Source organism: Diplotaxodon limnothrissa, linkage group LG5, assembly GCF_057381915.1.
Source record: "Diplotaxodon limnothrissa isolate DT_005_m linkage group LG5, D_limnothrissa_male_GT1.1, whole genome shotgun sequence".
NCBI classification, from domain to species: domain Eukaryota; kingdom Metazoa; phylum Chordata; class Actinopteri; order Cichliformes; family Cichlidae; genus Diplotaxodon; species Diplotaxodon limnothrissa.
This window is the reverse complement of record NC_140600.1, coordinates 12,496,813-12,567,715: the sequence shown is the minus strand read 5'-3', so window position 1 is coordinate 12,567,715 and position 70,903 is coordinate 12,496,813. Positions and strand designations below refer to the sequence as shown.

At 42.2% G+C, this 70,903-nt stretch overlaps 3 protein-coding genes and 1 non-coding gene across 5 annotated transcripts; 3 read left to right on the top strand and 1 right to left on the bottom strand.

Moving 5' to 3' along the window:
* The first annotated feature begins 23,802 nt into the window (after positions 1-23,802).
* On the top strand, positions 23,803-56,219 carry fgd5a (FYVE, RhoGEF and PH domain containing 5a). Of its 2 annotated transcripts, none has more exons than XM_085353067.1 (21): positions 23,803-24,047; positions 25,785-28,554; positions 36,387-36,504; positions 37,440-37,498; positions 37,915-37,945; positions 40,976-41,127; positions 42,458-42,614; positions 46,655-46,745; positions 47,115-47,165; positions 47,305-47,363; positions 48,116-48,187; positions 48,390-48,458; positions 50,836-50,919; positions 51,007-51,086; positions 51,208-51,304; positions 51,657-51,794; positions 51,948-52,050; positions 52,160-52,296; positions 52,748-52,849; positions 53,180-53,334; positions 54,805-56,219. In XM_085353067.1, exons 1-21 carry the CDS (start codon positions 24,038-24,040, stop codon positions 54,839-54,841), a joined length of 4,572 nt encoding a protein of 1,523 aa, XP_085209193.1. In that variant the 5' UTR covers positions 23,803-24,037; the 3' UTR covers positions 54,842-56,219. The 2 variants fall into 2 exon arrangements, with proteins under 2 accessions (XP_085209193.1, XP_085209192.1); XM_085353066.1 differs by having other exon boundaries at positions 52,748-52,876.
* trnae-cuc (transfer RNA glutamic acid (anticodon CUC)) lies at positions 52,476-52,547 on the bottom strand. Its single transcript has one exon. It is a non-coding gene; the product is annotated as a tRNA-Glu (tRNA).
* Positions 56,220-63,381: 7,162 nt separating the features above from the next.
* On the top strand, positions 63,382-64,829 carry LOC146631702 (uncharacterized). The gene has a single exon (XM_085353871.1). It carries the CDS (start codon positions 63,382-63,384, stop codon positions 64,774-64,776), a length of 1,395 nt encoding a protein of 464 aa, XP_085209997.1. The 3' UTR covers positions 64,777-64,829.
* A 4,156-nt stretch (positions 64,830-68,985) lies between these two features.
* LOC146631701 (uncharacterized) lies at positions 68,986-70,433 on the top strand. Its single transcript, XM_085353870.1, has one exon. It carries the CDS (start codon positions 68,986-68,988, stop codon positions 70,378-70,380), a length of 1,395 nt encoding a protein of 464 aa, XP_085209996.1. The 3' UTR covers positions 70,381-70,433.
* Positions 70,434-70,903: the final 470 nt, after the last annotated feature.

The window sequence follows — 70,903 nt, the reverse complement described above, 5'->3', positions numbered from 1 at the left end:
TTCATTCATTTATAATACATACTGATAAAAACAAAGTATCGATCCTATCACCTAGCATCGATTTGAAACCAATGCCAGTACTGGTATCAATACTGTCCATATTGGTTCAATACAGTACCCTTACACCGTATACCTTACTGAAGTGGTCCTCAGTTCATCCTGATAAGTGTTGAAATTAAAACATCTGTGCTGAACACTATCATATTGTCAACTGGGCATGCAAGGAAACAAAAAAAAACTGTTAGCATTAAATGCTTATGGGTATTCCACAAATATGTCGTGAAATGTGACATTTCACGCAGGTTATTGCCTTTGCTTTGTAATACAGGGATTCTCAATCTTGTGTTGTGTCGTTCAGGCTATTTAAAATTTAAAAAATGTTTATGCTCTTGTGTTCACCAGAGTGAACAGAGACAAGAAACAAAACAAGAGAAAAGGAAGAAAATAATTGCCATGCATGGTCTTGGTAAAGGCTGCAATTTCTTCTGCTAACATCTGATCTCTGTATGACATTGAAGTTTATGGGACCATATTTAAACTCCTTAGATGTGGCTGTAGCCTATTTGACACAGGAAAAAAATACAACAAAAACTTCAAAACATACACTACTTGACCTCCAAGATCAAAACACCCTGACTGTACTGTGCGCCCCTTTCTGAATACAACAGGAAAAGCCCACTTTTGAAAGGGAGACATTACAAAAGCTCTACTTTTCTATAATCCTTACTGAGCAGCTGCTTTTCAAACAGAAGAAACAAAAAGTAAGTGTCATCATGTTCACAGGAGAGAATTAAGCTTTTAAGGAGCATCACGCCCTGCCCTCTGTGATCTATGAGGCGGCTCAGTTGTCTTATGGGGATGCTTTGCTGTGTGTGCCATAGGGCACCTTGCAGGATAAAATCAGGAGATTATTGAGACACATATAGGGAGAAACATACAGCTAGAGGGCTCTATCGCTTAACAGGATAATGATTTAAAGCTTTTATAACACTGGACCACAGTGAAGTATCCAGTATGAATCTTTTTTTCATTCATTTATAAAACAAGTTATTTTTGTTAGTGCCAAATGATTAAAGAAGTATATTTGTGCACACTTACTTTAGACTCTCGTCGCTGTATATCACTGAAATCAATTTTTAGCGATCGTATTTAGCACAGTTGTTCGAATGCTGATACTTTTCATGCAATCTTAGTGTAACTTTTCTAAATCACCGTGGGGCACTGGAGGTTAACAATGGCATTGAGAGTTAAATAAAGTCTATACTAGTAATTACCTGATAATTGCTCCGGTTTATGTGCTTTAGCCCTGCAACTAGCAATCATCTATAAAACCAGTTAATGAGCATTAAAGAGCGAAATGGCCTGCTCAAATGGGATAAAACTATCTGATGAATTAATCTTATCGTCCGCAGTGGATGCAAAGTAACTGAATGAGAATAAAGTCCTAAAATATACAGCACCCTTTCTTCTGCATTTCTACTACCCTACATAAAAAGTAATTAATTTGTTGCTTTGCGTTGTTTTCCACTCTGCAGTGATGAGACAGGAAATTTAAATCTTGGTATTATGTTACTTAAGGGCATCTACCTTAAGCATCTGATTTAATGTATCCAAATCGTGTTAATGAATCTCTTATTATCGAATGATTAATAAACCTTGGATTGGCCTCTTTGCATTTTAAGAGTGGTGCCTGTGGGTTTGTGGACATAATTAATCCACCTGTCTACACCGCCTCTAAAATTAAAGCAAATGTGGAAAAGGTGTCTCCTACAGAGGTCACCAGCAGTCTGCTAATGTATGCGCTGATAGCTGATAACCTTATGAGCTCATAATATTTGATGCTGGGGTGTGTGCTCATATGTGCGCAGGACACGAGCCTCAGAGTTTCTTTGATTTGAATGTGGTGGTGTTTTTTGGAGGGTTTTTTAACAAACTGATTTTTAATGAGGTGTTCCGAATGACAGCCTCTGAAAACTGATTACTAAAAATAACTGCTGTGGCCATGTCCTTCATAGCTGACTGCCCACCATCTCAGCCCTTCTCTCTCTCTCGATTTGTGCTATCCGCCTTGTCCTCTTTCATTTAACCTCGGACATGCTCTCATGTTAAACAGCAGAATGATGTGATAACATTTCATCAAAAAAAGGAAATACAATCCCAGAAGACACTTGAAAACCAGTTTGGTTATGACTGAAACCCATTGCCGTGGGTCTCAATCACACTCTTGCTCCTGGGCACTTTATTAAGGTGTTAGGTATGCTCCAGACTGCAGCAGTGTCAGCTCTGTTGGCTTTCCCTGTATTGTTATTTTAGATGTACACTAGTTGAAAAGTAGGGCAAAGTCAAAATCTTCTGGTGCTGACACATTTTTATAGATTCCATTGAAATGCCATCTGTCACTCCCCCACCTTAAGCTGGGACATTTTGAATGTCACTACTGTGCTTTTGAGGTGACCCTACTCTTGGCGATCCATCACAGCCAACTGCAGTTAAGGTTCATGCAAAGACCGAAGAGATCAGAATTAAGCAGGCCTTCACTAGATCGTGGCAGGCTATCAAAACAATGACACCTTGCTCGGAAGAAGAACCTCAGAGGAGCTGCGTGCACTCCCTGGAAAACAGGGAAAGAGATCTTTTGCTTTCTCCTCTGCATGCAGTGACATGGGAATCAGAGTTTGTCAGCTTTATAGCTCCATATATCTCATATCCATTTGCCATCTGATTGCTTTCTGTCAGGACATCCAAAGTAGAGTTGATTGTGCTAATGATAATGTGTCACAGCGATATGGCCCTAGTTAGGCGCAAAGCAGGGCTGCCAGCCAAGAAGACAAGGAGAGGCTTCAGGCTGATGTTGTGTTGTGCTGTTGTAGGTGATTGATGACTCTCTCTGTTCTAGTGCTTTGATTAAGACTCCAGTGATTTATCGCCACTGCTCACAATATAATTAGACTCTATATACACTCAACAAAACAGTGTTGTCCTGCTATACTGTGGGATGCCAGCAAGTGTGGGTGTGTTTTTGTGCCTGTGGGTGCTATGAGTTATCTTCATAGCCATACATCTAGTACAGTATATTTTGCTGATGTGCATCTAAATGGTTGCCAAGTGTGAATACATTCACATTAAAGAAAATCCACCCTGCACACTTTTCTGTTTTAAAGTAGGAAATGTAGCCAGGAAATGTGCTGCACGTGATACAAGATTTATTCAGCGTATGATGGATTACCTTTGACTGAAGCTGTCTGGAGTGTTTTCACTTGGCTATTACCAGAATGCTCTGCGAGTAGATATTTGCTGTGAAAATGAACCCTTGCTGTTTTTATGGTTGGGTCAATGGATTTTTGGTCTGTCGAGATGTCCTTAGTGTGGCAGGAGAAGTGGAAAGATACAGAGCTCATCTAAAATTTGCCTTATAATGACAATTTAGAAGATTAAAAGCCCACTAAATGTATACTTTAAAAGTAATTACAGGATCCTACTCCTTTTTTGAACAGTATGGAAACAGCTCTTAATTTTAGGCTAGCATTGTTGCCACCATTGTGAAGTGAAATAGAAAGTTCAGGGTGGCTGTACTGTCTCCAAGGTGTTCAAATAAAATAATCCATCATCCTATGATGTGAGGAGTGTGGCGTCATTGCTGGTTTGCACTTTGTTCTTCCTGTTGCTGATGGGCAGCGCCCACAGACAATTTGTGCTTGACACTTCCTGCCTACGTGGGAGGGGGACTCGCTCTGACCTTGCAGCACATGGTGTTTTGTTGTTGTTGTGATTTTGCTTTCTTTTTTTTCTTCTTTCTTTTCATTTAACCTCCCAATTTTATCCAATAGAGTTATTTCTGCACTGGAGGGAGAGCTAAACATTGAAAGCAATAACTATAAGGTGACTTTAAAGCAAAAGGCATACAGCTGTGCTCAGTGAAATGTAACTCAACTCATTAAACACAGCCACTCCACTGGTTTGGGTGTATTTAGCACTATGTTATTATTTATTTACTGTTGTTTTGTTAGATTTTAAAGGGACTGTTACTTTTCATTATATATAGTGTACCACACTCCTCCTTACACTAAATTTAAAGCTTCAGTCAGTAGATGATTAGTTTCATTATCTTGTCTTTACAGAAAATTGGAAGTACACAGGAAATGAATCACATGAAATATATTATGCTAGTGAGTTTTTGATGTCACTGCTTCTCCAGTTTATCTTAAGCTAAGAAACTAACAATGTACAAACATGGGAGAGGGGTCTCTCTTTCTCTGTAATTCTTTTACTTTCATTTCGACTCTTGCTTGCTTGAGTTGAGACATCTATACCTTAGTAGTAGACTTTACCTTGGGGATAGGTTTGGAACAAGTAACTTATTGCTATTTGTTCTAGCATCTGGAAAATCTGTCATCTTTCTTGGTGTGCATCTGTGTAGTGTTGATAGCAACGCTGATATATTGCTTTTAACGGATATTTGGGAGAGGCTAATTCTAGGTTTCTTTCAAGGACTCCAGAGGAATTACGGGAATCCTTAAGACCATGAGACAGAATTTCCCTCTGACTACTTCAACTGCTTTTATTCCTGCTTGTACTTCCTATTTCCTGGCCTCCTCGGTATGCTTCCTGCTCTGCCATTTCTACTGTTCCTCCATCCCCGTTGTCCTTTGCATGCCTGAAGGAGACACTGTACATAGTAATGACAACATCCAGTCCTTTAGCAGTTACTGTTTCCTCACAGAAGTGAATTAAGTGACAAACAACTCTTGCAAAACATAAAACTAAACATAAAATAGAAGAAAATGCAGAACAGAGAACATACTTTTTTTTTCTTAAACCTATTGACCAGCAGTCCATAAACGACAAGAAAGAGGTGCGCTTCACCACTTTGTCACGTGTTACTCTTATGTCACTGTAGGGCAGAAAATATATCACAACCCCAAAGAAGTCTCATTGATTTCCCATTCAAATGCCTTCAACAGAACAGGAAATGTAGTTTTCTTTCTGCTTTAACATCCTTAATGCTCCTAGTATTCTAGTTTTTGACAGAACAAGTTAAGGCCCAGAGTTACTACAGAAGTCATTTAGTCAACAAATGAAAACTGCATCAGTGATTTCCTGACCTCTTTATTTGTGGCAAGTTTTGTTTGAATGAGGACTTCGACCCCTCTGAGGTCCAAGTCATCATCTGTGATGACCCCAACCCTAAAAGTAACCTTCAATTCAATCCAGATATGTATTGTTTAATTGTTCTCCCAGGTCTTGGCAACAAGAAGACAAGAAAATAATCATTCTAAATGACATTTCAAAAACTATTTCCCCCCCAAAAAAGTACATTTTGTCTTCTCCAAAATAGAGGGTTAGGGTCATGCTAGTTCCCACCCTAAGGTTTCACTAGGAGTTTTTTGGCCCTTCGTTTTATTTTCTCCCTCTTCCTCTACAGAGCATGGGCCAGGGTGGAGCTTTAGGAAGTGGGGTATATCCTTCCTCTCCAATGAGAACATGACTGAGGGGAGAGGCCACAGGTTTGGATGGCTGTGTCTCCGCAACACTGGCAAGAATTCAGAAACCACAAGCAACTTAAAGCATATCTCCTCCATCACTGCACTGAGATGTATTCCGGTAACATTCACACAAAGCAGGCACAGAAGATTGCAATACTGAAATACTCAGCAGCCTAGCTGGCAGCATAACTGCACTAAAGTGATAACGCTCACGAGATTTGCATTGTAAAAGTAAAACAGGCTCTTCTATTGTACCAGCTTCACTGCATCTCTAATAAAATCTATTTAGCTTTTTAATATTTGCCTTCTATCTGGTCATATCAGTGATATTTACTGAAGCAATAATTGATTTTTAAATGCATTCATAACAACTGTCTATGTCACCTAATGAAAAGCGTAGTAACATTTTATTCCATTTTATTAGAGTACTTTGGGGGATGTAAAATATTAAATCGATGGCCAAGACAATTTAATCCATAAACACATTTTACTAATAAGGTTACAGTCTCCTTACCTAACATTTGCTTTGTAATCACACTGAAAAGAGAACTCCTCTAATTTATAGGCATATTACTGTGTAACTACACAGTAAGCAGAGAGAAAATAAAAGAATGAAAATGGAGTTTCATTTTACAGCCCACATAACCTTTAAATGATGTCTACATAAGGCTGAACTATGCAAGGAATATAACCCATAATTACAATAAATGAGAGGTGAACTTTGCAGCATGCGAAGCACTTAAAAAAATCACTTGTGGGGGGGAAAAAAGTGTAAAAGAAGATTAAATTAACTAACAGGGTAAACAGAAAGCTTCCTACCCCATCCTCTCACCTGTAGAAACTATTATACCTGTACGTTCACTTCACTCATTCAGCTGTAATGGCATATTTGTGTTTCTCCTTGTGCAGATGCAAGCAGAGTGCCAGCTAGTGTCTAGCTCACATTCTCCCCTGCCACCATAACAAATGCACAACTAAAAGGAGAATGTTTATTAAAGCAATTTGGATGCTAACTTATTTATTAGGATGATGGGCAAACAGTGTCATCTGCTCCTGTGGGCCTCTCAGTGAAGTAATAGCTGTCTCTTTATGCATTAATGAATGTATCTTACATTACACAGAAACAAAGGGACACCCACACATTTATATTTAACAGCTACAAGTATACATTGCACACATCCCGTTTCTCAACCCAGGGCAGCTGTGGTTCAACATAACAAACAAAGGCTCTCTCTCTCTCTCTCTCTCTCTCTCTGTATCTCTCTCTCTCTCTCTCTCTGTATCTCTCAGTATGTCACTGTCTCCCAGCATCACCCTGAGTGATTGCCAGTCATGACACCCGCCTGCTTGTACCACAAACCCACCCAAATGCCCAGGAAATTAAATGCTCTACCGAGGTAATAAAGAGAGTAAATCCTGCTTGTATTTTCTGCCCATGGCCAGGGCATTGTGGGGGCATGTATTACCATATTAAGCCCAGACAGAGGGGATCAGCTCAGCATTCCCTCATTACACCTCATCTAGTGGGGATTTACAGCTTTTCCAAAAACAGCATGCCCACAGCTGTAGTCTTCGCCTGTGGGTGAGAGGGGTGTGCCAGGCAGTTTGATCTCAAATTATCCATTATAAGTATATTTTCATGCACACGGTAACTTTTTGAATTTGGTGGAAGAGCTACAATGCTAGATTACCCCTCAACACACATGTTTGTCTTTGTGCATATGGACACTAAGACTTCGCAGCTGCTTATTTACACAATTAAAGCTCATCTGAATCAGCATATTGCTATTCTTTTCCTAGGATCTCATGTCTTTCACTGCAAGATCAAAAAGTATAAGTTAAGGTTTCTTCTTGTTTCATAACACTAATATATTTTTCACAGACGATATCATACCTTTTTTTGTTCATTATTAGCTAGTGAGACGCGACGAACACCCTGCACCGTGACTGCAACAAGCATGATATAGCCATTCATTTTGAACAGATTTCCCCTCCTGATAACAGCTGCAGAGGAACAGATTAATAATGTTGTGGAAAATGAGATTATGCTGACTCATTAAGTTTATATCTCTCTGTAGAAGTAGATAATGGTTCTGCCAGTGATCACAATAGTCGGCACAAAGTCACCAGAATGCTTGATTATAAAAGAAGCCCTTGAAATCTTCTGCCACTGGGGGAGTTGGATAACTTTTTTTTATTGAAAACCTAGTTTATGAGTTGCCAACAGTTGTTTGTCTCTTGTAAAGAGAAAGTAATAAACAACGGGCATAAAATGTAAGGATAGAAAAAGGTAAGTAAGTGCTACCCTGAAGAGAAGACAATAAGACGTATACAAAATTTATGGTTTAAAAACATCATCCCACATTTGTTTTTGTTCCTAAAATGTCCTGGTGGGTGCATTTCTGGAGCAACTACTATTGCAAAACCAGCATTACTTAAAGTGTACATGCAAGCTCACTGAATCAGATACTAGGAAAAGACTCCTGCTGGGAGTCAAAATCATTTACACAACAAACAGCTTGTGCACACAGGTATGTAGAAAAAAAATGGCAATTGACTCAAGTGCACAGATTTCACTGCAAACAATTTATGAGCAGCCTAGAGCAGGCCCTTTAGTTTTTAATGTATCTGTTTGCTTTTTGAGTTTCTTATTTTGCCTCCCTACAGTTAATTTACTTGTTTTCAAAGTGAAGTAATCTATTAACACAGCAGGGGACAGATGGTTGTCGTTAGTACTATGCTATATTTTGGAGACCGTAACATGCACATTATTAGCTTGTTTGATAAGCACTAGCAATCTAAAATGAAAGCTTCTCACTGAAATACCAATCTGGAAAAACATATCAACACTAATTAATGGTTCAGCACACTACAGTATTCAACTGAAAACGACTGTAGTACCTGGTTTGGCTTCCAGTTTGAGTCCATCAGTAAAAAAAAAAATCACAGTCTTCTTCACAAGGCCAAGACCCTCACAATATCAGACATGCAATGGCAGTCAGACTGAGACAACAATATCACATTTGCACTAAGATGGAGGCCACACAACCTCCTCTCAGGCCCTAAGACCTGGACTACAAGTGCAGAAGTGCTGTAGTCAATTTGTACTTCTAACGTAGAACTGTCACACACAACCCACAGGCAAATATCTGTAAAGTGTTCAATCAGAGCTGTCAAGATGAGGATTTAGCATGTGGGATGTTGACGGAGGATCGATAGGACTCCATCAGGACTAAGCCATTCCCTCAGTTCTAATAAATGCAAACCATCACCCACTTGAAGACCACTTGAGCAAACCAAATCCACAACACACTGACCATCCTGCGGGATTAGTAAATTTTGTTCTCTTCTGATGTGGTCGCACACATCACATATTGTGTGTGTGTGTGGGGGGGATCTTCAGATAATGCAGTGGTGATAGGCCTTCGCTGAAATACAGATACTGTTGTTTGATAAGTGCCATATGTGTCTTGGTTGCACATCCCCCATGGCAGTATTGAGGTTGAAGTATTACACCATGTGCTACGAGGAAAGTGACAGAAACATAAATGAAGCTAAAGGAAAAAGATTACTGTTTAGTGTGGTTTTAGAGTTTTCAATAACTTGGAACCAGCAAGATAAACAGAAACATCCCTCAAGATATTTAGGGTACTTTATATGAAACATATATATATATATATATATATATATATATATATATATATATATATAACATAACATAACATAACATAACATAACATAACAGCAGGGTGCAAGATGCTAGCAGGCAAGGCATACATGGAACGCCACAACCAAGTGGCCGTTATAGTGTACAGGAACATCTGTGCCGAGTATAACCTGGAAGTCCCGAGGTCAAAATGGGAGATGCCCCCAAGGGTGGTGGAGAATGACCGAGCTAAGATCCTGTGGGACTTCCAGATACAGATGGACAAAATGGTGGTGGCTAACCAACCGGACATAGTGGTGGTAGACAAACAGAAGAAGACGGCCGTAGTGATCGATGTAGCGGTTCCGAATGACAGCAATATCAGGAAGAAGGAACACGAGAAGCTGGAGAAATACCAAGGGCTCAGAGAAGAGCTCGAGAGGATGTGGAGGGTGAAGGTAACGGTGGTCCCCGTGGTAATCGGAGCACTAGGTGCGGTGACTCCCAAGCTAGGCGAGTGGCTCCAGCAGATCCCGGGAACAACATCGGAGATCTCTGTCCAGAAGAGCGCAGTCCTGGGAACAGCTAAGATACTGCGCAGGACCCTCAAGCTCCCAGGCCTCTGGTAGAGGACCCGAGCTTGAAGGATAAACCGCCCGCAGGGGCGTGCTGGGTGTTTATATATATATATATATATATATATATATATAAAATCCTCTTAGATGCCAATCTTGCCCTTAGGTGCAGCTTCAGGTAGAAAAGCACAAGATAGGCTTTATCACTAAATTCGAACCCTGCAGCCACATACTACAACAGCTTTATTGTAACCTTACAAATAGCTCTTTCTCCTATTATTTCCTACCCAAAAGCCTAAAGAGAAAGTGGTGACAGACTAAAATACTGTGGCAATTAAAAAGAAAGGGGGTGAAAAGAGAAAGTTGCTAATGGGTGGAGAACATAAATCAAAGCCATGTATTTTTTTTTTAAAGAAAGGGGGGGGGGAGGGGGGGGGATTGGGGGAGAAAGGGGGGGGGGGGTGAAAAAGAGACAGCACCATCTGTCTCTGTGGACAAAGTACTGAACACTTGCATTGAAGCATATGTTCGACTGATCACACAGATCACCAAGCGTATGTGCTGAGGTGGGATGTTCCCGTGAAAAAAAAAAGGTGGCATTTTACACCCAATGCAGGTAACTGCTGCTCTAGTGAGTAGACCCAATCAGAAGGATGGCATGCCAGGAAAGTGTTGCTTTAATAAGCTTTACACTTGACTCAGATAAGCCTAGTTTTAGGATAAAAGCTCCTTGTGTACAAGACATTTTTATAATGCTGTATTAATAACATCAGCATTCGTGTCCTCCTTTAAATGGAATGTATTTTCTTTGCTCATTCTCTGACCTTTAATACCATCATCAAGATTTCTTTGGTTTCTCACTGAGCATCCATCATCTTCCGCTTAAACCTGTCACCCCTTTTGAGATACTCCTGGGGGACCGCAAGGCTTTTCTAGGCAAGATGCGATCTATAATCTCCAAACCTTCAAAAGAAGGTGGGCAGCAGGCATCCTGACCATATTCCCAAACCACCTCAACTGTCTCCTTTGAGCAATGTGTAACACCTGTACAGGGAGCTTTGTCTGGATGTCCAAGTGCTTCACTCTATTTCTAATGCTGACTCTACAGTTGACTCTGCCACAGAGTCAACTGTAGAGTCTAATGCAAAGTCTAATGCTGACTCTGCCACATCTCTGTAACCCTACATTTTCAATCATTACTCGAATCTTATGGTTGTAGGTGAGGGCTGAAATTTAGATTGGTAAATTGAAAGCTTCACCTTTTGACTCAGCTCTTGTTCAGAAGATGAGTACATGCCTGCATTACTGCTGACACTGGTCCATTTCACTTCACTTGATCCCAAGGTCATTACCAAAGAGACATTGACATTGCCTTGGCTGTATTTTGCGTTCAGCAAATTGTCATTTAAGCAAGTGTGTGGCAACCAAGAATGCAGGACTCAGCTAAACAGAACAAAACTCAAAATCACAGTTTAATTGCTGGTAAAATGGTAAAAAAAACAAACAAACAAACAAACAAACAAAAAAAACAAAATGCAAAAGTAAACAGTAACAGGACATGATGTACTGACTGGAAGGAAAACAGATGAACATCACCTACAACCAGGGAGAACACGACTAAGAGCCAAGGGAGAGGCAGTCAATAAATACACAAGAGGAGATTGGGATGGAGTGGACACACCTGGGGAACACAGCTGAACAAAATCAGACTGATGAGACTGGAGAAAGAAAACTGAACATCACACACACAAGACAGGAGATGCAGAATGAGACTTAGACTAAGGACTGGACATAGAAAGAAACTAAAATCATAAAGAACCAAGGACTAGAAGCAAAGATCAACCTAGACGCACAAACGAAGAAGACAAAAAAATTTTTTATCCATCCTTAGCCTCCTCTTCTGTCACACCAACCCTCTGCATGTCCTCCGTCACTACATCCAATCTTTTCCATGGTCTTCCACTTTTCCTCCTGCCTGGTAGCTCCATCTTCAACTTTCTTTGTCCATATATCCACAGTCTCTCAACTCAGCATGTCTAAGCCTTCTCATCTTTGCCTCTCTTACTAATCTATTTCTAATAATTTCCATCCCTTCTGGTCATTCTAAACTAAGATAAACATGTGGACAGATTACCTTTGCTGCCATGTTAGCATTTAGCTAAAAGCTCAGCTGTGCATGTGCAACTTCACAGTGCCGCTAGCATGACTGAAAGTCAAGCGTTAGTTCCCAGAACTGAAAAATTAAACCACTGCTTAAGTGGCAAAGCTGCAGGTCCCTGGTCACATGGGACTGGCTCTAAAAATAAGTCAGTCCCCAGAAATTCCGATGTTAAAATATCCAAGCTAACAGCATTAATAGCAAGTTTACCAAGTGATATAAAAAGGTCTTAACCTCAGTGAATAGTTTCCTCTTTAATAATTAATAACTCCTAAGGAGATGCTTAAATGAATAGTGGCATTGTAAAGCGCTTTGGGTGCCTTGAAAAGCGCTATATAAATCCAATCCATTATTATTAAAGAACTCATCCATTTGAATTTTTGCTAAGGCCTAAAGTTGGGCTTTGATTGACCGGTGTGCTGACAAAGGCATCTGTAGCCAACAGTTGCACGCTAGGCCTCACTTCTGGACAAAGAGGTGTAGTGCAGGAATTAGTGGGTGATTTCATGGTGGCTTCATTCATCTTTCATATACACTCTATAGGTAGCTCTCATAGAGCTGTTAGCATAGCTGAGGACTCAAGTTTATTTAGCCTCTATTTCTTCACTGTCAAAACTTCTCGCTGCCCTCCTGCTTTACACGGTTAAAAGCATCATTTTCAGCAGTTTTCCACATCACATTAGAGGAAAACTGCAGTTTGTCATCACAGCAGGAACACCTTCGGTCAGTTAAATCCGAAATGCAACCAACCATTTTACATGCAAGAGACCTGAGAAACTGTGATACTGGCTAATTACATTTGCTTACAAAGTGTAAGGTAAATGTTGACATGATGTATCATAGCCTGCCAAATTCCTCCACCTCCAACCACCTGCATCACAGTGATTGAATAGCTTTAGAGGTATCAACAATATTCACCAATCACTTGTCTGCCAAAAGTGAAAGTCAATGACATTATGTCTACTTATGTGTTTTGATTAATTCTTAGGAATTGGCTTTTTCAGTGCCATCTCCCTTGCGCTTGGAGGAGTAGCTGTTGGCAGTCATTACCATAATCATGTTAGTGTTTGACTCTGCCCTTGTGGTGACTCTGTCCCATTATAATTCCACACAGTAATGGATGCACATCTGAGATGAGATTGGGACATCCTTGTCCTCCGCAGGTTAGGACGGTGGTCACAGCTGCGTAAAAGGAAATGTGTTTTAGAAGTTTGCTTTAATATCATCAAATTTGATATCTCAAATGTTCAAAGCACGTCTCTGATGAAAATTTCTGTTCGCCTGTCTGGTCATCACGTTGCCTACAAGTGTAAATGTGTCCGTCTTGTGATTTATGTTTCGCTCCGCTGACGGTCTCTGCAGGGATCAGCGGCTCTGCTGTTTGCTGTTATCTATCTGACTGAGACATCTCTTGCTCCATCTCAGCTGTCACCTAAAGCTTCATTTCCCTGCCTGTCACCATCTGCTCGGCTCAGTGTCTGCCACAAAGCCACTTTTATATATATATATATATAAACACTGCTCTGCCACATATTACATCTCATTTCACTGACAATACTTGTGCACCCACGCTGTAAGACCTGACCCTTTGACCTCACCTTATGAGAGTAATGAAAAGTGCCGCTGTAGATAAAATGTGGGCCGCTTCCCCGCATGTACACACACAAATACACATATCCCAAAGGCATGAAGGGGAAAAGCGCTGAAAGGTGTTAAAGAGAGCAAGGTTTGGTTTAGCACAATAAGCATGTGTCCATCCTGAGAAAACAGGAATCCAATAGCGAGGGTTGCCCCAAGGATGATATTGTGCATTTTATGGCCTCTTTATGTCGGTGTTAGCACAAACTTTTTAATGGACCTCATAAAATGTGCATACTGCTTGAAGACACAGATTTTCTCACAGTGGGGACCTATGGCTGCTACAATGGAAAGAGCACTGATGCTTGTACTTTTCTAAATGTTACTTTTTTTATCACTTTCATTTTAATGTAAAAACAATTGATAAGTAATTTAATTTTTTTGATAGTGATACTCTTGAAGCTACATTTTGAAATGATACATATGATAGGAGTATTCAAATATTATGACTTACAACACTGACGTCTTACACAACTCACTCCAAGGCTGAATTGTTTTAATGTAGGATACAAGCTATACACAAATAGCTTTTTCACTCAGTCTCTGATGATGATAACGACAGCTTTGTGCCCCGAAAAAGAGCTATATCTAATGTGATCGCCCACATTTCATTCAGTCGTTTTACACTGAACAAAAATATAAACGCAACACTTTTGTTTTTGCTCCCATTCCCCATGGGATGGACGTAGAGACCTAAAATTCATTCCAGATACACAATATAACCATCCCTCCCAAACAGTGGTCACAAATCAGTCCAAATGTGTGGTAGTGGGCACACCTGCTATATTAAGATAATCCATCCCACCTCACAGGTGTGCCACATCAGGATGCTGATCTGACATCATGAGTAGTGCACAGGTGTACCTCAGACTGCCCACAACAAAAGGCCACCCTGGAATGTGCAGTTTTGTCTCACAGCAAAATGCCACAGATGCCACAAGCAATGAGGGAGCGTGCAATTGGCATGCTGACAGCAGGAATGTCAACCAGATCTGTCGCCCGTGCATTGAATGTTCATTTCTCAACCATAAGCCGTCTCCACAGGCGTTTCAGAGAATATGGCAGCACATCCAACCGGCCTCACAACCACAGACCTCGTGTAACCACACCAGCCCAGGACCTCCACATCCAGCAGGTTCACCTCCAAGATCGTCTGAGACCAGCCACCCAGACAGCTGCTGGAACAATTGGTTTGCACAACCAAACAATTTCTGCACAAACTGTCAGAAACCGTCTCAGGGACGCTCAACTGCATGCCCGTCGTCCTCATCGGGGTCTTGACCTGACTCCAGCTCGTCGCCGTAACAGACTTGTGTGGGCAAATGCTCACATTCGATGGCGTCTGGCACGTTGGAGAGGTGTGCGCTTCACGGATGAATCATGGTTCACATTGTTCAGGGCAGATGGCAGCTGAGAATGTCCCAGTTCTTGCATGGCCAGCATACTCACCGAACATGTCACCCATTGAGCATGTTCGGGATGTGCTTGACCGGCGTATACGACAGCGTGTACCAGTTCCCACGAATATCCAACAACCTCGCACAGCCATTGAAGTGGAGTGGACCAACATTCCACAGGCCACAATTGACAATCTGATAGACTCCATGCGACGATGTGTTGCACTGCATGAGGCAAATGGTGGTCACACCAGATACTGACCGGTTCTGGGTCCCCAGACCCCCAATAGCGCAAAAAACTGCACATTCCAGGGTGGCCTTTTGTTGTGGGCAGTCTGAGGTACACCTGTGCACTACTCATGATGTCAGATCAGCATCCTGATGTGGCACACCTGTGAGGTGGGATGGATTATCTCAATATAGCAGATGTGCCCACTACCACACATTTGGACTGATTTGTGACCACTGTTTGGGAGGGATGGTTATATTGTGTATCTGGAATGAATTTTAGGTCTCTAAGTCCATCCCATGGGGAATGGGAGCAGTAACAAAGGTGTTGCGTTTATATTTTTGTTGAGTGTAGTTTGGTCTGGGTGTCACTTCCATTATAAAATGTATTTCAGTTAGATACAGTGCTGTGCAAAAGTCTTGAGCCACTCGTGACTTCTTTTTGCAAGGATAATGGGAAATAGGTGATGGATGATTGAAAAATGTGCAAATACACATAGAAACAATTGTAACCGCCTTCAGGTTTTTGGATATTGCCTTCCATTTGTTTTATTGTCTGCCAAGAAGATCCCGCACTGCTTGAGTAAAGTTAAGGTCTGAGGTCAGGGGAGGCCAATCCTTGACTAATTGTGTGCTCCATGGTGTCTTTTTCTCTCCAGATATGCTTTTACTGCACTGGCAGTGTGTTTGGGATCATTGTAATGCCAAACATATGCTTTCCAGATGGTATTACATGGCGGTTTAAAGTCTGATGGCACTTTTCTGTGTTCATAATTCCTCAGTTTTGACAAGATCCTCAACACCACTGACTGAAATACAGTCCCAAAACATGACAGAGCCTCCACTGTGTTTTACAGTTGGCTGTAGACACTCACTATTGAACCTCCCATGGACACACTGGCAACAGCTGATGACTTTGAACCCAAAATTTTACCCCATAAGATGTGTTTCCACTGACTTTCAGTCCAGTTCTTGTGTAATTTGGCACACCTCAGCCTTTTATCCCCATTTCCCTTACTTAACAATGGCTCTGCTGCAGACCATGCCAAGACATGCCAAGAGTTTGGCTAATGGCTGTTTGTTGATCGTTTGCCTGTCGAACTGTGTTATCTTTGGCATTTTTCATATATTCAAAAAATTGGGAACAAATGATGTGTTTTTGCAACAGGCCACCCAAATATACAATTTGAAAATTGGTTATTTGCTAAGTTGTCTGTTATGTGTAGAGTGGTTCATCCCTTGAGTTAGGTTTCTTTTTTAATATTTGAATGGTTCATAGGTCAGTGTTAAACAATGAAAAAAAAACATTCCTCTAAAAACGGTCTGGTATAGGCACTGGACTGAGAATGAGTTACAAAGCACCCAATGTTAAAAGAAGAACTTTGGAAGACCTTCATAAACCCTTGAGGCTTTTTGATGGAGCCCACTTCAAAAAAATTCAAGAATGTATGGCTCCTTGGAACCAAAATTTTAAAGGAATAAGGGTTTGCACATTTACTACTTAGTACTTTGGGTTGAATTTGGCTTCTTAAGGACGCAAGCTCGACTGAATTAAAAAAGTGACATATACGAATGCTCCGAATTATTTTGTCTGGCTGTCTGGCTATGACCTCAGCTGTGCTCTGCATCTAGGTGCCGCTTAACCTCATTAGAGGACAATGAAACAATAGATAAAATATCTGTTTGCCTACGCACACACACAGACACATGAATTATAAACAGATATTTCAGCCTTTACGTTCTTGACACGGAGACACTTTTTTTTCACAGCGATACATCTTTATTACCTACTTAAGCCTAAAGTGGCTCCATCACCTGACATCTAAATCTTTGTTATTGCTCTGGCGCCACAGTGTTGGATTCATAACGCGATACAACACAGCAGAGCTTAGACCACACTCAAGTGTGTGGGCATTGCAGACAATGGCCACTGGGTCAATGAGGGGTGAGGAGAGAAGTGAGTCCCAGGAGAGCGTGCAAGAAGGATTTTCATTGCTCCAAATAATGACAGCACAATATCACCAAGCCAATGCGATGTGACGACAGTAACGATCGAATGTGGTTCTTTGTATCAAAGTTCACCCTTTTGACCTCCATGTTGCTATGGAAACACTATATAGTAGCAATACCTGCTGACTGACACCTGTCACCTGGGGCAGATATCACTTTCAGATAATGTTCTTTTAAGTGCACTCTCCTTCCTCTGTTTGTCACCAACAGTCGCCCTATAGCCAAAATTTACAGTCTTTTAAGCTGTACTTCCAATTATGCTTAGATGGCAACATAGTCAGTGACTGGATTGTGGTCTGTGGTTTGATTTTGGCACACAAATGTTTGTTTGTTTTATAGATAAAGGCTAATGCATATGGAAAGAATCACAACTTGTTTAAGATTAATGCAAATAAACAGTGTGTCCGGTTGCTGTGGATGTTTTCAGAATTAAGCCAAGCCACAATCTTTATGATTCATAAAACACTGCAGAGTGCTGTGGTCTCACCAGTTATTTATAGTTTCAAAAGTTTGTCATTGAGCATTATATCTGTATTTTCAGTACTGATATTTTTGCAACTTATGAAATGCATAAATTAACAACATTTTCTGTTCCAGCTAAAAAAAATGATCAAATTATACTAACGTTGTAATTAAAAGGATTTTTGCTGCTGCAAATTAGTTTTAGACACAATTTGCAAAAGATTCTTTTTTCATAATCATTAGTTTAACCAAACTGCTGAGCCGATGTTGTGACCTATGCGCTGCTATTATGATTTTAACATGATCACATATATATGCTCCTGCATATTCTACACTTTACTGGTTTTGCGGTGTTCCATAATTGAAAATTGAGCGTGCTTTGTTTGTGCTGATGTCGTCGAAAACCCTCCAGTTTGTATATGAAGCATCCTGTGCAACCCCCCCCCCCCCTCCCCCCCCAACAACACTCGTCCCCCGAGGCTCTCTCTGTGTGTGAGACTACACAGAAAGCCCCAGCTGGAACCGCCTCAGCAAAATTTTTGACCAGAGACAGGACAGCTAAACCGCTCTTGCCCCTTGGGTGTTTGTTCATGAGAAAGAGATAAAACGAAGAACAAAGAAAAAGTAAAAAAACAGCATAAAAGAGGATTGAAAAACAAAGAAGACTCAAAGTCAAGTTTTTTCTCAATTCAAGTCTACATGGTAACAGGCTCTGGTGTAGTCACCTTGTGTTTCCAAATAAATGCCAGTGCTCCAGGGAAGTAATGTCCTGCCAATGGGAGCGTCACGGTGATATGAAGGGAAGTTGTGCATCAGTTTGCAGTGAAAAAAGGGCAAAATAACCCTCACGAAATTCCTTTAAAGAGCAAAAGTTGCCTGATGCAAACTATGATGAGTAGATTTGGAGTAATTGCATAAATAAATCTGATCAACTATAATATCTCCATCAACTGATGTTTGGTAAAAGATGGTAAATGAGAAAACTGTTGCTCAGTTTTCATGTTGAAGTGGGCAAAATCCTGGACCCTGAATTGTCACAGATGCATCCATGGCAGTGTGAGTGTGTGTGAGAGAAAGTGCTTAAAGTCATTTATGAATCTCTTGATAAATGTAGCTTATAGTGTTAATAATGTTAATTAAAATAAAGTGATATTTAAGTGCCAGTTCTTTTTAAAAACGACAAATTATAAGAGGAAAAGTGCAATGCAACTTTTATAAAACAATCTTATATCAGTTTCAGGCTCTTAAGCTTACTGCAGTGCACTGCAGTGATGGGAACAGTGTGTCTAATGCCAGTGAAAAATGCATGTATATATGACCAGATAGTTTAAATGTATCTTACATCATTACCTGAACCTAATCTTATTTTAATGTACTCTAGATCTCTCATATCCTGTCAGTTAGGGACCCATCGTGAATAGAAAGGACTTAATTATTCCAAAACAAAAGCCTACTGGAGACACAAAAGGAAGGTTGTGGCGCTGGCTGTTGATATTGTTCTATCAGACAGCTCGAAGGGAGGAAGTCCTCTGTCTGAGCTGCCAGGCCTCGCTGTTTTTTGGGGGGCTCGGGGGAAGAGGGGGAGGGGTCGTGGGGATAAGAGACCACCCTGTTATCTTTGTGTAAAAGGTCACACAAGAAGCAAAAGCAACAGCCATCTGTGTTTTCCACACACTCTGATGCAGCTATCTGGATAATGGAGGGCTGAGCGCACACACGCATGCACGCAGACATCGGTCACTCGTATCTGCACCCGAGGACAATATCTTGAAAGGTGCATTGTCAGAAGAAAGTGGAAAGCCCCGCTGATATGTTATATGTTGTTGCTGCAACGTGCGTGTGTGGCTACCATTGTTGTTGAAACAAAAAGTTTATGTGCAGGCGTTTGCTTGGAATGAATAGTGCTCATTTATATTTATCAGAGATTTGACGTATGTTTTAGTGCTGCCATTGAACAGGATGTGTCTCCTTATTTATGCGACGGCTTCAAGCAGCCTAAAGCATGATATTTTCATTTGCAGCTTTGACGTATTGTCAAAAATAAACTGGAGTGGAGGCATTCTAGCTAATGACGGCCATTCTAATACATCTAACTCCTGTCCATGGGGTTAAATGAAATCCTTTCTTGTGTTCCACGTTGTTGCATAACTCAATGCACAATGTGCTTGCACCTTCATCCAGACTTGCGTGAGACTATATAAAAGCTCTGCCAAAGACGTGTGTTTCACTAGCAGGAGTATCTGCATCCTCCCAGTCTCCTTTGGCTGAGAAATGTGAAAACACTCACAGGAAGAGTAAATTCTGGCTCGGGACTTTTTTTCACGATCCTATTGTTTTCTCTCCAGTTCCTTTAGTGGCATACACAAGCAGACTGGTCACAGTGGATAGCACACAACACATGCGTGCTCGTGTGGAGACATGTACGCCACATAATTGCATGAACACGCACAGCACATGCACACACGCGCCTTTACATGCTCAGAGCGGATCCCGTCCAGGGAATTCATGTTATTATTGTCACATGGGACCTCAGTGTTGAGCGCTATTAAAGCGATAAACAAAAGCACGCTGCACAGATTACGGAAATATATAATTCGGTAAGAACCTGCAGAGATAAAGACAATAACTCATCAGTCTGTCACAATGAAAGGCCTCTGAGGACGCAGATGCTCCTTTTTATAGAACTCCTTGAGTGGTGCACTGTTTTTGCCTCCACTGCAATATAGAAAAAAGAATAACAAATTCATCCATTATCAGGGTCTGGCCTAGTCTCTGGGCTTCAGGCTAATTAACGACAATATGACAGCTATTGTTCCAGAGCCATGGCCTTTTACTACAGAGCAATAATACTTTGTTTTTTTGGGAATGCAACAGTGCTTTCACTTTATCTTTGAGTAGCCTAGACTTAACACAAACAGACCTTCTGAAAGATAGCATGACCTAATTCGCCACTGACGCACCACTCAATCATGATTTGGAAAACTTATGTGGCATTTTTACAAAGTGCTTACGAGAGCATGAAATTTACAGTGTGGCAGGGACAGATCTGAAACAGTAACAGAGCTTGAATATTCCTAAATTTGATATAATGTACTTTATTGTTCAGATGTCAGTGGTGATACGAGGTAATCTGATTGATGTGCTGTAGACTCCTAAAGGCCCTTTGGGGAATGAAACCTGTATTTGCTGCTTATTTGTGCTGATGCCCAGGGTCTGTCTGCTTATTGTAAAGCTCAGCTGCATTTATACATGCAGTATAGCCATATATATATGTATCTGTGTGTGCAAGCAAAATTAGTGGAGGGAGTTTGGAGATGGGGTCTGCCTTGTTGAAAGAGTTGGAGGAAACACTGCTGACAGCAGGGTTTTCTTTCAGATTGCAAAAAATGTTTTTTGTGTGTATTTTAGGCATAAAAATTTCGAGATGGCTTCAAGAGACATTGATGTGCTCATTTTTAATAATGAATCATGATTTTTTTTTTCTTTGTCTTGCCACAGTTGTTGGAAAAAGAAAAATAATCCTGAAATAATCTCCCCTCGCATTTTGTAATGAAGTCTGTTGTCCTGTCATATTCACCTCGTCTGCTGTGAAGTCTCAAAATCAGAGTCTATTCAAAAGTCTCTGAAGAGCACTGTTGTCCTTACTGGTTCACAGTTGGGGATCAATAAAACACGTCGATGATTGTTCGATCCGCTGCAGGAGTCAAACGCTTTGCCTTCCAATTATAAAGGTGTTAGAGGTCGCTTTAAAGGGTGAAAGACCTCTGCCTGATTGTTCTCAAGCATCACATTAATCAATAATGCACTGCAGTTTGACTGCATGGCTGCTTAATTCACTGGTCTGCTTTCTTGGAAAATTATTCAGTGCAAAAGTTTCTCTTTCGTTGACACACATATCTGTGTCACACATGTGCTTTCTAGCAACCAGCTGCATTAAACTGTGATATCTCGCAGCTCTCTCAGAGGAATAAATACATTCAAACCATCCACTGAGTCTAGTGATTTGCTTGTAAAGCAGGTGTTATGGATTGTGTCAGCTCTGGGAACAAGTTGCTGACCCCTTTGCCCAATCCCTTTCCTGTTTGGTGTTGGGTGTGCTGGCGAGTGCGGGGTGAGATCAAGTCAGTTTGTTTTTCTGCTACTACAGCGTGTTTTTCTCAATAATATCACTGTTGTCCCCTTCTCTCTTCCAGTCAAGCCATGTTCCAGGTGGGGTGACAGAGCGCAGTGCACAGCCACAGGCTGTCCAGGAAATTTGTGTTCTCCATCCAAAAACATGTTTTGACCGTCTGTGCCACATCTGGTGGAGATATTTACTACTGAAGCCATTCTTTTCTGCAAGAGCATGACACAATACTCTTGACAGGTTCTATTTGCACACCCAGCAAAAGCAAAACACATTTTGCACAAATGAAAGCACACAAAAAAAAGGTCATGCGCACCAATTGTGAATAAAATACTCTTGAGGGTGGCACATTGGCACTGCCAAAAGACCAGACCGGAGCTATCTTTAGTCATCCAATTGAAAAACAAAAGGTTGCTTTACGGCAGCTATAAATGTGCTACTACTGACAAAAAAAAAACCCACTTGGCTTCAGCATACCACAATAGTTTTATTTATGTTTTTTTTACAGCCTCACAATCTAACAATTGGCAGCGGAACAACTGAGTCACAGTGATCAAATTGTTTTGCTGTACCGTATTGAAAAATACATTAGTCAGCATCATACACAAATAAAGAGTTTAATTACTGCACCAAATGCTGCGGTCACATTTCCAAGTGAAATAATCTCATATTTAACATCCTCTATGGTGATACAGTTAATAATTCAGGAATTGTATAATAGCAAGCAGTAATTTTATTTTATATTTCTTAATTAGACGACCCACAGAAGAGCAAAGATAACATGGAGTCATTATGACATGAACACTCTCTTTGCACCTGCAGCAAAGTCTGGTCCCTTCTGCACCAAACCATCTGGAATGGGAATTTTCCAGTGTGTATAATGTATGGGTCTGTACGCCAGCGCAGCAGTGAAGACCAGAGCCCTGTGGTGATACACTAGATGATTCTTTCATTGTGCTTCTCTGCTCTATCACTATCCACTTCAACTGCGCTGTAGAAATCCCTGAGGTATGCCGCTTTGTTTGACCTTCAAGTGGGTAGAAAAGCAGGAAGAAAGAGGTGAGCTCCTCCTATTCTAAGTGTGGGCATTTAACCAGCATTGGGAGCTGTCAAATCAGAGACCCCTAAGTGGGCTACGGTCCCAGTCCCCCCATGTTGCACAAGGTGTCCTTGGAATCCCACCATAAGCCCCACTTTTAAGCTGTTTGAAGTTTTTCTATTCCTCGAACCATCGTGCTCTGCAGAGCACCAGTCAATCATCTTTGTTGGAGGTTACCTAAGGGGTTAACATTACCAACCTTTCCCATCTGTTGCTAAGGAAGTGGTGCCTGTTGTGCAGGAAACTGGGAGAGCAGTTTCCTGTTATGAAGAGAGGTTTTTAAAGGGTTGCATTCATTCAATCATGCCACAGATGCCGGGCCAGGAAGCCCAGCCAATAGCAAAAGCTTTGGCGTCCTAGAGAAACTGTTTTTGGAAACTGCTTTTAGGAGCCTTTCTATGCACTGTTCTAGTTCAGGAAATGCTCCATGAGCAAAACACACTGGAGAAAAACTGCTTCATTTCTGATTAGATAACCCAGTGATGCTCCAAGCACGACAAGTATGCAGCGACACAGCTGAACAGCTTATCTAACTTTGTGGATCTTCCAACTGTCATCAGTTACATGTCAATGAAAAGACACCTCACACGCACACACACAAAGAACAGATGTTGTTTTCCATGCAAAAAACAATAAAAATGTAGCTGCAGATTTAAAGATGTCCATCGGGACGATACGGTGCTGAAGATGAATTGTGGCTTATAGTTTCATATTTACTGAACAAATCTCTCTCAACTCCATCTGACCCTGCTGGTCTGTATGGCAACATTTACACGCATATGTGGAGCAAAGGACGGCCACTCGTGTGGTGAAGTACACTGATTCGTCAGTGCCAAAACTTCCACAGTAGCTGAGAGAAATTGGTGTGCAGTGCATTTTGAGTGGGGCTGAATCGCGCTTCGAGTCCGCGCTGCGCTCTGTAATCCTGCCTCAGGAAGCGCCAGGAAGCACCTCCCGTTTCCACACAGCAGCGTCCGCTGTAGCATCAGCACTCGAGCTCAAAGCTCAGCTGCTCATTCTGCGAGAAGAGGCACCTTGCACAAGTCGACCACCACTGGAGAAGATAAAGATGACATGTTCTGCTCCTCTTCCTCCACAACTTGATTCTCCGGCGATGCGTTTGGATTAAGTTTCCGCGTCATTTGGAGAAGCACGATCGGCGTGTGGGCAAAAATGAGGATAACTTTCGCTTACCGTGTATGATGATGTCCAAGAATGAACGCAGGTTGGTTGTGAAATACATAAGCTTTTGCGTGAACACACCAGAAAGGCAACTTTTGGTTTTACATGATGAAAAGTGTGTTAATGCAAGAGTGTTAAACTGTGAATCTGGTTAATGGTGCCTGGAGTTATATTGCACCTACTTGCTTTGCACGTTACAGGATGATTTTCATTGTATGACTGGAAATGATCTGGTCCGTTACATTTTAGTTAGTTTGATAGTTTGGTCACACGTCTACTGATCTTTTTTCATGTGAATTATCTGTTTATAACACTTTTTGAGTGGTTTAAATCACAGACCCGTTATGGCCAGTTCCCAGTGGAGGGCTCCACTAGGAAAAATGTCCTGTTATAGTATTAGATTTGGAATTAGGATTATAATCCATCTCTATGAAAGTGCACAAACCAATTGTTCTGGATAAAAGGTCACCTGTCCTGAAAGGTTTAGCCTTCAAGAAAGAAAGAAAGAAAAAAAGAAAGAAAGTTAGTAACCGGGTGCAGTTTAAGTGAAAAATTTCAAACAGAATCTCAACAGTAATTATCAGTTTCTTTATGACAGCCTCCTCGCTTTAGATTTTAGGCTGGTTCGGTGTGATTTTTATGGTTGGTATTCATAATAAGGACTCAGTCTGAAATCATATCCTGAGAGTTTGGCACTGTCAAGGTCCCAGTGTCTATCTCTTCCTTTGTTTTTCAAGCATTTGTTCTAATTGAATTCTTGTTGCGTAATCCATATCCTGTTGTTTGCAGTCGGTTGCTTTGTCAGAATGGGATCCTTGTTTTTTTCTCTTCCTCTTTTATTGTTCTTTGACACACTCTTTCAGGAAAAAAAGAAAAGAAAAACTGTGTGTGCTTACATATGCGCTTGTGTTTCTGGGTGTTTGGGAAGAATGGCGAGAAGGAAGTGCATTTGTGTTGTGAAAATATGTACTCCTAAAGAGGTTTATGGAGGAATGATGGGGGGTGTAGTTAATGTCCTTTCCCTAACCTGCGTGGAGTCCTTCATGTTGTCTCGGCTGGCCTGATTAATGAACCTGGAATTCTTTTTTTTTTTTCATTACTGAAAAAAAGTCAAAGTGTTGGAAGAATATGCTATAAACGAGACGGAGAGTGCACTGGCACACAGAGAGAGAGAGGGAACACTAAGAGATAACCAGGGTGCACACAGGGTTTAATAGGATGTGCGTCAGGGCAGGTACTAAATAACAGGAAGAGACCAGGGGTGTATACACACTTTGTTAAGTATGGGTGTGTTTCATTAGAATTATAAATTTCACAAGCATTGCTCTTCACTGAATTAACACAATTTAACACCTACTTCATTTTAATAGTAAAAAAAATAAAGTTATTATAGGTATGACCACCTTAATCATATCTTATGAGATTGTTTAAATACACATATGGCAGTGTGAAGAATTCTTATGAATTTAGTTGAAAAGTTTTCACCGTAATCAGCCCATCATTATCTAATCCTGCTTTAACTGGCCAATCTGCATGTGTCATTTCCTAGATGGGAAATGTTATTGTTCCTTCTCTAAGTACCCTGTGGCTCTGTTATTTTTCCTGCTGATTGTGTCCCCTGCAGCTTTCTGCGTGTCACTGACTACTACAGTGTACAAGGTTTCCTCTTAGCAGTGTACACAGCAGCAGAAGCCACATGTTTTATCTCAGCGCAAGCTTGCAAAGTATGGCAAATATTATTTGCGTCACTAATTTCTTTAAATTTTCTCACTTTCTTCAGATTTTCAAAATCCACTGCAAGTCCCTCTACCAAAGGTCCGCAGTCATCTCACCATCAAAGTGCAGTCCAAGCTAATGTCGAGACCTTGTCCCACTGTCCAAGGTCCAAAACCTCCTGTTGCCCCCAAGCCCAGACCCCTGTATGAGCCTTACCCACAGGGGGAGCCCTGTGCTCAGCAGAGTCTCAGTAATGGAGATGTGGCTCACTCTGATGGAGAGACTGAAGAGCTCCATGAAATGGAGAATCAGGACCAAGAGGAGAAAAGTGAGGCACAGGAAGGGGATAATGACAAAGGGGACACAATAGAGACAGAAACTAAAAAGGAATCAGAAAATGAAGAAGAAATATTAGATAATAACGGTGATGTAGACAGCATCGGCTCTGATGACACAGTCAAAGCAGATGATATTTCCACTGTTGACACTACTGAGAATGAAAATGATGACACTGACTTGAACTCCCCTGAAGATGGCAGTCGCACTGATGATGATGAGAATACACCAGCACCTTCTCAAACTGAAACAGAAGAAGAAGCAGGAGAGGAGGATGAAGAAGTAGAGGAGAAGAGATTAACTGAAAAGACTGAAATACTTTGTGAGCCTGCAGAACACTCAGATGAAGCTTTAGAGGAATCAGATGCTGATCAAACCCAGTCACTCAACAACAGTGAACCGAAGGAGGAAGTCAGTGAAGAAAGGGACGAGCATCTGCACCATGACTCACTTATAAATGAGAATGAACTGACAGGTGGAGGGTTTGCCTTTGGATTCAGCATGCTTCCAACTGTAACTGAGGAATATCCCTACGATGTGATTGGTCCCACAGACGATGCTAGTGATACATGTGAGTCATGCGACCCAGCTGAAACAGGGGACACCGAGGTCTGGCAACCAGAACGGGCAACCAAGGATCCTTCCGGCTGTTTCCGATTCACATCCAGCACGGAGGATGTGTTTGGGCCTTACTCTGTCATACAAGCTGTTCCGGGAGATGTGACTGACACTGCTGACCCTGAGTGGAATCAGGATGATACTGATGGGAAGCCTTCTACCACAGATGAAGAGCACACAACAGGCTATGCTTCTAACCAGGAACCTTACTATGTGTCATCAGATGATGTGGACAAGTTGGAGGATAAGCAGGCACTTTCAGAACTGGGGCACATCGATGAGGCCACTGAACAGTCAAACGAGCACACAGAAAAGACAAAGGACAGCGAGTCAGCAGATGAGTATGCAAACATTGATGATTCACTCTGCCCTAAAGACGATGACCTTGAGCAGGTAGAGTGTGTCTCATCAGAGGATTACATCGAGATAGGTGATGACGATGAAGAGGAAGCAGAGGAAAAGAAGCATTTCCGAGTAAAAAGTGCAAAAGAAAGAAACGCCAAAAGAGAGCAGGCTCTGCGCAGCCAAAGAAAAAGCTGCCAGCCTCGGCTCAGGTTGTGTAATATCACAGTGCCAGCTGACCTAGACCTGGGCCGAACCCCAGAGCTAACCAACAGGGTGGTGTTTGCCCACACGACCGAGGCCTTTGAAGAAGACATAGAGGAACTGGACTGCCATATTGTGCCTTATTATGAAGACACAGACTCCGATAGTGAAGAGCATATTTATGAAGAGGCAGGGTTTGACTCAGAAGGGGAGAATTTTGTGACACTTGATCGAAAGACAATAGTCACTCGATCACGATCCTATTCTGGGAAAGTTCCTGGTTATGTCCCGGAAACGGTACCAGAGGAGACAGGGACGGAATACCAGACCCATGACTACTACACGGTGTCCTTGGACAAGTACAGTGAGTCTACCAGCCACCCCCAGCAAGCAGGTATAAACTGTGTGATTCCATCTATGAAGTCTCGCCGCTTCTTGTTATACTCACGGTCTGCAGATGGCCCAGACGTGTCCTTGAGCAGCCCACTTGAGATGGGTCAATCATTGAAAGATGAAATCAGGATGAAGAGAAAGGATGACACCCTTTCCCTTCCATGTATGATAACTTCTTCTGGAAGTTTCTCCCAGCGTAGCCATCAGTCCTCCAGTGGTGTTTCCACACCAACTTCTCTAGTGGACATCCCTCCACCATTTGAGCTGGCTTACATCACTAAAAGACCAGTTACCAAGAGTTCCCCATCCCTCCTCATCCAACACGAACCCAGTGACCTACCTAAGAAGAAGAAGTCCTCCTTTAAGCGCTTTTTAGCTCTGAAGTTCAAGAAAAAGACAGATTCAAAGGGATTCAGTGATGGAAGTGTCCGCTCTTCGCGTTCTTCCTCTGAGTCAAGCCACCACGGTCCAGTGAGAGTCATCGAGCTTGATCGCAGAAGCACTGGGAGCTCTCCTCAGCCCCAGTCCCGCATGGTGAAACCTCAGCAGCGTCCTTCAGACCTCCCATCCACCTTTCTCCTTTATAAAGACCAGCACAGGAGGAAAGGAGACCCCAAAGCTTATGGCAGGAGCGTCTCTAGAGTGGAGTCCTTCGAGGAGCGCTCTCGCCGCTCTGCCATGCCGCTGCCTTTGACCAAACCCCGCTCTATCTCGTTCCCCAGTGCAGATACCTCAGACTACGAAAACATCCCAGCCATGAGCTCAGACTATGAGAACATCCAGATCCCAGGCAGACCCACTAGATCCCACACTGTTACTGAGTTTTTTGAGGATCCAAACCGTTCAACAGTCCCCTGCAATGAGAATGATGGCTATGTGGATATGAACAGTTTCCCTGGGATTGACAGCAAACCCCAGCCATCGAAATCGGACAATGAAAGGTAAGATTAAAAATCCAGCTGCTCTTCAAATGATTTAGTTTCAAAACCAAGATTTTGAAAAGCTTGTTTCATCTGAGCTCTAAAAGAGATGTTACCTCACACCCTACCATCTATAGTGGCATCTTATTAAATGCATTAAATGCATACAGTCATACAAAGATGAACACGCAAGTGCTACACAATATAGACCAAAGTTATTAAAGGTTCGGTAACTGAGTGCCTAGTTTATACAGCCAGAAAAATTCAAACATTAAAAATATTTGGTTATTATATGAAACGTATTTGGTCAGATCTGGTTCCTCTGTTGGTATTTGCTGATTTATAGGTTTTTAACCATTTTAGAGTTGTCATGACCCCAGCTTTATTTGTGTACACTGGAAATGTTTAATCTGATGGCTGAACGAGGCTTAAAGAAATTCAATCAAAAAGCTTCCTTTGTCATTTTCTGCCAATAACGATAAATGAAATGTACCTTAGTGTATTTTACCGAGGACCGCTACCTGCCTGGTGGGTGTATCTTTAGAATCCCAGATATAGACCAATACAAACAACTATCAGCGTTTTTTTTATGGCTGTGAGCACCACAAAGGATATCACATCTTTCTGTACTGCACTGGGGCTAAAGCTGCATCCCAACATCTAGGCTAAAGAAAATCTCCATATGCTATGAATTGGAGTGCACTGGCCTTAATACACTACAAAAAACTACTAACAGCCAGTCTAGAAACAAAGCTTATTCTGCCTGTTCATTTTGCAGTCTGCAGAACAAGAGAGCGCATCTGTCACTGGAATCAGTTTTAAAGTGAGTAAAGCTTGAGTTGTTAGGGGCAGCGCAATACACGCAAGAGTCCAGGCTTAACCCTAGAACAGCTGACAGACATTGTGTGTGAGAGATGAGCAGCCTGCTATGTCAGGCATCACTGGCTTTGGGAAGAAAGACAATGCTTATGGGAGAGCTTACTCCTGATTTTCCATTTGGTGGATTTAGAGGTCACATCTGGTGGTGGTGCTGCTTCTTCTGCAAGTCTGAGCAGATAGAACAGGTAATGGCAATTGCGTAGCTGGCAGAGTGCAGGTTACACACATTAGAGAAAGTCATTATGGATGCAATTAAAAGTGCAAAAATTGAGAGGAGGTTTTTTTTCACATGTAAGAAGTGGCGAACACTAAAGAAAGTGTGAGAGCGTGAGGGGAGGGGAGGTGTGACTAAAAGGAGCTGATCAGTAAGAAAACAAAGAGAATAGCGATCAAGTGAGGTGGTGGGTGGGGGCAGTAGGAACAGGAAAAAGAGAGCGAGAACAGTTGTGGTATAATTGCTCTCCTGTACCTGACACTGATAGTTAAGTTCAGGAGGGCTTTTATTAAAGTAGCTCTCTCCTGAGTGCTCCTCTTTCATTGGACCCTTGAGGGGCAGCAGGGTTTACTGCAGTGCGTGATAGAGTGAGGAATCACCGAGATCAGACTGGGCCAAATTACCCCAGCCTGTGGCACAGCTTCAGCCACTGCAGGCCTCAGTGTTTCCCCAGTCTTAATAAAAGAGTCGTGTTTGATGACTTCTGTGTGGTCAAAGAGATGGGTCATTACCAAGAGCTCTGTGAAATGTTTAAGATGATCCTGGGACAGAATGCTTCCTCCTTAATTTGCCCTTATTTCTGGTGTCCTTTGTTTTGTTTTTTTATTTAATGATCAAATCTACAGTTTGTTTTATGGGTTTATTAGCAAATTTTGTCCTTCGTAACACTTAGCCACACAAAGCTTCTTCTCCAGGTATGCAGCTGTTCATTTTCCCCATACCAACATACATATTTATATACATATTTCAACATAATTTTAAATCATTTGCGTTTCAAGCCCTTTCCCGTGGCTTTTTGTCTCCTGATGATGCTATCAATGTGGCTCATTGTGTGCCAGAGGTCTCACAGCGCTCACAAGGATGCAAAAAGCCTATCTGTCCAGTCACCTTGCCTATTCTTCGTTCCCCTGGAGAGGCATCTATTGCCAGGGTCACTCTTTAGTGTATCCATACATGTCAGAGTGTATATACCGCATGTGTGTACCTATGTTTTACTGCCCACAGTAATAAAGTCCTGTATAGTTGGTGTAGGTGCTTTTGTCTGCGTGTATGTGTACATCTTGCCCAAAACTCTTTTCAAATCTTGACACTTGCCACTGTCCCAGGCCACCAAGCCGACGGAGGCAGTGATTTATTGAGGAAAGATTCAACAGTCAATGTGGTTGTAGACCCACAGAGGAAAAAGTGTGTTTTTGTGGTGAGGAAAATGGCCAAGTGGCCCCAGAGCAGTGCACACAAAAGGACCATGCCTGCAGTCGCAGACATGCATTTTAAGGAGAACTTACAGGCTTGGCTTGTTTCCACGCATGTGATTAATGTCCAGCAGCATTCAGACGCTACTTTAACACAGGCATTCAGGCAAAGCAAAGAGACATGTTCATTAGCAAGCTACCATAGTGTACAATGGATAAGGAAAAGGTGCACTAATGATTTATTCCAAGCCCTATACAAGATGTTTGTTTGTAAGTGGTGTGTATATGCATATGTGCACGCATACTAAGTTACAGCTCTGTGTGCTTTATCAAAGATGAGTCTCATGCTGAGTGTGCAGCCTCAGCAGAATAATGTTTGCCAAGTAGCCCTTGCAGTAACAAATGAGAGCTGGCAAACAACCATTTTAGCAAGGAAAGTCCAGGATTTAGGACTGTGCTCAAATTACGAAGCATAAAGTGTCCCTTCAGGTACCTCGAAGCACTTCCAGGTAGGTTTACAGTAATAATGCAAATATGTTGCCCACACTATGCACACAGTAAAAGGTTTCCACTGTGCTGAGCTCAGTGACACATGCATCTGTGGTTTATCTTTTGGCATCATTTTCACTTCAAACGGTTCAACGTGAACCTCCTCAGAGTGATGACAAAGCCTTGGCATGGCCTCTGAAACAGCTCCTCCACCCACTGTTATGTTAGTGTTAGTAGTGATGAGGGAGACATCTTAAGTACATTGTTGCACTGGGTGGTGGCTGTGTAGCGAGGTGGTGGACAGGGTGTGTCACTGGTTTGGCCAGGCCTGGTGCCAGTCACTCTGAGGTCATTGCCAGGTCATCCCCGGGGAGGAAGCGTCCAGCCTAGGAGCTTCCCACCAGCCTGTTTACAGGAAATGCAGGACGAGGGCTGGGCTCTGGTGGGAGGCAGCAAGGTGGAGAGAGGGGAGGACAGATAGAACGAAGTGGGAAGAAGGGGGTCACCGAGGTGGGGTGGAGGCTCGCAGACTTTCCCTTGAATAGCAGAACGAGGTGTGGTGCAGTCAGGAATGTCAGGTCCGATGTTATTGTTGTTCCAGTTTATCAAGACCATCCCCAGACTCTCGGCATCTTGGCCCAAAGTATAGCAGCATTAAGGATGAATCAACCAGAAGTGAACAGGAGTTATAATGCTGTTCTATATACGGATGGAAGGAATTGCAACCAATTACGATGTGGAAATATTAATAACCTCAACCTATTGATCACATCACAGGGAAGACAGCAGCAATACAGCAAGTGTTCTTCTCACAGTTTCAGCTACACAACAGCCACAGGCTATATGTAATCGTCCTCTCTAAAAACAGAAAAACAGCTATTTAGCACTGCTCCCACATTCTTAATCCTCCCATTAGTATCCCAGTCTTCAATAGTTAGCAAGCTAATGAAGCTTTTCCTTTGGTCCTATTTCTTGTAATAGTGCCATTAGGAGAGGGAAAAGGCCTGTCTCATTGGTCCAAATATATACTTTAACACTCAGCGTTTAGCTCAATTGAATTACATATTACAAGCATCGCCAAATTCGCAGCAGATTGGTGGAATATCGGCCGTTTAGCAGAGAGCCATTGTGTCTTCCTCGGAATTTGACACAGTAGATTTAACTTTGTCGCATTAACAGGGGACATTGCAGTCGGCTGGCGTAATAGCATTGCCTTAATGGTCTTGTGAAAGGCCTAATGAATTAGTATATTACAAAACTCATATTTGCTGGTTTAAATATGGTAATGGCATTTATGTATTTAGTTGGTTGAAGTTTAAATTTGGCATGCCACTCTTTAGAGTAAAAATAGGGCAAAATGGGCTGTTTTTAAAGTGTTAAAAATAACAATATTGTATTAAAAAATAAATTAGATGTCGATAGAGGACGATGCTTGTGATGACGTGGAAGAGATGTGGCTCAAATTGGAGGAATCCACAAGTGCGGGCAACTCACAGTCTCTCTGAGTCGACGAGCTCTTTGGCGATGTAGAACGCTCGGGATCGGCCATCAATCTGCGTGACAGGGAGGGAGAACGGCGGGAGACGAATGAACACGGTGCATGTTTAAAGGCTCTCTGTGGACACTTACTGCTCTCGAACGCTAATGCGCAGCCAAGCCACGCGGCAGACGAGGAGCCCGACAAAAACTCAGATCCACTTTTTTGCTGTCAAAATAAGACTGATTATTTCATTACGCTGCAGCGCAGACGTGAAGGTTTCCTGAAAATACGTAACTTTTAAATTGAGATGCATTATGTATGAGAGCCTGTGTGTGTGTGTGTGTGTGTGTGTGTGTGTGTGTGTGTGCCTTTCACATTTTCTTGTTTGGGAAACGGCTCTTGGCCAGTGTAAAGTATCCATAACGCACACAGAGGGTTTGTTTACAAAGATTGTTCTGCCGTTCAAGGTTGAAGGTGAAAAGGTGAAGGTGAGAGTTTGTCTTGGATGTTTGAAGTAATTGATCTCACTTTGAGCTTAGGAGCTATCCATTCCCCCACCGTTTCTCTTTGTTCACAGCATCACCCACGCAATCCAGGCTGACCTGTCTTCTCTAAGGTCACCAGGCTGGAGGTGCTTTCACCAGCCAAACCAGTGAGGTCAATTGGTGTCTGTGTGTGCACGTGTGTGTGTGAGTGACTGAGTATGTGTAAGTGAACGGAGTTAAAGTCCAGGGGGATACCTCTTTTAACCTTTGGTCTACTCTCAGTTTGCGCTGAGGGCTGTTTGAGGCATCAATAAAAACACTGATTAAAGGAATGCATGTGAGAATCTATCTCACATGCATTCCTCCTTCACTGTGTCACTGAAGGAGGATCATGCTTGAATTTGGTGGGGTGAAGAAAACAGTAGTGTGAGTGGAGACCTGAGTGAGGCAGGCAGACAAACAGAGAGGTCAAGAACCGGATGCACAGAGACACAAGGTCAGCTAGCAATAACTATTAACACTTGTGAATGTCTACTTGGACTTAACTTTAGTAGCACATAAGTGTGGCAGAGACTGGAGGGAACAGCCTGGCTAGAAATATTGCAGACTAATGAACCTCAGGTCTGTGGGAGGATTGGCAGCAGGCCGTGTAAATGGCATGCCACACCAAGAACAAACAGCAGACCAAACAAAAGCATTACACACAGCAGCAAATGCAAGTAATGAGGAAAAGGTACAAGGAAAGATCAGGTCATTTACATTTTCTCCAACAGGTCCAATTCAAGGTCACACAGGGTCAGACGATGATTCACACTCAATGTCATTTAAGAGTCACAGATTAAATATTACTTGATAGTTAGATTAAAGTGCGTGTTTTTCCAGCTCACAGCAGTATTTTGAACTGCGTGCTTCACAGTGTATCTAGTCAGGTTAGGTAAATGTGGCCAATCACACAATGCTAGGGGGAGACGTTTGTCTCCAGAGCTTTGTGGCTGATGTGACAGGAGGCAGGTCTGCGATCCCTCCCAGTCAGCTACTGTCTTGAAGCAACATTGGTGCACCAAGACAGCATTAAAATGGCAATAAGACAGAAAATAGATAGATGTGAAACTTCCTCCACAGATAGTGATGTAGTTGCTTCACAACAGCGATTTAACAGCAACTCAGCAATCTTGTTCTTACATGGGAATATAACCAGAATACAAGCAGTTGGCAACCAGTGGAATCGAGTCCTCCAGTGTAAAGAGGCAAGTTTGCACACCTGTAGTTCATTTACTCTGGTCCCAGTAGTCTTTTCATTTCATACATAGTTGCTATCCTGTACAGACCTGTGCACACCTATAGTGCCTTGCTGCATCCCAGAATACAAAGTATTCATGGCTATGGGAAGTTTTTTAGCTATGCTTGCAGCGCATACCTGGTAGTTGGTTCGACTGAAGGTCCGATCATGTTCACATCTTAAACAAAGCGCTCTGGAGTTCGTTTAGAACCGCACCAAGACCACCTCCACCAAAGGGTCTCAGTGCCATTGTTTCGTTCCGCACCCAAGTGCGACTACCGTGTTCACATCTGCACAAACAGACTGCACCAACGAGGAAACTAAACCAGAGTTTGATTTAAACTGACTGAATACTCACTCAACCAGGCAACCAGTGCAGTCGCCTTGTGATTACACCCAGAGGTTCACCATGCCTCAACCTCTGGGTCAGCAGTTGGTCCTTGTAACTGCTTTCATTTATCTCAAACAACAAAATAATTCAATGTGATCACCAGGCAACCACCAATTTTTCCTAGTCACAAGGAGGTTGCCATCCCACTTTTACTCTGAGGTCAAGTGAGGTAATAAAGAGCAAAAAGGTTGTGGTGTGAGAAATGTTCAGACACACCATTTTTAAACTTTTAGGTCTAAGAAATGAAAATATTTGAAGATGTTTACCAGTGCTAAGCTTCTGTCACAAAGTTCTGAAGGTAAACTTTATCCCAGTTATGATTTTTTTTTCAGCATAATGGTTAAAATAATAAAATACAACCTAAATGCAAAACAGCTCTTACTTATATTCCACCTTGAGTCATTACCAGGAGTAAAAACTGATCAATATGATCAGTTTTTACTCCTGGGTTAAAATTCTGAACTTTGCTATGCTGTAATTGTTGAGTAATGTAATGTGATTTCCAGTGTCTGCCAAGAACAGCACTGAGGTTTGTTTAGGCCACCATGACTGAGACTCCTGTAGCTATTAGTGAGTGCCAGCGAGTGTTCACATTCAGGGTCATTTTTTTAATGCTAATTAAAGCTGTGTTCTTGTAGTCATGTATGAGGCTCAGTGACTGTGACAAAAATGAGATCTTGGCTCTACTAATAGTGTGAGAGTATATTTTGTGAACTGATTTATTTTCTAGTCACTTAAACTCATGTATATTGAGGTGCTTTTTATTTAATATTAAGTAGAGCTCACTAACATGAGTTAGAATTTAAAGTGTAGTAATGTGTGTTTCATTAGAGCACAGGCAGTGCTCCCAGCACCTATTATACCTGTCCTATACATGTCATACTGCTGCTCTGCCAGTAACTGTTACTCAGGTATCTTACTGACAGTGTGACTGTTAGGATACTGAATGGGTCTTAATGGGCCAGAGGGCATTAATAATTAGCACAGATTGCATTTAAAGGGATTAAATGTGAAGTGACCTACAACGTGCCCCTCTCAGGTGTAGAAGCTCACTAAAGGATTACCGGCGCACATACACAAACGTGCCATCTGTGAAGAGCACAAATCAGGAAAGGGATTACAGTATCCCTCTGGAGGGCTCCATATGAGGACAGAAATGCTTAGAGATGCACACAGGAAAAAGCAAAACCCACAATTACAGGGAGTTTGCAGTAATCCTTAGTGTTTTAAAGGAAGCCCCATTAGAATACGGTGGCTTTTTACAGTAAATGTGCTAAATGCGTCCTCTGTGCTACCTTGAAATCCCAGTTGAATATATTCAGCATCTTCCTGGTTAAGATTTGCTTTTATGATAAAGCCTCTCATCAAACTAGATAATTCATATGTCATATTTCATTACCAGTGCTGTCTTGCTGCTTTCATACTTTTTTCTCCCCCTGGCAGTGCCTACACAGAGCCTTTCCCAATGAACCCCGTCTCTGCTGGGCTGTCAGCGGATGAGGACCACGGGCGTACCTCTGAGGAGGAAGAGGGGGCAGTAGAGCAGGGTTATGAACGACAGGTGAGTGGTGGTGGGATGTGAAAACGAGTGAAAGCGAGAGAGAAAGTGGTTTATTTAGCCCCATGACCTGCTAATTGGTTTAGTAGCTCTAGATGAAAAGCTGAAGTCCTGCTTTATTTTGTTGACAGTGCTAGATTTGAATTATCAGACCTTTGACAAAAGTAAAAACGAAAAATGAGGGGTAAACAATTTCTGTATAGTAGAAAACAGACATTTTACAGTAGCTCAAAGATGGACCCCACCCATCCTGCTGCTATCACAATTGCATCAGCCCCCTGCTCTCGTTATGTGACATTCATTTCCTTGTTCTCCCTTTCTTCAAAGAAAAGCCACAATAAATGAGAAGAGAATGCAACGAGGAAAAAAGTGAGGTTTTAGTTGTTGGCCCCAGGAACAGATTCATTTAATTGCATTTTGTTTTGGTTTTATTTCAAGGAAATGAGGATCGTGTGACTTTAATGCAGTATTTGTGAAATGCAGCACATAGGAACAAAAATAAGGCCGACAAGCACAGGAGCTGTACCGGTAAATCCCTAAAAGGCTCCGGTGTTATGCTTTGGCTCGGATGTTTTGTAGCCCTTTGATTAGCTTCTAAATCAATGGGCAGCACTGTTGTCACCACACACACACACACACACACACACACACACACACACACACACACACACACAGGCTCTCATACATAATGCATCTCAATTTAAAAGTTACGTATTTTCAGGAAACCTTCACGTCTGCGCTGCAGCGTAATGAAATAATCAGTCTTATTTTGACAGCAAGAATCTACAAAAAAGTGGATCTGAGTTTTTGTCGGGCTCCTCGTCTGCCGCGTGGCTTGGCTGCGCATTAGCGTTCGAGAGCAGTAAGTGTCCACAGAGAGCCTTTAAACATGCACCGTGTTCATTCGTCTCCCGCCGTTCTCCCTCCCTGTCACGCAGATTGATGGCCGATCCCGAGCGTTCTACATCGCCAAAGAGCTCGTCGACTCAGAGAGACTGTGAGTTGCCCGCACTTGTGGATTCCTCCAATTTGAGCCACATCTCTTCCACGTCATCACAAGCATCGTCCTCTATCGACATCTAATTTATTTTTTAATACAATATTGTTATTTTTATGCCCCCGCCCCCCGTTTTGCTCTCCATTTCCATCCAACTGCATCCCCGCCTTCTTCTCCCTCGTTCATCAAGCTGCATGCAGAGTAACTGACAGCCAATTACACAAGTGTCTTTCACCAGTCTCGCTCCTGCCCTGCTGCCCACTTAACCATTCCACTGATGTAGTTTTTCCATCATGCATAATTTAAATAATTAAATGAGTCCCATGGAAAAAAAAGAACTTAGTTGTGTAGAAGGTTGTAAATTCCTCCCCACAGTTTAATTAGATCTAATGCTCCTCTTCTCTTCTTGTTTTCAGACACATCAGCGGCCTGAAGCACCTTCAGGAGGTAAGAGGACATTCACCAGCACACGCCACAAAAGTGTCAAACAGGCTTAAAATCTCTCCTGCTTGAAGGCCTATTAAACTGTCTTGATAACATCATATCCTGTGTGTCTGCTCCCCAGTCTCTGTCTCCTTTTTCTCACTCCCTCACCCCCCTCCACCTTTGTATGGGTCCGTTCAGGTTTATCAGTGTTGTTGCAGCAAGATCTACTTCCTGGTTCTGACAAAGTTGACATGTAGTACTCTGGCGTGGTCAGTTGTAAGATGATGCAGCGTTCCTAATGATGCCGTCCTTGCGTCCTTACTCATCTGACACTGTGTGCGTGCACATCCCCACCCTCGAATGGCAATCTGTCACCCGAAGGTCACGAAAAAAAACAAAAAAACAAAGCAGGAGGGTCCTTTTTTATATTTTGCGCGCACCTCAAGTTCCTCGTGACCGTGTTGTGTCATCCAGTGGCGAATTTCCCTCTCATTAGAGGAACAAGTAAAGTTATTGTTGGACAGAGGATTTGAAAGTGAGCCGTGATGAGCCAGAGGGCGGCCACGCATCGCAGCCAACTGTTGTCACCTCTTCCCATCGTTTCTCACTCACTGCCTGTCATAACAAGAGCACATCCCCGCAGAGGTACAAACAAAGAAGGATATTTGACACCTAAAATGACCTTTAGTGACAACTTTTATTTAATTCACTTTTTTTTTTTAAAGAACTCGTGCATTAGAAGTGAAAACACGGTGTGGAGAAGTGGCTATTAAGGTGATGGTTGCCAGTACAAATCTGACAGGCAGAGTCATTGAAGCCGGGGAAGCCCATCAGTCAGCCTGTACCTTCTAACCTTGAATAAGGTCATAACCTGAATTTCTTATGTGTGGCCCTTCACCATGATTTATGAACGCCTGCCGTGAGTGCACCGTAGCAGCTTTGCGTAATGGCTAATTTGATGCCATTAAACAGCAACTAATATAAATATTATGCAATGGGCCCAACTCATTATCATATATCTGCAGTCTCATCATGATCTTCAGTCATACTAATTAGCAGGATGTGTGGCAAAGTGCAGGCAGAGACATATGCTGGACATCAGTGCATCAGCGATGAGACGTTTCAGCAAGTAATTAATGAACATTTTTCTTCTATGTAAATTATTATTATGTTACCAGAAATTGCCATTTAATAGACACCGAGTAACCTCGCATTCCTCCTCAGTGTCACCACACCACCTTTTCTGACACCTTTCAGAGGTGACATTGAGGCTTTTCAGGTTTTTAATCATGCATTTGCATAATGCATGGGGGTGTTGTTATTCTTCAGACTTCAGAAATGTGGTCTTTTGAGATATCAGTCACTGTTTTTATGCAGGCTGATCTCATAATTAGAATGAAACAGAGATATTCCAGCCGCGGAACGCTCCAGCGGCACAACATGTACAAACACACAGTCTGGGGAAAAAAACAAGGCGCAGCGTAAAGTGAGAGGCACATGAGCTATTGTTCCATTGTTTGATAAGGAATAACAAGAACACAAAGAATTTCCAGGACCGTGCCTCCACATAGGAAGGGAGGCTGTGCTCCTCTTCTATGACTTTCCCCCATAACTGCTTCAGCATATGAAGCCCGGGCTTATTATTATTATCATTATTTTTATATTTTTTTTCTCATTTATCACCTGCTGACCTCTGAACAGATTCTCTGTGCCGAATTATCACCAAGCATGACTGGCTGCTCAGCCGAGTGCTTAACGTGGTGCTTGTTGACCTGCTTTACGTGAGGAAAATTGAGAGAAGGTTGCAAGTTAATGGGCAACAAAACAAACAAAAAAAAAAGCTGGTTAAAGCTCATTCATCCATGGATCTGAGGGAGGGTGTCTGTGTTTGTGTGCGTGTAGAGGAATTTGACCTGAACCGTAAAAGCAGGTGTGAGAAGTGATGAATGTTAACTCGCACCAAGATCGATTGTGTGTGATGGACGGCGTGAAGCGAAGCGCCCGGTGTCACCACGTTATCAGACGGGTCTGTGGGACATCTCTGTTTGTTTTATGGCTGCGCTTTACCCAGAACAGGAATTGATGCACTTCTACCTCACAGACTCACCTCACCTTTATAGACAGTAGTTTCACACAAAGCTTTGCTTATGAAGGAAACTGATATTTTTTAACCAGTGTTGGCAGCTCCAAATGACTCACCTACTTATTCGCTGAGTAGATAAATTACCTCTGATCTTGGTTTTCCCTGCCATAACTCCTCATATTCATCCTTTTAGTCACTGACGCCGCAGCTATAACTACATATTGCACATTATTTATGTGAGCGAATGGATTTAAGGGACCCTAATTCACTGTATATTAGTGTACACTTAGAAATTAAAAGCTATGAACTATGTACAGAATAAGAGTGTATCATTAAGTAAGGTCATTACGCAACAGCACCTGGATCACAGCTCTTGTGCAAGCAAGGCCACTTTTCCTGAATGCCTGGACAAAGACCAAAGTAATGAGATGATACGAGGAGAGGGCAGCAGGAAGGATGTTAAGGAGGATCTGACCTTCCTTCCATTTTTCTCCTGGTTCCTCATTCCTCTGTACCTTTCATTTCTCCTGCCTATTCACACCCCTTCCCCCCAACCACCTACTTCCTTCTTCAAGCCTCTCGACAAATTCCTCCATTTCTGTAAAATAGTCTGATGTCAGATGTCTATTCATATTAATGTACAGAATTCACCTGCTTGCTGCTACTACTGCACATTCATCCAATGTATATACTATATGTGTATATATATATATATATATATAATGTTCTTCCTCTACCCCCCCCCCCCCCCCACACACACACACACACAATTTTTGCACATGTCGAGGAGCGTGTCAGGTTACATTTCACTGTGTGTTATACTTGTATAACTATGCATGTGACAAATAATGAACCTTGAACCTTGAACCTTTTTCCCCCTTTTGCTCCATACATTTGTCTTCTTAAATAAAAGAACAACAACTAAAAAACGCTCTTCTCACTAATCCTGTTTTCCCTCTCTTATGCAGGACTTTAGGTCAGCAGTGACTGAGGCGGTGGATGAGGAAGGAGAGCCAGTGCTGGAGGAGCAGAGGCTGGGGGAAATACTGGGAGTGCTGCCTGAGGTGTACACCCTGCACAGCAGCATCTTTACTGAGCTGGAAGAGCGTATTAGTCAATGGTAAGAAGAGAGAAACTGTAGAAACTTTTACAGTCGTGTTAATTTACTGTCCACTGAGACTCTAATAATCACTCTGAAACATTCAAACACCACTCAGGCCTCCGGCCTCTGGGCCTGCGGCTCGGTTCACTCTGGCACAGCTGGTGCCGGCAGAGCCGGCGGGCACGCCGGTGCAGCCCCCTCTAGCTTCTGCTCGGTGGCTACTGGGTGACGCCTCCTTGGGCTCTCGCACTCTGGGGCCTCTGGATGTCTGGAGCCTGGATCTCCTCCATGCCTGCTTCATGCCCTGGGGGACAGGGCTATGGCTCTCTACATCCTCTTGCAGACCATTACATGTGGAAACCATTTGAATACAAGCGCGCTGATCCACATAGGTGTGCACACGCGTGTTCACTGTTCGTAGACTTAAATTACACCTTTCTTGGCTGCTACTTCAAAGCACATTGTGCGCTGTCTGTCCTGCGTGCTGCACAACAACATTGAATATTTAGTATTTACTGCTGTTTACACTTAGCTAGATTAATGCGATGGTGTTGTGTTTAGTATGTTGCTTTGGGTTTTTTTTGCTTGTTTTCTATTCTTTTTCTCTCAACAGGTGATCCAGGAGATTCCCCCCCCCCCTTTCTCACTGTCCCTCTCCCCTTCTGTTTTTCCTTTCCTTCCTCTTTCTTTCTCCCTTTCCTATCTCTCACTCATGTCTGTCCCGTCTGTAACAACTGAAAATAAAATAAAAGAAATAATAAAAACAAAGGTCGATCAAATGGACCAATACGGCAATGCCACGATGATCCATTTGGCAAAATAAATCCATTGGGTATCCTTGTTGGTCTTCAGACAACAATTCTGATGGCTAAAGAACCAAATGGGACAGGCAAAAAATAAAAAAAATTAAAAAAACACCACTCTAAAAGGCCAGTTATAATCGTTTCATTACAGAGGGGTTCTTCCTCAACCAAAGGTAGCACCTGTTACCTGCTGCTAAGCATAGATCTATGCTCTTCTACGGTCTGCTGCATCCTGATTTCTGGAAAAAAAAACTGCATTAATTTCTTTAGCCAAGATGGAAAGAGCGATGATGGGCTCATGTTGATACACTAAATTTAAGCTGCAACTACAACGGATATATTAATTGCTCATTAAAGGTTCTCAAACATCCCGATGAGAAATGTGTGGCTTGAGTAACTGAAGCGTTGCTGGAATAAAGTTCATGTCGAGTTGGAGCTCAGCTGACAGACTTTGGATGTTTGTGTGGGACTCTTTCTTTAACAAGAAAATGACTTGGAGTGATTAAAGAGCATGCACTTAATCGCTGATTTTATCCACTGTGAAGGGAGGAGAGTCCAAAAGTTGCAGATGTGATCTTGTCACGTCGGGACAACTTCAGCGCGTTTGACACCTACATCTCCGAGTACGACCGCAGCATGTCTTTGCTCGAGGAGAGCTGCAGGAAAAACCCGGCTTTCGCCAAAATCGTCAAGACGTTTGAGGTAAGACACTGAACAGACTGACTAAAATGCATACACATAGTAAAGACAGCTCTTTGTCGTGCTTCCTGCCAACTTTCTCTTTCTGTTGCAATTTTTCCTTTGTTTTCTTGTTTCTGCAAGCTTGGGTTCAGAAAAATGATCCCATCCATCCATCCATTCGCTTCCGCTTATCCTTTTCAGGGTCGCGGGGGGGCTGGAGCCTATCCCAGCTGTCTTAGGGCGAGAAGCAGGGTACAACCTGGACAGGTCTCCAGTCTGTCGCAGGGCTAACACATAGACAACCATTCGCGCTCACATTTACACCTATGGGCAGTTTAGCGTTTTTCAATTAACCTATCCCCACTAAGTGCATGTCTATGGACTGTGGGAGGAAGCTGGAGCACCCAGGGAGAACCCACGCAAACACGGGGAGAACATACAAACTCCACACAGAAAACCCTGGCCTGATGGTGGAATTGAACTCACTGAACTTCTTGCTGTGAGGCAACAGTGCTAACCACCTTGTCACCGTGCTGCCTTCACTAAAAATGATCCAGTATTTTTTTTTAAAACATAAACAAAAGTAAAATCTCAGGTTTACTTTAAATATTCATGGAGGGAAAGTAAATCAGGGTGCAGAAATCAAACCTAGTGTTTCCCCTGGTGCTTACTTTACAGCTCTCTGCTTTTATTTTTGTCACCCAGCTTCCACAGGGAGACGCTGGCCTTTCTAAACCCCCTCTATCCCCTCTCTTTTTCATCTAACTGACCTTTCTGCTGCCATGCTCGCATATTCTATACCCACTCCACAGCAAATACTCACTGTTTTGCCAGCGTGTCTCTTCATCCAGGAGGTTGGATTTGGGTGAAGGGATCAGCAAAGGCTCAGTCTAATAGGATCTGTGGTCTAATTTCATCACTGTTTTCAAAAAATTGTACGCATGGTCCGCTTAATAATCCTTACTTTGTGCATGCTGAATATGAACATGTACAGCTTGAGCGGGTAACAACCACGACTGACATATTTTGAGTAAGACGCAGTATATTAAGAAAGCATATAGATAAACCCACATACACAGCATTCAAATGATTGAGTCTTTATATAAGCCTCATCTGCCTCTGGTTTCATCAGAGTACAGATCATTAGAAAGCACTGCCTCATGTTACCTATTCAGCTCAGCTCCTCTGTAACCAAATGCATGCGTCACCAGCTCCATGCCGTGTGCTGATTCGCCATGAGTGCCTGACACAATGCTTCCGAGCATTTGTGGTTTGATAAGAAAAATGAATGGACAAGGCACCAACTGTCTTCGCTCATGAATATTCAACAGCAGCTGCCTCTTCCCAGAAAGAAAAACTTTGGCTCTGTCCGATCAAATATAAATAGGGGGGAGCGAAGTTGAGAAATGACTCGCAGCCACGGACAGTAAACACCGACCTTTCGTAATCTTGCGACATGTTTCCACACTTGGACAAGCTCGGCTCTAAATATCCTTGATCAAAGTCAATTACGTGCCTCAACATGAAGGGGCTATAAGCTCCTTTTCTCACATCGTAAACTGCTGCTTACCCGGAATATATGCCGTGAATGGCTTGATTGGTCTGAATGATTTATGTGGGGTTGGCCTTACATCTCCGAAAGTATCACCCGGAGTGGCAGTCGCTATTAAATTCTCCTGGGAGGATCGCTCCAGCTGTCACTGTATATTCAACCTGCATTTACTTTTCCCTTATTACATATAAGCATGTAACCTGGAGTCTGTCCTTCCCACAGTCCCACACCAGGGCATTATGTGTGGGTGATGAATGCTGTGCTGTACCAAAGGACTGCTTTGGGAGTTACATGGTGATTGTGACCCCACTGTAATCAGGAGGAAAGAGGGCTGAGGGAGAGCAAAGACAATCATACAGGCACACTGTACCTGCTCCTGCTCCTGAGAGATGCTGTGTTGTTGTTTAATACTGGTTGTGTGGCACATCTCAAGTCATTATACCTACAAAAAAGCACAAGCATTGACTTGGGTAATTGTACTCACAGCTTGCTGTTCTTTTTTCTGCATTTAAAAATAGTCAATCTTCATTAGATCTGGCTATTTTCAGTGCTTACCTCCCCTCAACACCTCCGTTTCCTTTTTTCCACTCTCCCGGCCAATTGCTTTTTTAATGCCACAAGCCAAAGTGCTGCAGCATAAGTGCTAGCAATTTCATTGTGGATGTGGTGATGACAGTGATAAAGTAGCCACAGACCCTGATCAGATCACTGCTCGACCCTTACAGGATTACAGTCTCCTCTGGACGGCCAGTGTTGCTCGTTTACCACGTGAGCCAACACAGCGTGGTGTGCTTGTGTGTTACCCATTACCTCTGTTACCAATTCATTTGTGTCCCTTCATGTGTGTGTCTGATTGTCTTTGCAGGGCGATTGTCATTCACAAATTGCATGGATGTCATTCAACTGCAAACACTTCAGAAATCTCCTTCCACAGCACTTCGGGTTGGATTAGTATTCATGCGGTAGCGTAGATGTGTGTAAACGCTGCGTGTTTCCTCCTGTGCCAGAAGCCTAGGGGGACAGTGGGAGGCTGTGCAGCAGGTGGACAGAGAGCGATAGGGGGAAGAGAGAGCGATGGAGTGAAATCCTTGTAAAGGCAGCTGGGCAATGAGGCAGACAGAAGCTAATTAGAGCCACAGCCTCTTTTACAACTCCCCAATTAGATCAGTTCTGTGTGCAGGCAGCAAATCAGCTGGCCGTGACAGAGTGTGAGAGGTGTGGGGCTTCTTTTTTTTATCTCTGCGTTTCTGTGGAGGTGTTTATTTGCCAGCACAATGCATCGCACATTCGCTCCTCTCTCCCCCTTCGTTTGGTCTCACCCAAACAAACTGCAGGCTAATTACCATCTCTCGAAAGCTACTTCCTCTTTACAAGTGTCAATTGGATGACAATTTACAAGCAACACTTGAGTGGAGCGGATGCACTGAAAACAGAATGGAGAGCTAGTTATTATTGTTCTCAATGCATCATGCAGTGATCAGTGGGAGAGGAGGAAAGAAGGAAGACAGAAAAGTAAAGGCTGAAGCTGAGGGGTAAAAAAAACCAACCACACCTTCATACACGGAAACCTTAGGAGTAGGTGAGTGGACGTCACTAGAAGAGGCCTCAGCTTTCTGTTACTTTTTGACTCCTGCAATTCAGATAATGAAGACAAAGCGGTGTGTTTAAGTCATATCGCATCCCTCCCCTTTTAGAGCCCCAATCAGCGTTATCTCATCACCAACCACGGCCTGGGTGTACGTGGGAAGGGATCCATCATTTGCACACTGCACGCACGTGTGAATGCGTCTGAAATTGGATGATAGAGCTGGTGTTTGTGTCTGCGTGGGCTCCTGTGTGTGCACGAGTGTGTATGCGTTTGTGTGGTGTAAATAAGATGAAGATGCTGTTTCCCGCAGGGTGCTATCTGTGCCTCGCTAATGAAGGATGGGACTTCATTGGATTAGAAAAAAAACTCTGTGTGTGCGTGTGTGTGTGTGTGTGTGTACACAGACAGTACACAGACCCCACTGCTTCTCCACCGCTTAGGGCATAAATACCTGTCAGAGACAATTAGATCCTGATTGATTTTCTAAAGCTCTCTCTGATTGTGCCACTTTTTGTCCCCTTTCACCTGCAAATGACTGCACCGAGCAGAAGAATGGGAGTCGCTTCAGGTTTTTATACACTGGTGGAAAAGATGTTTTAAGGTCATCCTGTCCCATAGGTTTCCTTTGGTCACTTGTGCCCTTGACTTGCAACACTGACTAATAGTGGTTAACCTTATTTGGGAGCCAGAGAAGCGGCTCTTTGTGTGTAGCTCAGGGGCACCGTTGCACTCTTATGTGGGTGAGATCTTTTGTGGGAGAAGGTATTTAATTTCACAATAATTTTGTTCTGCGGAAATAATATGTCTGCAGTGTACAATTCAACAAATGACCCCTAATAAAAACTTTTCCATGTAGACTAGTCATGGATGATCTTTTACAAGCCTCTAAAATTTCCAATATGTGTGTGTGTGTCTGTGCAGACAAGAAGCCCAGAAGAAGCAGAAGTCCCACTGAAACACCAGCTGCTGCAGGTTATAGTGAGAGTGCTTCAATACCGCATGCTACTCACAGGTAACACATAAACGCACATATGCACATATTTAATTGTAAGACAAAGTGTTATTTATGCTTAACATGAGCTGTTGTTTCCACTTGGAGCAATTATGTGGCAGCTTAACCAGCCAGGTTTGCTGACATCAGCTAACAGTAGCCACTCAGCATAGTATTGTGCATCCCAGGAGTTATACTGGGCTGGGGCTGTCTGGGGTCCACCACTCATTTTCAACAGTGTGTATTTTTGCAAAAGTTGGACTTAAAGATACAGTTTAATTTGTACCACTAGTTATGGCCAGACAACTGTAGATGCTTCACACCTGCAAATTCAGATTTAACCTTGTTTTACCTTGTCTTGTTTTCATATCTTCTCTCTGATTTCTCCAGATTACCTGAACAACCTCTCTCCTGATTCCAAAGAATACGAGGACACTCAGGGTAAATCTGCATGCTTTGTGCTGACACACGCGTGCACACTTGCACGCAGCTGTATCGGTGCCTGGCTGTTGTGTCAGAGCCAATGAGACGGTTCCAAGTTCCAACACTCTCTCTTTTTCTTTCTCTGTTTGTGTTGCAGCTGCCTTGGTGATTGTGTCCGAGGTAGCCGACCAGGCCAACGACAATCTGAAACAGGGGGTGAGTCTCTGAGTCAGGATACACCCCGCGAGTTTACATTCAGACTGTGTAGCCCCTGTTGAGTTTGACATATTCACAGCTCACCGTTGCAGTTGCTGCGTCTTTATTCTGCGTGGCAATGAAAGAACAATTTTCAAGCGTGACAAGATTAGACAGCTGAGGTTTTTCTCCCACGTGAATCCTTCTTCCAAACGACTTGCAGGAGTGAAGGGGAGCTCTGTTCCTCTTTTTTTGGCATTTAGCTTGTTGATTTACGCAAGAGGCAAGGAAAGATGATGTCATCAGAAAGTCCCAGGTGTTTATTACAAAGGGAGCAGTGTAAAGGGTGAATATGACCCCCCCACCCTCACACACACACACACACACACACACACACACACACACACACACACACACATTATCTCTTCATGGAGATAATTATAAGGGAGGGAATGGTTTGTGAATGAACTGGCAACCCCACCTCACTGCTGAGCTCCCATGTGGCTCTTTGGCTTACCTCCTGTGTTTATCACACTTTTTTTCTCATTTGTGCACAAGCCCTGACACACGCACATACACACAGAGACTGACAGACGGTGGTAGCACATCTCTCTTTGGGCATGAAAGGGAGGGAGTCGGAAAGGGATGTGATACTAAAAATGTGAGGGATGGCAGACACAGAGAAACAGGGATGGTTCAGTTCTTTGTCTTCTCTTCCATCAATCACTAGATAATCTCTCTCTCGCTAACTTCCTGCTTCTCTTCTTCTGCAGGAAAACTTGTTGCGTCTGGTCCACATTGAATACAGCGTGAAAGGGAAGAGGGACCTTCTGAAACCTGGAAGGGTGAGCATCGTGTAGTTCTGTCTGACAGCGTTACTGCTGCACTGTCAAAAACAAAGCAACACCAAAATCTGAATGCCAGATCTCTGAGGTCACTTTGAAAGCATAAAAAAGACTGGTCATGACCCCCCCACCCTTGTAAGGATTAGTTAACAACATTACATCAACCTAACATGCAAAGCTTTTATACTGTTTCTTTTGGCAGATGTTTGTCAAAGAGGGCACACTCATGAAGGTCTCCAGGAAAAGTAGGCAACCTCGGCACCTGTTTCTGGTAATGGCATTACATCGGACACTACTGGTGTTAAAGCTTAAAAGTATTTCACTATTTTGTTTCTTCAGTAGTTTGAAATGGTCTAATATTAGCTGTGATTAGCCTAGCTTATCTTTAAAAAAGGCTAATCATAGGAAAGATTAAAGGAAATGTGGTGGACAAACTGTGCAATGTAAACACTCGTAACATGGTGGAAGGTTGTTTCTCCCATCTCTTCTTTTTATGTATTAGCCTTATTAACCTTTGCTGAAAGACTGGTAAATATCTAATATCAGCCAATAGTTTTACCTCACCAATAAATCAGTTGGGTGCCAATCTTTGTTCAAAGTAGCGTATTTAATATTTATCCTGAGTGACTTAATCAAACATTTGGCTATAGCTTGACCTTTCTTTCAAGTGCTTTTTGCATTATTTCACACACGTTTACCAAAACAAAGCCTCGTGATTTCAGTATCTTTGGAAAGTGCCATCTCAGTTAGAGTTCAAAAGAAACTCGTGTGGTTTTAAGCAAGGTGTGGATGGACAGCACGAGGACAGAAAACACCTGCAGTGTTATTTAGGTAATGTTAAAATGAATGCTGGCGTAGTCTGCAGAAAATGTGGAGGAATGTTGGACAGGGTTGTGCCACAAGTTAGGTGAGGTTTTGGGGAAGGGTGGGGGGCACAAGGCCAAGGCTGTAAGACCTCGACTAAACACCACACCCATCTAGCCAAGGGCCTCCCTCTCCACTCTCCTCCTCTCCCCTCCTCCCCTCCCAGGACTTGTTTTCCAGGGCCCCACTTCCTTACAGGATGTTTGGTGTGGGTCACTGGATGCCGACTTCCTGTGTATTGGGAGGGGACTGACAGCGAAGTGAAGGCCAGACACCCTGTAGAATGCAGGGAGGAGGGGTGGTGGTGCTACACAAACACATAATGTGAAATAGAGAAGTCCCATCTATTGTTTCATGTGCAATCAGTGCTGTCTCATGTTATGAATTTCCATGGGCAGCATATTTGCCATAGAGTGTTCCAGGTAGCATGTAACATTTGAGACACTCAGGATTCATTTTGTTCTCTTCCATCAGTCTCTTGCTGTTTTTAAACTGATAAGCTCTAGCTTGAAAATGTTAGTGGTTGATACTTGTAGGCTATTAGGACTATAAAGCTATTTGCTCCCTTGAAGCCAACAGCTCCAGAGGTTCAGGTGTTATTAATGGGAAACTGAAATACAAACAGCGCCGATGAAAGCAATCAACCACCTCTGTGACAGAGAGAAGCAGCACCCATGTCACAAGCCAGGGCTCACAAAAGAAAGAAAAGCAGGCTGAGTGAGTGAGAGGAGGGATTAAGAGGGAGGATGGAGATCTAGAGAGATGTCAGAGGGAAAGAGTAAAAGGGGCAGGTAAAGGAGGTGATGCTTTTAGGGAAGGAGATGAAATGCCACTGTCGAAAAAAGTAAATGTCTTGGTTGCTCAAGTGGATATAATTTGCGTCTCGTGGGTCATGTCTGTGAAATCTGTTAACTTGGCGCTTGCTTGGATTTCTGTGGAATGAGTAAATGAGCAGTGCAGGGTGGAGCAGAAGAGCTGCGGCGGCTCGAGCACAGAGGTCGTAGGCAGGGCTCGGGCTTGGCTATCATGCAGTGTTTTGTCTCCAGCCAGTCGTCCAATGAAATGCGTTACTGCTGCTGTTAGTGTTGTTGTTGTGGTGAAGGAGGCCAGTTCCACCCAGCTCTGGTTCTCAGCGTAGCCTAAGAAGGCTGTGAAGGCGAGGGGAGCCCCGGAGTCCAGAGCAGGGTGGAGAATTCCTGGATGCTGCTTATAAGGCCCCAGCGGATGTTTAGAGCACACATAAGGTGTGACCGATGATGTCATTTCTTTTGTCTGTGTTGTGAGAACACAATAGACTCTTGGTGAATTCAGGGGATTCAAATACCTCAGGTTTGACAGGAAAATAAACATTTTCCTTACAGTAATGCCTAATTTTGTTGTGTGCATACATGGGAATTCTGTGCTGACAGGATGCACAGAGGTGAGTGTGCTGTGAAAACACAGCCTAGTACTTAACCAGCTCTACCCTCGGTGCTGTTTTGGGCAGCTGTGGTGCTTAAGTTCATATAACACTACCACCTTGTGTTAGCAGGTGATATTACATCCGAGGTAAATAATTTTCTCATCAGGAGAAGAAACTGTAAAAATCTACAACGAATCAAAAGTTTAGTCAACAAATAAATCAGTTAATAAAAAATACTATGAATTAATTTATTGTTTCTCTTTTTTTTTGTTTTTTTTTTAATGTTGGCAGTTTCAGTAAATGTTGTGAGAATAAGCCATCATATCTCAAATAGTGAAATCTTTCTATACCTCTTATATTTTCTTTCCTTTTTCTCCTTCAGATGAACGACATAATGCTGTACACCTACCCTCAGCAGGATGGGAAATACAGGCTCAAGAACACACTGTCTCTGTCAGGGATGAAGGTACATGAACTTTTCCAAGTTTCATAAACACGTTTTGCTTTTTTGCTTTTTACTGCACTGTGATCTGGTCTTGTTTGTCACACACAGGTGAGCAAACCCACGCTGGGCAATGTGCTGAACTGTCTTAAGATTGAGGTGTCCGACATCACTATTACACTCTCTGCCAGGTGAGCCGCTGACATTCAGAACTCTGATGTGAACAATGGCTGTCGTTTCCAAAGAAATCTACACATTCAGTCAGGCACATCAGGGGCATCAGGTGTGTTGTATTTCTGTATTTCTCTTCAGTTCTGTTGGAGAAAGGGAGGACTGGTTCCACACGCTAAGTCGAGCCATAGCGGACCACGCGGCGGGACTCTGCACATTTGGCGGGCCCTGCAGTGAGGTAGGAAAAATAACTTCAGTGTAACACAATACGATTTGTCATAGAAGAGAACTTTCATCTGAGTCATTGTAAGAAAGGGTGCAGAATTAGCTAAGAGAAGGGTTTGATGATTCACTTTTTAAATAAATTACCATTTATAAGCCCTGTCTACTTATTATTGCTGGCAATAACTTGCAGTTCAACTCCTATGATATGTATTTGTCAGAAGATTCAATAAACTCTCTCGGCTTTGAAAACAAAAAGACTTTTCTGGCAATTATTTTGTGGTTCGGGCTTTACAGGGTTAAGAGTTGAATTCTGAAAAAGCGAGCTTTATTCGTGCTGTAACATCTCAACATCGCTGTCCAATCAGGCCCGTGAGAAATTGTGGATGGCGCTGGGCGAGGCTGCACCTGTCCTCGTGCCAGTTTCTCATGTGATGATGTGCATGAACTGCACCTCCGACTTCAGCCTCACTCTCAGACGACACCACTGCAATGCGTGTGGCAAGGTCAGACCCAAAGTTTGCTCTCACTCGAACGTGGTTGGCGTTTAGCTGTAAACTTGTTTGGGGATATTGGGGACATAATCTTACCATACTTTACCGTTACTTTGGAGATTTTCACTGTAGATGTATCACGATGTCACTGATGTGTCCGCACAGGTGGTGTGCCGGGCTTGTTCCAGAAACAGATATCCTCTGAAGTACCTCAAAGACAGACTGGCTAAAGTGTGCGATCACTGTTATGCCGAGCTCAGGAAAAGAGGTGAAGCTTAGCTTTCCTGGTGCCTGTTTCAAAACTCACTGTACAATGTAAACCTTATTATTTCCAGTTGTTTACCTCGATAAGGAAATGAGTTTGCATTTGCCTGCAGGTGGAAGTGTGTCAGCTGCCTGTGATAACTCCAGCCCTCGGACTCACCGGGCCAGTCGTCCCCTCTCCGCTGTCTTCCAGAGTCTGCAGCCGCCTAGTCTGTGGAAGTCCCGAAAGAGCATATCCCCTCTGACCCAGGTGAACTACTCGCTGCCTGTTATCTCTACCCTTTTTTCAAACCCTGATAACTATTTTATAAGCAAGAGAGTATTGCTTCTTATTACCAAAGTAACACGGACCACTGTGATATTTAGGCAAACCTTGTAAAAACATTCATATCCCACATACTCTTGTATTATTGGGGAAAGTAAAGACTATTCCCTGACCGGGAATCGAACCCGGGCCGCGGCGGTGAGAGCGCCGAATCCTAACCACTAGACCACCAGGGAGCTGTGTGAATGGAAGATGTCTGTGTGTACTGGCATCACTGGAATCTAGTCCAGCTGCTTCCTGCAGTGCACAGAAATTGCCACTAGGGTTCACACTACTTTGTACCCTTTCATTTGTCTTTACAGCTGCAACAAACAGCTGACTCATCATCCCTGTTATTAGAGTTTCTGAATGTCTAATAAATTACAATTATCTGCAGGTGTCACTTGGTGTGGAGGGCTCCACCATGAGTGGGAGTTTGCAGCGCAGGAAGAAGAGCAAAAGGAAGTGGAAGCGACTGTGGTTCCTCCTCAAAGACAAGGTGCTCTACACCTTCACAGCCAGTGAGGTGAGGGGGCACAGAGTCTCCCACACCAGCCCCAAACACATTCACACATTCTTATTGCCTTTATCCAGCTCTTCTCGAGTGCATGACAGCTATTTAACTACATATCCACTTCTTTAACTTTTTCAGCCTCATGAGCAGAACACTTATTGACTAATAAAGGGAATCTCTGTGCTCTCTCTCTCTCCCTCTCTCTCTCTCTGTTTCTTTTGTCTTTTGTTTTCCTCAAAGCACGAGCAACTTATTAAGTTGTTGTTGCTGCTGACGGCCAGATTGGCATTTTTAACTTGTGCCTGCTTCCTTCAGGATAAAGTGGCTTCAGAGAGTCTGCCTCTGCAGGGCTTCACCGTCAAGCTGACTGAGAGGCCAGAGGGAGAAGAAAGCAGTAACGTATTCCATTTGTACCACAAGAAAACACTCTACTACACCTTCAAAGCAGATGATCAAAACACTGCTCGCAGGTCAGTGCAAAAGCTTTTACAAGCACATTCATGGAGTGTCTTTTAAAAGCACATTCTCTGACTAGCAATCATAGCCAGACTACAGCAACAAGAGCTCTAAATCTTAATCACTGGACCACCAGGGAGCTGTAGCAAGGCATGTGTGGTATGTTAGACAGCAGGCAGTGAGCAGCTGATCTCCTGCAGTGCAGCATAATGTACTCTCCATGCATTCTCGCTTTCTCGTGTAAGATTGCTGCACTGACCATTAACAAGTCTCCTGTCTTCTCTTAATGTTTGCACTCGTTTATCTGCATTTATGTCCTCTATTGCTGATCTGTTTTGGTAGAATGTGTGACTCAGTGAAGGCTGACAGCAAGCTTATTAATGCACTTTTTGTTTTAATAAATACGTGGCAGTTTGCAGCATCCCCATTTTACTGGCAAAGAGTGGAGGTGGCAGGCTGTGTTTGTTAAAGTGGATTCGTTTCTCTTCCAACTGACTTTGAGATTTACAAAAGGCATCAATTATTATAATGGGCCATGACAATTTATTTGAATTCACTTGTTACTTACTGTCAGCCCTGTTTTGTAGGTTGTCGGGTTTTTTTGCTTGTAAAAACAGTTCAAAAGAGTGCATATATATTTATTTTTGAAAAGTATTTGAGCAGGAGGTCTTCCAAGATTTAAACTGGATTCCTTTGAGGGGCTCCTGGGATGGGATGACATAAAAAGAAAAATAACTCCAAGGCACTTTCTTTTAAATATCAAATAAAATGGATTCATTCTCACGGCGCTCCGTGAAATCTGTTCTGACTCCCTAACGAAGATTTGCATCCTTTTTTTTTTTTTCTGCTTAAAGTTAAATATAAGCGTGTCACAACAATAAAAGAGAGCCTTTTTAACATTTAAAGTTCAGACACAGACCGCAACCTGATTGAAATGCTCTGGTGGGACCTTAAGAGAGCTGTGCATATATGAATGCCAGTAAATCTCGATGAACTGAAGAAACTCTGTAAAGAAAAGTGGGCAAAATTCCTCCACAATGATGTGGAGAGGGATAAAGTCATACATGATTACTTCAAGTTTTTGCTGATAAAAATGGCACTAAAAGTACTACTAAACTACTAATCATGTTTTTTTAGTGTTTCACAGTAAAATAGTCTATTGAAATCAAAACAAGCTGATAAAGAGAATGAGCAGAAGGTGTACACGAGTGCAAATCATACAAACCTGTTAAATAAAAAAAGACAAAGAAGCCGCTGAGTTTTATGATCTAGTTTGTAAGATTTAATTTGTTGATTATATTCCACAAAAAACAAAGTGGTTAATATTCATATTAACAATTTAGTATCATAATTATGAGAAAACAGAAAAACACTGGGAAAAACACACCTTGACCTCTGATCTGTGACATAAGCTGACTTTCAAATCCAGTCAAAAAAAAGACAATGAGTTCGAAGGTCTAATGCTCCACTTCTTTGTGTTTCAGATGGGTCAATGCCATGGAGGAGGCCACTATTTTATAGCATCTGCTAAGTTAAATAAATGACGCATCCACTCCGTGACTGCAGCAAAGCTACCTGCTGCATGTGAACTCAGTCCATCAGTAAGGATTCGTCACATCAGGCCTTTTGTGGGATATTGAGTGACAATTCAAACACCTGGGAGATTTTTCCTCAAAGGAATTCTGCTGTATGGAGACGAGCAGCAGAATCCTCGAGTCGGATTTCACAAGAGCCTTCAGGAGCAGCTCAGATACCTTAAATACGTCACCTGAGAGAAAAATTTTTATTTCTTCTGTTTTCACCTTTTTTTTTCAGATGTCTGCACTTTTTCCTTTTTTTTTTTTTTTGCTTTTCTGGTGTATTTTACCCGACTTTCCACTGGATTGTTAAACCACTCTTTGTCTTCTGCAGGAGACGTCCTTTCATATCAGTTTCGTTGCAGTTATGCATGGTAACTGCAAAGACATGAAAAATAACCTTTGCTTCAGGGTAGTATGCATATCTTGTAAAGGGGGAACGGAGAGATACTTGGTATTCTGAATATATATTGTGAAGTATACGCTGCAGATACTGAAGTGAGTTAGATGATTTATCTGTATAAAAATTGTGATTCACGATGTCCCCAATAAGGGTTCGTTTTAATCATCATAGTATGTGTACATTATTGTTCTTGTGGAGTTTTACACAGTTTTACTCTTGTGTTGAATCTGCAAAGTGAAGAAATGACCCTCGGCATGCCGTCCGCTCTAAAGCATTTGTCAAAGGATGAACAATTTTGAAGATACTTTGTATTTTTTAAAAGTCTTTTAGAAATTTTTCACACAGCTCTGAAGTGCCAGTTGCTTTCTTCCTGTTGAATGCAGTGCATTTTGCAAGTGATGATGAATGTGCCTCACTCTTTATGTTATCACAGTACTGTACGGAGGGACCTTGCTTTTTAATCTATTCTTACATATACTTTAACCTTATAGTATTTTTGAACAGGTCAGTTACTGTGCACTCACATAAGAACATGTTATTGTGCCATTTTTATGAGGGCCTTTTTTAATGCTGTATATATATGCTGCTAGATATAATCATACTTTGGCTGCTTTATTATACAAAAGCTTCTTAAAAATGCTGTCAAACTACCTTCATCCTCACAGTATTAGAGTGATCTCAGCCACTCGTGCCACAGGATTTCACTCATAATCAGATGCAGTTTCTCTTAAATAACCCATCCAATGGCATTATCTGTTCCTTTCAGAATGAAGATCCATCATCAGACAAGCAGCATGATATCAAAAGCACATGTTTGAGTACTGTTCAGCTTTTCTACCCGTTTCCTATAGCTCACACCTACAGTGTTACTATCGTTGTACCTCTATAGCATATACTGCATTGTAAATGTTTATGTATATAGATGCATATAAAAAAATAAACTACATTAAAAATGCTTACTTAGTGGGCGTTCGCTGTGCTGTGCTGCAGGCTTGTTTCTTTTTTGCATTATAATTCAGTATCAACAATAACGAGCGACTGTAAAATGATACCCACTGCAACAGCATAGTAACTTTTTGTATGTGTGTGTGGTTCTGGCTTTGCTGAGGTTAGTTACAAGCACAACAGCACTGGATGCTCAGAAATGGCTGTGCACTTCATCCTCTTCTCTCCGACAGAATTGTCTGTTGTATTATTAGGATTTATTCACGTCTTGTTGCTATGCATTGTGTGTTTTTTGTACTGATGTTCACGCTGTGCTTATCTCCTCCTGGTCATAAATACCGGGGTGATGGAGAAATGAGAACACAATGTACCTATCCTCCTCTATTGCCTGTGGTGCTGGAAAAATACAGCTTGGTTAAGTGACCCTTTAATCCAGAAGGGGGCAGCACTACATCGTGTCAAACTGGTTTAATATGAACTTTAGCCAGCCTAAATCCTGTTTGTGTGAGCATGAGGAAATAACTGGTGTTAAGTGAAAATAAGATTTAATAATCAATGAAAAAGTGGACTTACATGGTAATGTTAATGAAGTTGTCAGCCCACTGATATGGATGGAAATATTTTGCTTTTAATATAAGGTTTTAAAAGAGAAAGAAAGAAAGAAAGTGGATTCATTTTGTTGTTTTATTGTTTTATCGTGTATCAGTATAAGCGTGTGCCAGAAACACAACACTGAATTTATAGTCGTAGCTTATTTGCAAAGGCCCGTGGTCTTTCAAATACATGAAACTCAACCACAAACACAGCAGAGGTAGTACAACACACAGTCTGCACAATACAGCTCACAACTGAACAACAGCAAAGTTGGCAAGTCACAAGAAAACCATTGAATAGAGAGCAGCAGATCATCCAGAATTGCATTACTCAGAGTTCCAGGTGTAAATGATCTCAGTTAAAATCCAGACAAAAAGCGATTTGCCGAAATGGGGATTTAGATAGAGCCCTTTATACTTCTCACTGGTTGCTCATCATGTTTCTGAGTACAGTCATCTTAAGGGTGACTAAGCACCTGAGGAGCCTGATCATGTGATAATTTGCATACCCTGCATCCTATTTAAAGCATTAAATTTTGGCTTCTGAGCTTAGCTGTGCAGTATGATTCTCAATGGCATAGATGAAGTTGTTTGAAACATTCCTTAGAGATTTTGCTCCATATTAACATCATAGCAACCACTAATGCAAATCTCCCATTTCACACCATCCCGAGGGTGCTCAGTGGACTGCGATGGTTACTGTGGAGACCACTTGAGTACAATGAGTTCGCTGTCATGTTAAAAAAAAAAAAAATAGTTGCAAATGATCTGACCTTTATGGCATAGTGTAATCCTGGTGGAAGCAGCCATCAGACAGTACACAGTACTTTATGACCACAGTGCACTGTGGTCTGTAACAATACTCAGGCGGGCTGTGGTGCTTAAATGATGCTCAGTTGGTATGAAGAGGCCCAAAGTGTTCCCCAACACCATTACACCACCATCAACAAGCTGAACTGTTGATACAAGTTGTTTACACCAAATTCTGACTCTGCCATCTGCATGTTACAGTAGAAATCAAGACTCATCAGATCAGGCAATGTTTTTCCAATCTTTTACTGTCCAGTTTAGTTCAAATTGTATTCTCGGTTTCCTGTTCTTAGCTGAAAGGAGAGACACCCAGTGTGGTCTTCTGCTGCTGTAGCCCACCTGCTTCAAGGTTCAGTGTGATGTCCATTTAGAGATGCTCTTCTGCATACATTGGTTATAACAAGTGGTTATTTGAGCTACTGTTGTATTCCTATGAGGTCAAAGCCGTCCGTAAAACCTATTCTGAGATTGATATGTGAGGAAAATCCCAGTAGATCAGCAGTTTCTGTAATATTCAGACCAGCTGGTCTGGCAGCAACAACTATTCCATGTTCAGAGTCACTTAAATCACCTTTTTTGCCTATTCTGATGCTCAATTTGAACTGCAACATGCCTAAATGCAGCTCTGTGGCTGACGTTAGAGTCCTAATCCATGCTTTTTTTTTTTCTTTTTTTTTTACAGATGACCTTTGAATTTTCTTTATTTCCTGATAAAGAGTGGGGTAATGACAGATTAAAATCAAGATAAAGGCTGATCGATCAGGAAATAAGTGACTAATCATCCAAGATTTAATTTGAAGAAGTTTAACATAAGTTTTAATATAAGAATGAGTGTTATCAAAAAATAAACGAAAAAGAGGCTATGGTTAGAACTGGAGGATCAATTGCTGGAGTAAAATAAAAAGTATATGTACATATAAGTAAAAGGACATGGGTACAGTGTCCATTTATCCAACATCAAATGCATATGTAGTTTCCTTCTCTGCAAGGAAAGTTTACATACCCTGTGGCGCTACTTTAAAGTTTGTGGATTCACTCCCGAATGAGGAAAAAAACGTTACTCTGTCAAACACTCATTTACAGTTATGTTGTCCATTGAAGCAGCTGTACCAACATATGTTTAAATGAGCAGCTACAGCACAGTTTTGTGTGCAAGTCTTAGCTGTAGATCCTCGTGTTTTCATGTTCACCATGTTGCCTTTCGGTTTTCCAGTGTCTTCAAAGGCATGCGAGTTAACTCAACTATGCATTTCTCTATTACTGTATCAAAGTGACATTTTGTCCAGAGAGGACTTTTCTCCCACCCCTCCAGCTGGTCAGCCACTAGTTTGAGAGATCTGAAATTACTCAAGAACAGATACTAGAAAAATTAGTAATGCAGTAATGTTGCACGAGTTTTGTAAACGAAATCACAATAAGAAGGCACACCGCGTTGTAAGCACGTGGATGATTTTATTTACAATATTTTCTTGTGCAGCTGCCTTGTCCCATTACAGCACACTGCTCTCCTGTTAGACCCCAGCATCCTACTGAAGCAGGGAAGGCGTGACCAGGTAATGGAGAACAGCTGTGTGGGTCAGCCTGCTCTAACACCACACCCTGAACTCACTGCTCCACCCCTCCAAGTGTTTAAGTGTTTGATTTCCTTCTATTAGAATAGATCTTTTCTCCTCAATACAGGCCCACTAATGTTGACACTGAGCTCTCAGCTTATCTCTTGATTGCAAACCTTTCCCTGCTGGCTGTCTGGTCAGAATAGCAGATTTTTTTAAACTCAAGAAGATCCCACAAAGTTTCTGGAGAACCCCTAGCCACTTATCTAAGAGTTAGTGCAACGTGACTGTATCATCAAATGTCTGGAAATCTAATTGTACTTTGCAAAACTTCACTTGTCCTCACTTTTACATTTTAGAGATGCCTTTTTGAATGAGAGTGGTTGCTGATCAATGGGCATGAGAATTTGCATAATTATGATGAATAAACTGACCTCCCAGCCCTTTGTTCCTTCAGTGGGCTGGTTTCAGTGTCAGGGCTCTGTGTGCGGGCAGGTGGAAATGTGGATCCAAATGCAGGACTCCGAGACGAAATGTAACTAAAACCACAGCTTTTATTGCTGGCATGAAACAGAAACAGGGTACGACGCGACACTGAGCACAGGAAAACACAGGGCTAATATACACAGGGTGGTAATCAGCGAATGGGCAACAGGAGGGAGACACAGCTGGGAGAGATCAGGGTTAACGAGACGGGGGGAACCAAGCTGCCCACACTAACATAAGACGCAGACCTTCACAATAAAACAGGAACAAGAAACCATCATACTAAGACACAGACTTGACATTTGAGAGACAGACAGAAAATGACACATGGAACTAGACATATACTAAGCAGACCCAACCGAAGAACAAATCCTAAACACAAACATGAAACTCTAATAATAAACATCATAATCATCATCATCATTAACACAAGAGAACAAGAAAACAATCCCTGATGCAAAATTACACCAAAACATAGTAAACTCAAAATACTGGGTCCAACGGACCCAGAACCGTGACAGTCAGTCATTATGCAAATCTCCAAAAGTTGATTTTGTTCATCTGGACGTAGCGTTTTGTGGGAGAAACGTTTCGTCACTCATCCAAGTGACTTCTTCAGTCTCAGCTGACTGCAGGTTTCCCCAACCTTATAAACAGTACATTTGCATAATGACTGAAACCAGCCCACTGAAGGAACAAAGGGCTGTGAGGTCCGTCTTGCGTCCCATTTAAACAAGTGCGTGTTCACACTGCCCCTGGATGTCCTGGCCTCTGAGGTTAAGGTGTACGGCTCCTGGTTGTCAACTGACCAATTTATCATGGCAAAGCCTGTGGTGGACAAAAGATAAGAGGCTGATTATAAAAATGATCCATGCACGCCTTATGACCTACAGCATGTACAGTTAACACAGCTAAATGGCTGTGAAATTGTAAAATTACTTTTGAAATAAAGCTATTCAAAGTCAATTAACTGTGACTATAATAATAGCAATGTTAGCCAGCAAACAAAACGTTAGCACTAATTAAAATAAGCTGCTAGGTGATGGTACTGTTTCAAGTTCTCTCATTGTTTGACATGTAGGGCAGATATTTTGGTGACACTGAGATCAGCCAGACACTAAACAGCAGTGTAATATCAACGCTAGATTAGATGTTTTCTAATCCGATAAAATGACATTATTCCTGTTTATAGAAGATGTTTGTCGTCTGTTTGTTTGACTGACAGGAACAGGAAATAGTGGTTGGAAGTTACTGTTGGTGTTACATGAGGGTAAAGAAGGGCTTTAAGCACCTGGGTAAAAACTGGACCCATGATGAAACACTACAACAAGTACAACATATTCTTCAGTTTTAATATGTGACCATACTGTGCAGACTGCTGATGAGTTACACGGTTACATTTCATTAATCATTGTTAAACTAAAGTGGTAAGCAGTTACTTTATCCTTTCACTTAAAATTTCCAGGAAAAACACTACCTTGGCTACTTTTGTGCTTACATTTGATCTATGCTGGGTCACTACTTTTGCACTATAATGCTGCTGCTGACACCTTGGTTCACACTGACAACTAGAAAAAAGCTGATAGGAAAAGAAGGATGGAAAATGCCTGGAATTTAGTTACACTTGCAAATACTGCTGCCTCCAAACTGCAAGCATCAATAAAATGTTACAGTATTGTTTTCTATATCTGTGCATATATCCTTATTGGTAGTTTTCTCGAAATAGAAGCTCTTCATTTAAAAAAAAAAACCTCTGATAACATTGCTGAAGCTAGCGCCCACCCCTACTGCGCATACTGCAAATATAAAACTGATATATACTTACATCATGGAGCAGTTGATGTCTGGTTTCCGACAAATACAGTAAAGAGGTGCGTTCTCCCCCTCCATACCAGTGTTCTCAGGCACTGGTACATGGTCAGTGTCAGACACTTCACTGTCCTACAACATACCACATAGGACCACATTAGAAATGACATGTATGTAGACATGCTAATTATACCTGGCTAAATGGATGCAGTAACAAAATGTTACTAACTACTCTAGTTATTAGTTTCCAGATGTGTGCAGTTGCTCCAGTCTTACTGACAGTATACTGTTTCAAACACCAGTGCCAACATTTTATTTTTTAAATCTTAGTATGATTCTGCACCAAGACTTGTGGCCTGTTGCTCGGTAACTTATTGTCTGACTACATTAACTACAGTTCATAAACATCATTCATTTTCTCCTACTTATTTTATTCAGGTTGTATTTCAGCTGTCATAGGGCAAAAGTACACCCTGGACAGGTCGCCAGTCTGTTGGAGGGTTATTAGAGAGACTCAGACAACCACTCACACCAACAGCCAACTAACCTAACCCCGCGCATGTCTTTGGAGTTCAACACCAGTCTGGCCGAATCACAGATAAGCAGGGTGTCTGTGCTGCAGAGCACAGCTGTGTCAGAGACTCTCGACATCAATGTAGCGTTAAGGATGCGGAGCGATGGGTGCACTAACACAATGTAAATATTAAAGTTCTCGCCATTGTCAATATGCTGTTGCGCTCTTGTTCGTATTATTGCAACCATATCTCGAGTCTAGCTTACCCTAAAAGTTTGGAGAGAATTGGTCTGTTAAGAAACGCAATCGATTGTTTGGGACTGCTCTAGCCATCACGTCGCATAAACAACTCTACTTCCGGTGGGAAAACTAATTAAGGGTAAAGTCGCACTAATAACACCTACCACTCACGTTCATAAGCATACACTATGATCACTTCCACGCAGTAACGTTGTAATAAATATAATCCCCGGTAAAGTCAATTAGCGAACACTACTGGCATGTAATGCCAATGGCGACCATTTCACAAACTGTAGAAAATGCTCAAAATGTTGTCGGCACCAAAAGTGAAGGGCTGACAGTTGTGTTTATATACGAACCGTAAGGGCTAATGTTGGTTAGCATCAGCTAAAGCGAGGAAGTTTGACACTTGCAGAGACAGTGAACGCAGAGAGAGCTTAAAAACGCATTGTGGGGTTTTTTTTTTTTGTTTGTTTTTTTGCATTAAGACGTTGCACACAAAATTACAGATATAACGGTGACTTAGCTGCTCGTTGGATAAACCCATGGACCTTAGAAAAGATCAACACTACTCGGATGTAAGCACCCGTGTATAACACAATAGGCAAAATTACGCTTGCTAACCTTTCCACATCACAGGCTTCACATTAAATAAACATTTTTTCAAATACTCACCATGATCTGAGACCGTTTAAATATTTTGTTACTCTGAAAATATGGCAGTATGAAGCTAAACCTTTAGCTTGACGGCTAAAGCAATGCTAAGATTTACACGGAAACGATCAGCGGACATCGTTAAAGTACTATTGGTCTACATTCTTCTTCTATGGTAGCAGCCTGGGCAGAGTAACAGCCAACTTTAAACTGCGCCATCTGTTGGCACCAATTACAGTAGAAAACATGATTGCGACAACACGTTTTTTGGGGAAAAATAACAGAGATTGAAACTTTACTGATAATTTGTCCAAGTTGAAAAATGCCCTCCTCCAAAAATATCACGTGACAACCTCATTGCCTTACAGAATTATGACGTCACACACGTAGAATCTTACCACCATTCTTTCCTTTGATCCAAAAACCTATAAATAGGGGTGAAGAGCAACGACTTTTAGTCCGTTTCTCGCAGCCTTGATGTGTGCAGCATTGAACCGTTCGCCAGAAAAGCCTTTTGAAATATTTGGATCCTTTGCGATTGTAACTGTATCCAGACCCAACATGTCTCAAAAAATTCCAAAGGGACAAGAAGTTGACCCATACGCTCTTCCTTGGGATGAGCCACTAGACTCTTCCCTTTCCTCTCTTCCCTGGTGTGACCAAGTGGAACTAGAGGAAAAGCGTTTGGAAGAACTGGAGGATAAAGCGCTCAGAAACGCAGAGAAGATTAAGTTCTTGATGGAGGAAAATGAGCAAAAGAGCGCTCAACTAAAAAAGTTGTCATACCAGCTTCAAGAAAAGGAAGCTATTATTGAGGGGAAACAACAGGATCTCCATGACATGGACAAAAAGAACCAGGAGCTCCAAGGAAAACTTGATGAAGCCCTGCAACAAAATGAAAAACTTGTCCAAGAGAAGAAACAAGACGGCATGAAGAAGAGAGGGCTGCACAGCAATCTCCAAGAAATGGAGCTAATGTACAGTGTAGACAAAAAAAGGCTTGATCGCACACTGCAAGAAAATGAAAAGCTTCTCAAAGAGAAAAGGCAAAAGGAGTTAAAAGAGAAAGAAATGCATTCCAAGCTTCAGAGCATCAAGCAACACAACGAAAGCTTGCAAGGAAAGCTTGATCAAGCTCTGCGGCAAAATAGAAAACTCCTCCAGGAGAAGATGAAAGACAGCACGAAGAAGAGAGGGCTGCACTCCAATCTCCGAGACATGGAGCTAATGTACAATGTTGACAAAAAAAGGCTTGATCGCACAGAGCAAGCAAATGAGAAGCTTCTCCAAGAGAAAAGGGAACAAGAAATCAAACAAAAAGAAATGGATTCCAATCTGCAGAGCATCAAGCAACAAAATGAAAGCTTGCAAGGAAAGCTTGATGAAGCTCTGCTACAAAATAAAGAAATCCTGCAAGAGAAAGAGCAGCTGGACAGAAAGCAGGGAGACATGGAGTGCCAACTCCAGCTCATGGAGGGAAACAACAGGATGCTGCAGGTAAAGTTCGAAGAGACACTGCACAAATATCAAGACCTGCTTCAAGAGAGAGAACAGCTGGTCAATAAGCAGAGAGAAGAAAAACTTCTTCTCCAGGAGTTTGAGAAACAGGAGGCAACATCTAAAGTGCTGAAAGAAAGGTTGGAAGAAAAACAAGCCGTAATAGAAGAAGTGGAGAAAAAATGCAACAAGCTGCAGAAGCAAAACACCGAAACAATCGAGGAGCTGAAAATCCTCATCCTCGAGAAAAAGGTGCTCGTGGAAGAGCAGCTGAAGAAAAAGAAAAAACGCTTCTGCTTCTTCTGGAGGAGGAACACTCCTTCTTTCAGTACTGCCAATGTCGCCTCTTCCTCTCCCACCTCTGTTCCAGCTTAATCCCCCCCCTTAACTACTAACACCTCTCCCATCTCCCTCCCGTTTTTTCACAGTCACCCCCCAACCAGTCCCGACAGTTGACTGCCCCCTCTAGAGCCTGGTTCTGTCATAGGTTTCTTCCTTTAAAGGGAGTTTTTCCTATCCACTGTCGCCTAGTGCTTGCTCAGAGGGGATTGTTGGGGTTTTCTCTCCTCTCTCCCTTTACTTTCCATCCCACCCACCCCCACCTTTTCTTTTTTCTTAATAATTGAACAATAAAAACAATTGGTCACTAATTAAATGTGTCAAATCAATGTCTTTATTCAAGAATACAAGAAATGGGTAATAGCTGCATGTGTGTTTGTGTGTGTGCATAATATGCATACTTTACGTGTTGGATCCAAATCCCACAAGGAATTAAATAAAACAAGAAGACAAACAAAAACAAATATTTCTCTCCCTTCCCAGGTCAGGAATCAGGATGAGGAAGAAATGAGGTCAGATCAGTGCAGGTTTTTGCACTACTGACATAAAGTTTCTGCTGATTAAAAAAAGTATGTCGATATTTCTGAAATACATTTGCAAACAAATAACTTTGACAACTTGTGTTTTTTCATAAAAGAAAAAAGAAAAATCAGAGAGCAGAGCTGGTAAAACAGCTTAGCTCCGCAGGTTACAGGAGATCAGATGCCAAATACTTTTCATGATAGTCTTCGTTATTGCATAAATCTCCCCTTTTATCATTGATCAGTAAATCACTGCATATACATTCATCTAACCGTTATAATTTCATGAGTAAAGACTCTCAGATGACTGAATGGCGGTTTTAGTAAATGTTGAACTTTATTGTGATTTCTATTTTTAGAATCAATAGCACACATTTTGATTTCGTTTTGCAAGCTGCTGATTTCACACAGATCCACTGCCCAAACGTGCCTTTGAGTTTTTCATCATTTAACAAGAATAGGCTCAGGCAATCATTGTGGAATTAGGCTTTGGGAAGGTCTGGGGACAGGTATGATGGTGGTGGTTTTAAAGCACTGTGGCACAACAGCTTGACTCAGGGAGATGTTAAAGATGCCCGCTAGGACATCAGTCAGCTGGTCAGCACGGGCTCCGAGCACGCGTCCAGGTATATTGTCTGGTCCAGCAGCTTTGTGTGGGTTGACTTTAATGAGAGTCCTTCTCACACTGGCCGTGGACAGGGACAGCACTTGGTTGTCTGGCAAGCGGGTGGCCCTCTATAGTCCGTCTTGCGTCCCATTTAAGCAAGTGCGTGTTCACACTGCCCCTGGATGTCCTGGCCTCTGAGGTTAAGGTGTACGGCTCCTGGTTGTCAACTGACCAATTTATCATGGCAAAGCCTGTGGTGGACAAAAGATAAGAGGCTGATTATAAAAATGATCCATGCACGCCTTATGACCTACAGCATGTACAGTTAACACAGCTAAATGGCTGTGAAATTGTAAAATTACTTTTGAAATAAAGCTATTCAAAGTCAATTAACTGTGACTATAATAATAGCAATGTTAGCCAGCAAACAAAACGTTAGCACTAATTAAAATAAGCTGCTAGGTGATGGTACTGTTTCAAGTTCTCTCATTGTTTGACATGTAGGGCAGATATTTTGGTGACACTGAGATCAGCCAGACACTAAACAGCAGTGTAATATCAACGCTAGATTAGATGTTTTCTAATCCGATAAAATGACATTATTCCTGTTTATAGAAGATGTTTGTCGTCTGTTTGTTTGACTGACAGGAACAGGAAATAGTGGTTGGAAGTTACTGTTGGTGTTACATGAGGGTAAAGAAGGGCTTTAAGCACCTGGGTAAAAACTGGACCCATGATGAAACACTACAACAAGTACAACATATTCTTCAGTTTTAATATGTGACCATACTGTGCAGACTGCTGATGAGTTACACGGTTACATTTCATTAATCATTGTTAAACTAAAGTGGTAAGCAGTTACTTTATCCTTTCACTTAAAATTTCCAGGAAAAACACTACCTTGGCTACTTTTGTGCTTACATTTGATCTATGCTGGGTCACTACTTTTGCACTATAATGCTGCTGCTGACACCTTGGTTCACACTGACAACTAGAAAAAAGCTGATAGGAAAAGAAGGATGGAAAATGCCTGGAATTTAGTTACACTTGCAAATACTGCTGCCTCCAAACTGCAAGCATCAATAAAATGTTACAGTATTGTTTTCTATATCTGTGCATATATCCTTATTGGTAGTTTTCTCGAAATAGAAGCTCTTCATTTAAAAAAAAAAACCTCTGATAACATTGCTGAAGCTAGCGCCCACCCCTACTGCGCATACTGCAAATATAAAACTGATATATACTTACATCATGGAGCAGTTGATGTCTGGTTTCCGACAAATACAGTAAAGAGGTGCGTTCTCCCCCTCCATACCAGTGTTCTCAGGCACTGGTACATGGTCAGTGTCAGACACTTCACTGTCCTACAACATACCACATAGGACCACATTAGAAATGACATGTATGTAGACATGCTAATTATACCTGGCTAAATGGATGCAGTAACAAAATGTTACTAACTACTCTAGTTATTAGTTTCCAGATGTGTGCAGTTGCTCCAGTCTTACTGACAGTATACTGTTTCAAACACCAGTGCCAACATTTTATTTTTTAAATCTTAGTATGATTCTGCACCAAGACTTGTGGCCTGTTGCTCGGTAACTTATTGTCTGACTACATTAACTACAGTTCATAAACATCATTCATTTTCTCCTACTTATTTTATTCAGGTTGTATTTCAGCTGTCATAGGGCAAAAGTACACCCTGGACAGGTCGCCAGTCTGTTGGAGGGTTATTAGAGAGACTCAGACAACCACTCACACCAACAGCCAACTAACCTAACCCCGCGCATGTCTTTGGAGTTCAACACCAGTCTGGCCGAATCACAGATAAGCAGGGTGTCTGTGCTGCAGAGCACAGCTGTGTCAGAGACTCTCGACATCAATGTAGCGTTAAGGATGCGGAGCGATGGGTGCACTAACACAATGTAAATATTAAAGTTCTCGCCATTGTCAATATGCTGTTGCGCTCTTGTTCGTATTATTGCAACCATATCTCGAGTCTAGCTTACCCTAAAAGTTTGGAGAGAATTGGTCTGTTAAGAAACGCAATCGATTGTTTGGGACTGCTCTAGCCATCACGTCGCATAAACAACTCTACTTCCGGTGGGAAAACTAATTAAGGGTAAAGTCGCACTAATAACACCTACCACTCACGTTCATAAGCATACACTATGATCACTTCCACGCAGTAACGTTGTAATAAATATAATCCCCGGTAAAGTCAATTAGCGAACACTACTGGCATGTAATGCCAATGGCGACCATTTCACAAACTGTAGAAAATGCTCAAAATGTTGTCGGCACCAAAAGTGAAGGGCTGACAGTTGTGTTTATATACGAACCGTAAGGGCTAATGTTGGTTAGCATCAGCTAAAGCGAGGAAGTTTGACACTTGCAGAGACAGTGAACGCAGAGAGAGCTTAAAAACGCATTGTGGGTTTTTTTTTTTTTGTTTGTTTTTTTGCATTAAGACGTTGCACACAAAATTACAGATATAACGGTGACTTAGCTGCTCGTTGGATAAACCCATGGACCTTAGAAAAGATCAACACTACTCGGATGTAAGCACCCGTGTATAACACAATAGGCAAAATTACGCTTGCTAACCTTTCCACATCACAGGCTTCACATTAAATAAACATTTTTTCAAATACTCACCATGATCTGAGACCGTTTAAATATTTTGTTACTCTGAAAATATGGCAGTATGAAGCTAAACCTTTAGCTTGACGGCTAAAGCAATGCTAAGATTTACACGGAAACGATCAGCGGACATCGTTAAAGTACTATTGGTCTACATTCTTCTTCTATGGTAGCAGCCTGGGCAGAGTAACAGCCAACTTTAAACTGCGCCATCTGTTGGCACCAATTACAGTAGAAAACATGATTGCGACAACACGTTTTTTGGGGAAAAATAACAGAGATTGAAACTTTACTGATAATTTGTCCAAGTTGAAAAATGCCCTCCTCCAAAAATATCACGTGACAACCTCATTGCCTTACAGAATTATGACGTCACACACGTAGAATCTTACCACCATTCTTTCCTTTGATCCAAAAACCTATAAATAGGGGTGAAGAGCAACGACTTTTAGTCCGTTTCTCGCAGCCTTGATGTGTGCAGCATTGAACCGTTCGCCAGAAAAGCCTTTTGAAATATTTGGATCCTTTGCGATTGTAACTGTATCCAGACCCAACATGTCTCAAAAAATTCCAAAGGGACAAGAAGTTGACCCATACGCTCTTCCTTGGGATGAGCCACTAGACTCTTCCCTTTCCTCTCTTCCCTGGTGTGACCAAGTGGAACTAGAGGAAAAGCGTTTGGAAGAACTGGAGGATAAAGCGCTCAGAAACGCAGAGAAGATTAAGTTCTTGATGGAGGAAAATGAGCAAAAGAGCGCTCAACTAAAAAAGTTGTCATACCAGCTTCAAGAAAAGGAAGCTATTATTGAGGGGAAACAACAGGATCTCCATGACATGGACAAAAAGAACCAGGAGCTCCAAGGAAAACTTGATGAAGCCCTGCAACAAAATGAAAAACTTGTCCAAGAGAAGAAACAAGACGGCATGAAGAAGAGAGGGCTGCACAGCAATCTCCAAGAAATGGAGCTAATGTACAGTGTAGACAAAAAAAGGCTTGATCGCACACTGCAAGAAAATGAAAAGCTTCTCAAAGAGAAAAGGCAAAAGGAGTTAAAAGAGAAAGAAATGCATTCCAAGCTTCAGAGCATCAAGCAACACAACGAAAGCTTGCAAGGAAAGCTTGATCAAGCTCTGCGGCAAAATAGAAAACTCCTCCAGGAGAAGATGAAAGACAGCACGAAGAAGAGAGGGCTGCACTCCAATCTCCGAGACATGGAGCTAATGTACAATGTTGACAAAAAAAGGCTTGATCGCACAGAGCAAGCAAATGAGAAGCTTCTCCAAGAGAAAAGGGAACAAGAAATCAAACAAAAAGAAATGGATTCCAATCTGCAGAGCATCAAGCAACAAAATGAAAGCTTGCAAGGAAAGCTTGATGAAGCTCTGCTACAAAATAAAGAAATCCTGCAAGAGAAAGAGCAGCTGGACAGAAAGCAGGGAGACATGGAGTGCCAACTCCAGCTCATGGAGGGAAACAACAGGATGCTGCAGGTAAAGTTCGAAGAGACACTGCACAAATATCAAGACCTGCTTCAAGAGAGAGAACAGCTGGTCAATAAGCAGAGAGAAGAAAAACTTCTTCTCCAGGAGTTTGAGAAACAGGAGGCAACATCTAAAGTGCTGAAAGAAAGGTTGGAAGAAAAACAAGCCGTAATAGAAGAAGTGGAGAAAAAATGCAACAAGCTGCAGAAGCAAAACACCGAAACAATCGAGGAGCTGAAAATCCTCATCCTCGAGAAAAAGGTGCTCGTGGAAGAGCAGCTGAAGAAAAAGAAAAAACGCTTCTGCTTCTTCTGGAGGAGGAACACTCCTTCTTTCAGTACTGCCAATGTCGCCTCTTCCTCTCCCACCTCTGTTCCAGCTTAATCCCCCCCCTTAACTACTAACACCTCTCCCATCTCCCTCCCGTTTTTTCACAGTCACCCCCCAACCAGTCCCGACAGTTGACTGCCCCCTCTAGAGCCTGGTTCTGTCATAGGTTTCTTCCTTTAAAGGGAGTTTTTCCTATCCACTGTCGCCTAGTGCTTGCTCAGAGGGGATTGTTGGGGTTTTCTCTCCTCTCTCCCTTTACTTTCCATCCCACCCACCCCCACCTTTTCTTTTTTCTTAATAATTGAACAATAAAAACAATTGGTCACTAATTAAATGTGTCAAATCAATGTCTTTATTCAAGAATACAAGAAATGGGTAATAGCTGCATGTGTGTTTGTGTGTGTGCATAATATGCATACTTTACGTGTTGGATCCAAATCCCACAAGGAATTAAATAAAACAAGAAGACAAACAAAAACAAATATTTCTCTCCCTTCCCAGGTCAGGAATCAGGATGAGGAAGAAATGAGGTCAGATCAGTGCAGGTTTTTGCACTACTGACATAAAGTTTCTGCTG

What these genes read in the sequence shown, in the direction of transcription:
- fgd5a (XM_085353066.1), top strand. An exon ending in CTCGTCGACTCAGAGAGACT is followed by an intron (nt 37,499 to 37,914) that starts GTGAGTTGCCCG and finishes TCTTGTTTTCAG; the next exon opens with ACACATCAGCGGCCTGAAGC. An exon ending in GAAGAGCGTATTAGTCAATG is followed by an intron (nt 41,128 to 42,457) that starts GTAAGAAGAGAG and finishes TCCACTGTGAAG; the next exon opens with GGAGGAGAGTCCAAAAGTTG.
- LOC146631702 (XM_085353871.1), top strand. Translation starts at nt 63,382, where the DNA reads ATGTGTGCAGCATTGAACCGTTCGCCAGAAAAGCCTTTTGAAATATTT.
- LOC146631701 (XM_085353870.1), top strand. Translation starts at nt 68,986, where the DNA reads ATGTGTGCAGCATTGAACCGTTCGCCAGAAAAGCCTTTTGAAATATTT.